The following is a 70,257-nucleotide window of genomic DNA, read 5'->3' on the forward strand; positions in this document are numbered from 1 at the left end:
CCCCCCCCCCCAAAAAAAAACTTAAAAAAAGAAAGAGATAAAGGGAAAAAAAGAATATACAAGTGATAATTCGTTTATTATCATCTTTGAATTGCCCATTACTTGCCAGTCAGTGTTCTTAACACTGGGATGTAGTAGTGAATAAAACAGAGTTGGTCTCCTTCCTCTGAACAGCTGGCTCCAGCTGTTTTTATAAATAGTTTAGTGAAACTCAGCCCCACCCAGCCACTGATACATATTGTCCCGGTTTTTACAGGGTTACAGTGGGAGTAACTGTGGCAGAAATGACACCTAGAATATTTGGTCCTTTTCAGAAAACACATTTGCCAATTTTTGGTCTAGAAGGTTACCTTCTGGGTGAGACACCTAGGTTCAAATTTTGTCCTCTTCTCTCTTTTTCTTGTTGTTGTTCAGTCACTCAGTTGTGTACGACCCTTTGTGACTTCATAGACTGCAGCACACCAGGCTTCCCTGTCCTTCACTATCTACCGGAGTTGACTCAAACTCACGTCCATTGAGTCGGTGATGCCATCCAACCATCTCATCCTCTGTCACCCACTCCTCCTCCTGCTCTCAATCTTCCCCAGTATCAGGGCCTTTTCCAATGAGTCAGCTCTTTGAATCAGGAGGCCAAAATATTGGAGCTTTAACTTCAGCTTCAGTCCTTCCAGTGAATATTCAGGACTGATTTCCTTTAGGATTGACTGGTTTGATCTCCTTGCTGTCCAAGGGACTTTCAAGAGTCTTCTCCAACATCACATTTCAAAAACATCAATTCTTTGGAGCTCTCTTTCTCTTAGACTTCTCAGTTAAGAGACGCAAAGCGATCAATTCTCACTCCGCACTCCAATGGGTATTTTTTGAGCTGGTTTGAATTGAGGGACACAGCGATGAATGAAATGATGTGCTTGGGATTTCACTGGTGATCCAGTGGTTAAGACTCTGTGCTTCCAATGCAGGGGGTGTGAGTTCCATCCCTGCTGGGGGAACTAAGATCCCATATGCAGCAGGGCATGACCAAAAACTAAAAAAATAAAACAAAACAACAACAACAAAACCTACGTAAGAAAAGAAAATGATGTGTTTTCATGGATTAACCCCCAGCATTTATAAGCTGATGGATCATGGACATTTGATGTGACCTTTGAACCTCTGTATGTATGTGTATACCCAGTTGCTCAGTCATGTCCAACTCTTTACAACCCTATGACTGTAGCCTGCCAGGCTCCTCTGTCCATGGGATTCTCAGGCAAGAATACTGGAGTGGGTTATCATTTCCTCCTCCAGGGGATCTTCCCAACCCAGGGATCAAACCCACATCTCTTTCACCTCCTGCATTGACAGGCGGGTTCTTTACCACTGCATCACCCAGGAAGCCCTTGGATCTGTTTGCTCATAGGTAAAACGAGGGCAGTAGTAGCTGTGTTGTGGAGATTTGCTGAGGTCGTGTCTGAAAAGCATTTAGCACAAAGTAAGTGTTGAAAGAGTGATGACAGGATTTCCACTGGTGAAAATGCAGAAATTTCCCAAAGACCCTCCTTTCTACGGTGATAACTAGAAGACCCCACACTTTTCAATAGGACTAGTCAAAGTGGTAAATGCAAGGAAGCCTCGAGGAGCTGGGTTTCAGAAATAAAAATGAGCCCTTCAGGGACTTCCCTGGCAGTCCAGTGGTTAAGACTCTGTGCTTCCACTGCAGGGAGTACAGGTTCAACCCCTGACCAGGGAACTGGGATCCCACATGCCATGTGGTGTGACTTTTTCTTTTTTTAATTAACAACAACAACAAAAACTCCTTGTAGGTGATCCAACAGCAGTTGCAGCTTCTATACGAGAGGACAGGCAGGCACAAGCTCTGGGTATGGACAGGCTTACATGGATGGAGAGGTGTTTTGGGGACAAGGTAAGTCAGCCAGTTCTTAGATGACAGAAGGAAGCATTCAAAATGGCGGCTGATCTGATCTGAGAGTGCTGGAGTCCAGACTTGGGGAGGAGAGCATCCTAGTGGAGAGATGAGTGGTATGTGATGTCAGAGCCCAAGTGAGGTAAGAAGGACAACAACAGGAGGGCCTGTCTACCTGGCCGGAGCGGGTGAGTGCCCAGTGCATCTACATAGTATAAGGGATGGTGATGGGAAAATGAGGTTGGCTATACATATGGTGGGATTGATGAAATGAGTAAATAAATGCACCCAGGATAATGAGAACCAGGTTTCCCACCATCAGAGAAGAGTGTTACAAAGATGAATGGAGTGGGAATTCCCTTGTGGCTTAGTGGTTAGGATTCCAGGCTTTCACTATCATGGCCCCAGTTCAGTCTCTGCTTGGGAAACTGAGATGCTGAAAACTGTGTGACCGAAAAAAAAAAAAAAAAAAGAATGGAGGGCAAATTAGAAATGAACTCTACTGTATTTAGTGTTGGTGTGAACTCATGGTTTTCAACATATGTGTGTGTGTGCTTAGTCGCTCAGTTGTTTCCAACTCTGTGATATATATAGAGAAATATGCCAACAAAGGTCCTTCTAGTCAAGGCTATGGTTTTTCCAGTGGTCATGTATGGATGTGAGAGTTGGACTATAAAGAAAGCTGAGTGCTGAAGAATTGATGCTTTTGAACTGTGGTGTTGGAGAAGACTCTTGAGAGTCCCTTGGACTGCAAGGAGATCCAACCAGTCCATCCTAAAGGAGATCAGTCCTGAGTGTTCATTGAAAGGACTGATGTTGAAGCTGAAACTCCAATACTTTGGTGACCTGATGCAAAGAGCGGATTCATTTGAAAAGACCCTGATGCTGGGAAAGACTGAAGGCAGGGGAAAAAGGGGCCAACAGAGGATGAGATGGCTGGATGGCATCACCGACTCAATGGACATGAGTTTGAGCAGGCTCTGGGACTTGGTGGTGGACAGGGAGGCCTGGCGTGCTGCAGTCCATGGGGTCGAAAAAGAGTTTGACATGACTGAGCGACTGAACTAACTGATAGAGAAATAAATGTGCATGTATCTGTTTTCTTGTCTGTCTACTCAGAGGTCCTGGGATTAATGACACCCTAATAATAACGATGCACTCAACACTCAGGTCTTGGTTCTGAATGTCATTCTCCACTTACAAGCAACCGGGTCTCTTTTGGAAAATGGGTGATTCCAGGGTTTGGGCAAGGAAAGCCTGATCAGCAAAAAACTGATAAGCACATGTTGAATGGACACAGAGCCAGAGTGAAAGGCTCCCACTAGCCAAATCAAAGACACTTTAACCATCAAAAAAACAGAAAGAAAGAAAAAAAAAAAAAGAAATGTCAGCAAAAATGGCAGAGTAAAAATTTTGCCCTTCCATGAAAGCAATGGAAAAACTGAAGAATTTGTCAGAATCAACACTTTTGGAACACTGGCAATCAACCAAAAGCTTACAGTAATTCAGGGAGTATTTAGACAAGAAATACGGCTGAATCTCAATAAAGAACAGTGAGCTTGGTGGAATTTTAACTCACCCTAGTCCCATTCCTCACTCTCCAACACAGAAATAGCTTTACAGACTCACAGACACAGAGAATAGATAGATTTGTGGTTGCCAAGGGGGTGGGGAGGATTGGGAATTTGGGATTAGCAGATGCAAACTATTATATATAGAATGAGTAAATAATAAGTTCCTACTGTAGAGCACAGGGAGCCTTATTCAATATCCTGTGACAAACCATAATGAAAGAGAATATGAAAAAGAATGTATATATGTGAATAACTGAACCACTTCCCTGTACAGCCGAAATTAACACAACATTGTAAATTGACTATACTTCGATAAAATAAAATTTAAAAACAAGATAGCCTTAAAAAATAACAGGTCACATTTCTGGTACAGGAAGAAAAACGGAGTCAGAGCTCTTATAAAGCCCTGTTCCCAAGGAATAGTATTACCTGATCTATCTAGTGGTTCCCTGGAAGACCACCCTTGAAAAGATTATCTTTCATTGACTTCACTCGAAGTTGCCCAATGCTAAAAACCTCTCCCCAGGGGGTGTCTGTCAAATATTTTAACATCACAGCTCCCTGAGGTGGTGGATAACAGCTGGGACAAATAATAACCTAACCAAACAGTCTTAAAAAGAAAAGTTAAGGAATGAGATGTCCCTAGGGACTTTGAAAGGGCTTTCCAGGTGGCTCAGTGGTAAAGAATTCACCTGCTAATGCAGGAGATGCAGAAAATAAGGGTTCCATCCCAGGGTCAGGGCAATCCCCTGGAGGAGGAAAGGCAACTCACTCTAGTATCCTTATTTGGGAAATCCCATGGACAGAGGAGCCTGGTGGGCTATATAGTCCGTGGGATTGCAGAGTTGGACATGACTGAGAGACTGAGCATGAACATAAGAGGCTTTGAAAAGCTCCAACATATTCCTGGGAATCTGGAAGGCTACATGCATGTGGAGGGCTGTGTGCATACTCAGGAAAGATCTGACAAGTTCCTAAGCTCTTAATTCTGGCTGACTTCAAGGCTCCAAGAAAGTGGGAAGTGGCAGATAAGGCTGGGTTGCAAGTTTCCTGACTGAGTGTTGACTGTGTGTCAAAACATACAGAGATCCTGGATGAAGACTGGGAGACTTTTAGTTTCAGATTTTCAAGGAAGTTTGTTCAATCACTTGCTAAACACCAAGCTAAGTAGAGATTTAAGTGATCGTACATGACAGAGAATAGAGACTTTGCAGAATTAATTCAGAAAAATCATTAAATCAACAAGAAACAACTACTATGGAAAATCACAATGGCAACAAACCTTCAGAAGGAGGTAGAATATGATATCCATAGTTGCCATATTATATTACAAGGTATACCTTGGAGGTACTGTGAATTTTGGTTCTAGCACAATAAAGCAAATACTGCAATGAAGCAAACCACATAAATTCTTTGGTTTTCCATTTCACATAAAAGTTAACACTGTAAATCAATTCTTCTTCTTTTTTTTTTTTTAAAAGAAGAAATTACTTAACATGAAAAAGATAGTAACAAAGGAACCGAGGAATAAAAAGGAAATAAGACATATGAAAAACAAATAGCAAAATGGCAGATAAAAAGTCTACCATATCAGTAATTATGTTAAATATAAAAGAGTTAAATTCTCCAACTAAAAGGTAGAGATTGACAGAAAGAATCAAACAGATGATCCCATTATATGCTGTCTACAAAAGACTCACTTTAAGATTAAGGGGAAAAGGATAGTTGTATATACTCAGTTGAATCAGATAGGGTCAGTATAGAAATAAATTGGAAGTTTGATACACAAAGTTTCAAAGTGACTATCTATATTATATTTAGTAGTTACAAAGGGGGAAAAAGTAACTGCCCTGTGTAGTGGTTAAGCAGGGATTCAGGGGTCAACTCCCAGCCCCACTGCTTTTGAGCTGTGTGACCTCAGGCAGTTCCTTGCCCTCTCGGTTTCCTCATCTATAAAGAAGGATAGTAACTACCTTTCTCATAGGGCTATTGTGAGAACTGTTAGACCACTGTGGTTAACGAGTCTGGATTTATTACTGGGGGCAGTGAGGGAGAACACACACCAAGGAGAATGGTTGGCACATGCTCAAGTGCTGTTATTACTGAGTACTTATCATTAGAATAAGCCGTTTATATCCATTACTAGTGCACTGTATTCAACCTCATCATTATAATGTGAAGCAGGATTGCTATCATCCAATCACTAAGTCCTGTCCAACTCTTTGTGACCCCATGAACTGTAGCACGCCAGGCTTCCTTGTCCTTCACTCTCTCCCAGACTTTGCTCAAACTCATGACCACTGAGTCAATGATGCCCTGCAACCATCTCCTCCTCTGTCACCTGCTTTTCCTGCCCTCAGTCTTTCTCAGCATCAGGGTCTTTCCTAGTGAGTCAGTTCTTCGCATCAGGTGTCCAGAGTGTTGGAGCTTCAGCTTCTGCATCAGTCCTTCCAAGGAATATTCAGGGTCAGTTTCCTTTAGGCAGGCTCATTGTCCCATTTCCCAGGTGAAGGAACTGGGGCTCTGGAAACATGAGGCTGAAGGTACCAGGGTTGGACAGGGGTTGGAATAGTGCCTTCTGGCTGCAAACTTGACTGCCCAGCCTCTGCCCCGCCCGAAGTGACCTCTCTTTAGTTGTGTCAGCCGCTTCACGGGTCCCCAGATTTTTCTGAGAGGAAGTGTTATCCCTATCGTGTTCCTCATTCTCTGTGAGTTGAGAAAGAACAGGTCTGAGGAGGGGCTACAGAGGGAAATACATGAGCTTATAAAAACCATAGTCCAGAGAAGTGTTGGGAAGAGGAACAGAAAGGGAAGAAGGATGGCAGAGATGTATGAACACAAGGAGCCAGATGACTCTGGTGAGGCTGGGCCCCCAGTCTGGGGTGATAGTGGGGATGACAGGGTCCCAGGCTCCTGATGGTGCTTGGGGCCTGGCAGCCAGCTTGCAACTCTGAGAGCAGGGCTCAGCCGACTTCCAAGTTCAAGTGCATGTGCTCTGTTCTGTCCAGAGGAGGAGACATTTGGGGGCCAGAGACTGGCTGAGAGACACCCTCGACCACTACACAGTTTGAGGAGCTTGTCAGGTACGGGAGTGCTTGGTTCAGGAGCAGGCAGCTAGGGGAACGGGGGCAGGCAGGGGGTGGAGTGGGGGCAGAGTCTGCCCCCAGCCCCGAGCCCCAGCCATCTGCTGGTCCTGCAGAGTGTCTGACCTGGGGCCCTCTGCTTCTCCTGCTGCTCCTCTTCGTCTCACTGGGCTTCTTCACGCTCCAGCTGACCACTCTGGTTCAAGGTGAGTGAGCATCTAGGGGCTTAGAGTCCTCGGTCCCTTTGGGTTTTCTCTCTGAGATGGTCTTTGCCCTTTTCCACAGTCCCTAGACCTGCTAGGGCTGGGTCGTGCGGGCTCTGTGTCACCTTCTGTGTGACCATGTGCCAGTAACTCTCCCTCTCTAAGTCTGCTTCCTTATTTGAAAGGTGGTTCATCCTCCCGGTGGGGAGACCTTGAAAGCAGATTTGGCTCAGGGTCAGTGCTTAAAGAGGGATTTCTCTGCTCCGTTGTAGTTTCCAGGATCCAGTGTCTGCAGAGAGATTCGGAAGACCGTGAGAACAACAGCCTGGATAAGTGGCTGGACACCAGGTTCCGGAGTCTGAGTAGGGAGGGGCTGTATGGCTGTGGACAAGCCACCACTGCCAGGGGTGGAGGAGAGAGGGCAGGAGTCAGGGAGGGGATCGGACCCCTGCAAGAGGTCCTGGTGAGCTGGCGATGTCGGGCAAGTCACTCTCTAAGCCTCAGTTTTCTCGTCTGTATGATGGGCTCTCTGGGTCACCTGACATCCACACACGATGTTCTCATGGGGCTCTCTGCACCACATACACAGTAGGTGCTTAATAATTGACGTCCTCTCCCTCCAGCTGAAGTTGCAGAGAAGCAGATGCAATCAAACCTGGAGAAGATCCTACAGCGCCTGACCCGGATGAATGCCACCCTGGGTAAGGGAACCACACCAAGGTCAAGAGGAAGTCACAGGATGGTGGGTGGGGGCTGGGCCACACCTGCTGCAGCTGCCAGGCTGAGGAGGGCAGAGCAGAGCTGGAATGTTCCTCATGGGTTTCTTGAGGAACTGACCTGACAGCTGAAGAGAAGGGCCTAGCCCTGGGTTCCGAAGATCTGGAGCCTAGGAGCCAAGCAATGTCTCTGTCCCAACTCCACTCCTCTTCCCCAGCTGGCCTGTGCCATCCTTGTCCTCAGAATTGGGAGTTTTTCGATGGAAGCTGCTACTTCTTCTCCTGGACCCAGAGTGACTGGAGATCTGCCGTCTCTGCCTGTCTGCTTATTGGGGCCCACCTAGTTATCATCGAGAGTACTGAGGAGGAGGTGGGCTGGGCAAGGTCTCCCGAGAGGCTGGGCCATATTGCCAGGTCAAGAAAGAACCTTCTGCTTCCCTCTTCTGCCCTCTGAGAGATGGGCAGCTGGGGGTTTGGCGGGGGGATGAGAGGTGAGATACAATCAAGGAAGGCTTCTGGGAGGAGGAATCATAATGGACTCAGGAAGGTCATGTGAGAGAAGAACATGGATGAGAGGAGCCCATGTATGGACAGGAAGGGAATTCAGAGTGCCCTTGAGGCCATATACAATGCATGTTAACTGAGACACAAGTCATATCCACATGTGTATTACATTAACACACATCCACAGCCTCCATGCACATGTTAACACATACAACTTGAGTAAGGCCTCTAGGCTAGACTGTGAGAAGAACTTCTGTGGGAGGTAGGGGTCCATGGAGATGTGGGCAGACATGGGATGTGTGGCGTCCAGGGATCTTCCTCCTGATACCCCTCTCCCCACCCACCCCCAGAAATTCCTGAACTTTTGGTATCCCAGAAATAATAAACCCACCTGGATCGGCCTCAGTGACCACCACAGTGAGGGTTCCTGGCGGTGGGTGGATGACAGTCCTGTCCAACTCAGGTAACCTCCCAGTGACAATGTCCCAGGAGAGGTGGGCAGGAACTCCAGACCAAGGGTGCTCAGACTCTGGACTGGAAAGCATCACCTGAGAAGCTTGGTGAAGATGCAGAGTGCTGCCTTCATCTGGGGGTAGGGGGTAGGAGTTGGGTGGGAGTCTGATTCTATACGTCTAGGTACAGGCCCAGGAATCTGCATTTAATTTTGTGTTAGTGTCATCACTCAGTTGTGTCAGGCTCTTTGCAACCCCATGGACTGTAGCCCACCAGGCTCCTCTGTTCATGGAATTCTCCAGGCAAGAGTACTGGAATGGGTACCCATTTTCTTCTCCAGGGAATCTTTCCAACCCCAGGGATTAAACCTGGGTCTCCCACATTGCAGGTAGAGTCTTTACCATCTGAGCCACCGGGGAAGCCCACATTTAACTTTCCCAGAACTGATTCTGGTGGATGTGGTGTTTGAACCCACATTTCAAAAACCCTGCCTCCGAATTCCTCACCAACCTCTGGCTGGTACTTGGCAATTTGCTGTCAAAGTCCAGGGACCAGGCCCTCCAAAATTGGGGGTGGGCACTGGGTGGAGTAGGGGTCTCATTGCACTGATGCGGTTCACAGCTTCTGGAAAAAAGGGGAGCCCAACAACCACGGAGATGAGGACTGTGTGGAACTGCACAACGATGGCTGGAATGATGGCAGATGTGTTACAGAAAACCCCTGGATCTGTGAGAAGCCCTCGGTTCCCTGCCCAGTCCTCTGAGGGCTGCTGCCTCCACCATCCCACCTCGCCCCGCCCCGCCCCACCCCCGATCCTGCCCGGTTAGCAGAGATCAGCCAACTGGAACATGCACTCCGAGGTTCCTCTTGGGCCCCACCCCTTTCTGTTTTCCCCTTTGGTGAATGCCCATCCCCTTAGTATTCAGAAGACTTTGAGATTCTCTAAGACCAATCTCTCCACAAGCTATAGACCATTTTTCTACATCTATCGATAGGCTCAGCTCCCCACTCTGTCCCACCATGATATCCCCCTAATAAAGTCATACCTTGCATTATGTGTCCCATTGAACTTATTTTTGTTCCTTTGCCACTGTTTGAGTCACTGTAGTTTGATAATCTGTTTGATGCACTGGAGGACATTGTCTTTTTTCAATACGCTTTTCTTTTTTGTGTAGTTGATACCGTTTTGTTTTGTTTTTTGACTGCACCACGTAGCGTGTGAGATCTTAGTTTCCTGACCAGGGATGGAACCTGTATTTCCCTCCCCCTGCATTGGAAGCATGGAGTCTTAACCACTGGACTGCCAGGGAAGTCCCCCAGATACAGTTTTTATTGAATTTAGTTAAATTATTTATGTTTGGCTGTGCTGGATCTTCGTTGCTGCATGCAGGCTTTCTCTAGCTGTGGTAAGTGGGGAATGGGATGGGGGGGTGCTACTCTTCACTGCAATACGCGGGCTTCTCATTGCAGTGGCTTCTTTTTGCAGAGCTTGGGCTGTAGGGCCCACAGGCTTCAGAAGTTGTGGCACACGGGCTTAGCTGCGCTTCGGCATGTGGATCTTCCCAGAGCAGGAATTGAAGCCCTGTCTCCTGCATTGGCAGGCAGACTCCCAACTACTGGACCACCAGGGAAGTCCCCAGATAGGGTTTTGAATCAGTTTGTAATTTTGGTTGGGAATATGCATATATACAATATGTATATGTTTATATGTGTCTGTCTAGCTATGTGTTCATTTATTCATGAACCAATTATTATTCAGGTACTTTGGTTTAAAAAATTTATTTTATTAATGTATACTTGATTTACAATGTTGTCTTAGTTTCTAGTGTACAGCAAAGTGATTTTATGCATATATATTTTTTTGTATTCTTTTCCATTATGGTTTTATTACAGGATATTGAATATATTACCCTGTGCTATACAGTAGGATCTTGTTGTTTATCTATTCTGTATATAACAGTTTGCATCTGCTAATCCCAAACTCCCAGTCTATCCCTTCCCCACCTACCCTCCCCTATTCAGGTACTTTAAAAATGTCCTTCAGTAAAGTTTTATGATTTTCTTCATATGAATCTGAAAAAACCCACTATTTCTAGGCATGTGTTTTGGCTTCCCCAGCGGCTCAGATGGTAAAGAATTGGCCTGCAATGCGGGAGACCTGGGTTTGATCCTTGGATTGGAAAGATCGCCTGGAGGAGGGCATGGCAACCCACTCCAGTATTCTTGCCTGGAGAATCCCCATGGACAGAGGAGCCTGGCAGGCTACAGTCCATAGAGTCCCAAAGAGTTGGACATGACTGAGTGACTAAGTACACATTGGCTTCCTATTGGTGCTGTAACAAATTATCACAAACTTAGTGGCTTCAGACAACACAAATGTGTTATCTTACGGTTCTGGAAGTCAGAAGTCCAAAATGGGTCTCGCGGGCTTGAAATCAAGTAGGGCTGCCTTCCTTTCTGAATATTCCTGGGGAGAATCTGCTTTCTTGCCTTTTCCAGTTTCTAGAGGCTGCCAGCAATTGTCGGCTGGGGGCTCCTTCCCTCCATCTGCAGAGCCAGCCATGACTCAGTCTTTCTCACCTTGTGTGGCTCAAACACTGCTTCTTCTGTTCCACATTTAAAAGACCCTGTGATTACATTGGTCCCACTGGATAAGCATAGGATTCCCAGGTGACTCAGCAGTAAAGAATCCGCCTGCAATGTAGGAGATGCAGAAGACGTAGTCTCGATCCTTGGGTTGGGAAGATCCCCTGGAGGAGGGCGTCCATTCCAATCCCACGGACAGAGCAGCCTGGCAGGCTATTCCATAAGATTGCAAAGAGTTGAACATGACTGAAGCGACTAAGCACACACACACACTGGATAAGCAGTCTAAACTCACTATTTTCAGATAAGTCAATTAAAGACCTTATTTCTATCTGTTATCTTAATTCCCACTTTTCCATTTCTCACATCCCCACTGCCTTATTCATGCCTCTCAGGTTCATCTCCCAAATAAACCACGCCTGAGTGTGGGGTCAGCTGGTGGGTAACCACTAAAGGCACAAACTCAATAGAAACGTTATGCTAAGATAAAATTTGTGAGTGAAATAAGCACTGGAGTGCAGTTATTTATTTTACTTTGTACTGTGAAATGATTTTAAGACTTAGAAGAAAAGTTGGGGAAATAGACATGAATTCCCAAATACTCTTCATCCACATTCCACCAATGTTAACATCTTACCAACCATAGTATAATGATCAAACCCAGGAAATGTCATGTTGATACACTATTATTAACCAAACTACAGAACTTATTTGGTCCTTTTCCTGGCTCAGGACGTCAAATCACATTTAATTGTCATTTCTTAGTCTCCTCCAATCTGTAATGGTCTAATCTTGTCCTGACCTTCATGCTCTTGTCATTTTTGATGAGTGCTGGTCAATGTTTCTGTACACTGTTCCTCAGATTGAGTTTGCCTGGTGTTTCCCCACCACCCTCCTGTTTGTGCATTTCATGCATGCTCAGGTGTGTCTGGCTCTTTGCAACCCTATGGACTTTGGCCCGCCAGGCTCCTCCATCCATGGGATTTTTCTAGGGAGGAATACTGGAGTGGGTTGCCATTTCCTCCTCCAGGGAATCTTCCTGATACAGGAATTGAAACTGCATTTCCTGCATCTCTTGCATTGACCCGCAGATTCTTTAGCACCTAGCCACCTGGGATTGGGACTTCCCAGGTGGCTCATATGGTAATGAATCCACTTGCAATCAGGAGCTGCAGGAGATAGGGAAGATCCTCTAGAGAAGGGTATGGCTATTCAAGCCACTATTTTTGCCTAGAGAATCACGTGGACAGAGGAGACTGGTGAGCTACAGTCCATGGGGTCCCAAAGAGTTGGACACCACTGAGTGACTAAGCACATGTGTGTGCGTGTGTACACATATATATATATATACACACACACACACATACATAGATTAAATTCCTTAATTTCTTGTACATGTTTGAAAGACAGCTGGGCTGGATATCAAATCCTTGGTTCATACTTTCATTCATTGAGTAATTTTTAATGTTCCTCCATTGTTGTATTGCTTTGAATATTAGCTTTGAAAAGTCTAATACCAGTATAATTCTTATGACTTCATAAATTTCTTGATTTGGAAGACCTTAAGAATTTTATCTTAATCTTCAAAATCAAGTAGCTTTTCCTATGTCAAATAGACATAGGAATATGCCTCAGAGTTGACGTTCTGGGCTACTTTCCCAGGTACCTAGTCAGCCCTCTCAATGTGTAATTTCAGGTGATTTTCTATTTCAGGAAAAAATTTTATTATGATTTTACTTCATTCATCTGGCTGTGTTGGGTCTTTCTTGTATCATGCAGGGTCTTTCATTGCAGCACACGGACTCTCCAACTATGGCTTGTGGGCTCAGTAGTTGTAGTGCCCAGGTAGAGTTGCTCCAAAGCAGTGGAATCTCAATTCCTCGACCAGGGATCAAACCCACATCCCTTGCATCACAAAATGAATTCTTAACCACTGGCATACCAGGGAAGTCCCATATGTTACCTTTTAAAAATTGATTAATTTTTGTTTTTGCCCGTGTGGCATGCACGGTCCTAGATCCCCCACCAGGGATTGAATCTATGGTCCCTCTAGGGGAAGTGTGGAGTCCCAATCACTGGACTGCCAAGGGATTCCCTATGACTTTAAATATTTGCTGTTTTGTTTTGTTTCTTCAAGGATCCCCAAAAGTGTGTATTTCTCCTTCAATGTCCAAAATTCCATTGCCGTTCATTTCTCCCCACCTCCGAAGCTTTTCTATTTCTTCCTCTTTATGTCATTGTCCCTCTCTCTGTTGTTTTTCTGTCTTTTTCCAACGTCTTTTTATTATACTTTCATTTGCGTTTATTCTCTCTTGGGTACCTTATTTAGTCTGCATTTCTGAAATAAGTTTGTCTTTTTCTGCCATATCTTTCCCTAGTTGATTCAAATATCTCTTCATCACATCAGTACTTGACTCTTTAGCTTTTGAATTAAAAAAAAAAATCTGGCTGCATTCTGCAGCCAGATCCCTGTTGGGATCTCAGTTACCCGACAGGGTTTCATCCCTGGTCAGGTGAAGTCTTAAACACTGGACCTGCATCAGAAGGTGAAGTCTTAAACACTGGACCACCAGGGAAATCCCTAGTTTTTAATTTTTGATGTATAGTGATTTTTCATATCTGAAATGTTTGTTGGATTACATTTGATTCTCTTTGGAGTGTTGACTTACGGTTTTCTTCTACTTCCTGATTCCACTTCAGAGGAACTTTTTCCTTTGTTAATTTTGTCTGTATTTTCATTCTGTGCTGTGCTTAGTTGCTCAGTCATGTCTGATTCTCTGTGATGCCATGGACTGTAGCCTGCCAGGCTCCTCTGTCCATGGGGATTCTCCAGGCAAGAATACTGGAGTGGGTAGCCATGCCCTTCTCCAGGGGATCTTCCCAACCCAGGGATCAAACCCATGTCTCCCACATTGCAGGTAGATTCTTTACCATCTGAGTCACCAGGGAAGCCCAATAGACATCATAAAACCAAATTTTAGAAAGTTGAATTAAACACACACACACACTAACACATATATAATGTCTACAAGAACAAATCAGGTTGTTACTCGATCTGATTAGATACTATTTGAGAACTTTCTGGATATCAATAAAAGCCTTAACTCTGTCAGAAATCTTTTTCTTTTCCTTCCTTTTTCTCGAGGTGCTTCCAATTACTCTCTCTGAATTTACTTTTGTCCTTTTGTTCAGATGGGCAGCTCGATGGTCCCCACTTATGCCAATGCAGCAAAATCGACTTAATTTAGTGGATTTTGTTTGTGTTTGTTCTGTTGGTGGCAGAAATAGGAGGGGAGACCTGAATTTTTAAAAAATGCATTGGAATATTATTGATTTACAATGTTGTGTTAGTTTCAGGCGTACAGCAAAGTGAATCAGTTATACATATACATACGTCCACTATTTTTAAGATTCTTTTCCCATATGGGTCATTACATACTACTGAATAGAGTTCCCTGTGCTGCACAGTAGGTCTTTCTTAACTATCATTTTTTTTAATTCAAACTTTTAATGAGTTTGTTTTTATTTAAGTTTTTCATTTTTTGGCCGTGCTGGGTCTTATTTGCTGCACTTGGGCTTTCTCTAGCTGCAGTGAGTAAGGACTACTCTCTAATTGCCGTGCCCAGGCTTCTCATATGTGGTGGCTTCTCTTTGATGTGGAGCATGGGCTCCAGAGTGTGGGCTCAGTAGTAGTGGTGCATGGGCTGAGCTGTCTCAGTAGTAGTGGTGCATGGGCTGAGCTGTCTCAGTAGTAGTGGTGCATGGGCTGAGCTGTCTCAGTAGTAGTGGTGCATGGGCTGAGCTGTCTCAGTAGTAGTGGTGCATGGGCTGAGCTGTCTCAGTAGTAGTGGTGCATGGGCTGAGCTGTCTCAGTAGTAGTGGTGCATGGGCTGAGCTGTCTCAGTAGTAGTGGTGCATGGGCTGAGCTGTCTCAGTAGTAGTGGTGCATGGGCTGAGCTGTCTCAGTAGTAGTGGTGCATGGGCTGAGCTGTCCCATGGCATGTGGGATCTTCCTGGACCAGGGATGGAACTTGTGTTCTCTGTATTGGTAGGTTAACTCTTTACCCACTGTGCCATCAGGGAAGTTCCTTGCTATTTTTTGATTGAGTTTTTTTTTTTTTTTAAATATTGAGCTGCCTGAGCTATTATTATATTTTGGAGATTAATCTCATGTCTGTTGCTTCTTTTGCAAATATTTTTTCCCATTCCCAGGGCTTACTTTTTATTTTGTTTACTGTTTCCTGTGCTGTGCAAAGCTTTTAAGCTTAATTAGGTCTCATTTGTTTATTTTTGCTTTTATTTTCATCACTCCAGAAAGTATATCAATAACACCTTGCTGCAATTTATGTCAGAGTGTTCTGCCTATGTTTTTCTCTAAGAGTTTTATAATGTCCCATCTTGCATTTAGGTCTTCAATTCATTTTGAGTTTACTTTTGCATATGGTGTTAGGGAGTGTTCTAAGTTTCATTTTTTACATGTAGCTGTCCAGTTTTCTCAGCATCATTTATTGAAGAGACTGTCTTTTCTCCATTGTATATTCTTATCTCCTTCGTTATAGATTAGGTGATCATAGGTGCATGGGTTTATCTCTGGACTTTCTATTATGTTCCATTGATCTACATTTCTATTTTTGTGCCAGTACCATACTGTTTTGATTACTGTAGCTTTGTAATATAGCCTGAAGCTCAGGAAGCCTGATTGCCCCATCTCTGTTATTCTTTCTCAAGATAAAGCAGGTATTTTTAAATTATCTCCATGTTCAGGACTGAAACTGAGCAGGACCCTGTGGGGCCCATGGGTGCAGAAGCCTTTTTTTCATTAGAAAAGACCCTGATGCTGGGGAAGATTGAAGACAAGAGGAGAAGGGGGTGACAGAGGACAAGATGGTTGGATGGAATCACTGACTCAATGGACATGAGTTTGAGCAAGCTCTGGGAGATGGTGAAGGACAGGAAGCCTGGTGTGCTGCAGTTCATGGGGTCTCAAGAGTCGGACACAGCTGAGCAACTGAACAGCAGTAACATAATAACAGCAGAAATAGGAGTGAAAGAATGAGTGAGTGATTAATTGGTGTGGCTCACTGTAAGTTCTTTTTTACAGTGGTCCTCGGCAGATCAGAGATGCTGTTTCTGACCCCATTCTCATCCATCTCTACCTTCTGTTGACTTAAAAATTAGTCAAAATCTAAAAGTTAAGAGTTACGTTTTATTCCGTGGGAATTTTTAGGACTTCAAGGCCAGGAGGCAGCATCTCAAGTAGGCTTGAAAGAGCTGCTCCAGGGAGGTGAGGAGAGGAGCCAGATTATATAGAAGTGTTGCAACAAAGGGTCAGTAGTCTAAACATCAGAAGATTATTGTTAATTAAAGAAAACCAGATATCCCAGGTTAAGGAATTTAGTGCTTACCTATGCATGGTAAGATGCAAGAGTCTAGGCTCATTGAAAATCATTCCTTCCATATGCATCTCAGCTGTCTGGAGCCAGTATCCTGTGTTTTCACATCTTGCACTCCCTTGGGGCTCACAATGGAGAGTGGCTGCAGTCTAATGGCTGTCGGATCACAGGTATTGTTCTCTTCCCGGTTGCCCTGGAAGGCTCCAATTGCTGATGACTGTGACACCCTTGTTTATTGATATGGCAAGAAATACTCCATTTCTCACTTCTGTGGTCTCAGCTTCATCCCATGGTATAAGTTGACTATGTAACTCAGCTTGGGACTTAGACCCACAAGGGATTCTCCAGGCAAGAATGCTGTAGTGGGTTGCCATGCCCTCCTGCAGGGGATCTTCCCAACCCAGGGACTGAACCCAAGCCTCTTAAGTCTCCTGCATTGCAGGTGTATTCTTTATCACTGAGCCACTGAGGAAGCCCCATAGCTGCTTTATAATGTTGTGTTAATTCATAAGTAAGACATTTCTGTGGGTTCCCAGAAATTCTCACTTATCAAAAGAAGAAATTTTTATCCCGTTCTTTGTTTATCTCAGCATTTGTTTTGTGTGTGTGGGTGTGTGTGTGTTTTAAGAAGAATGAGCATTGAATAGATATATTTTGTAACTGCAATGTGGAAAGGTCAAAAATAAATTGTGGAAGGATGTATCCCACATGGTACTGTTTAGACAAAGTTTTCAGATGTATGAAACAATCCAATAAATTGTTTAAATGCACACATGATTCAGATATGATTTAATATGAGAAACACAAAGTTTGGGAGGGCATCTTCTTTGGGGAAGGAAGGAGAGAAATAAAACCAGAGTGGTATATGAGACTATCAGCTACAATTTATTTACTTTTAAGAAGATCTCAAAAACACAAAGAAGTCAGTACTTGATAAAGCTGAGTAGAAGGCAAGGGGGTTTTCATATTTAACCTTTGTACATGCTTAGTTTTTTTAATAATAAAAAGGCAAAGCCAAAAGTAACATCAGCGACCAAAGCACAAGATATGCTTTGCACCAAACCAGGTACCCTGGTCAATAGTGAGCTTCTCATCTTTGGCAAGAATGGAAATCAGAGTGGTCTTGGCCTTGGGACTGAACCTTGTGACTTTCACCTTGCGAACTCAGTCACTTTAGACTCTTTGTGACCCTAGGGACCATAGCTCACCAGTCTCTTCTGTCCATGGGCTTTTCCAGGTAATACTGGAGTGGATTGCTGGACCGTCCTCCAGGGGGTCTTCCCAAGCCAGGGATCAAACCAGAGCCTCTTGCGTCTCCTGCATTGTAGGCAGATTCTTTACTGCTGAGCTACCTGGGGAAGTCTGACTTTCACCTTCCTCCCACACTAATCCAAACCCCCTGTCTCCATGATCCAAGTCCCTTTACAATCTGGCCCCAGCTGGCACCCCAGCCTCAGATTACCACTCTGACTTAGTCTCAGCTTCTCTGAAGAGTCCTGTGGCCTCTCTCCTCCCAATCTTAGCAAATATTAATATCATGCTCTCTCATCCTCTGGAATAATTCTGGTTTTTTCTTCAGGCAACACCTCCTCCTGGAAGCCCCACCAGATCCTCTAGGCTGAGTCAGATGCTTCTAGGGGTTCTCCTAGTCTCCTGTGCTTCCTAGACTCATCACATTGTTTTCAAGGCCCTGGTCACATGTTTCCCATCTCCTTGCTCTCTCTCTCCCACTCCAAGGATGAGTCTCCATTCCCTTCCCTGGGTGGGGGACAGGGCTAGAAGTTAGAGGGCTGTGGCTGATCTTGTGCCTGGGACCTCCCTTCCCTTTGAACTTTCCCTGTGGGAAAATTCTGAGTACAGGACAGGGAGTGGGCAGCCTCTGGTTGCCTGGTAGTGGTGCACATCTCCCCTCTTCTGCTGCCACTCCCCAAAAGTAGCCTCAGCTACAGGTGTGTACAACAGAGATCCACTTTCCTGTCTCCTTGCCTTAGCCTTGGCTGTGCCCTCTGACTGTTCCTTTCTCTGTCAGCAGTGCACAAGTTCTTGGTGGCCCTGTTGCAATGCTACTTCTTTCAGAAAACTTCCTCTAATGCCCCCCATATGTGTGTGTCAGTCGCTCAGTCGTGTCGACTCTTTGCAACCCCATGGACTGTAGCCCGCCAAGCTCCTCTGTCCATGGGATTTTCCAGGCCAAGAATACTGGAGTGTGTCGGCATTCCCTTCTCCAGGGGATCTTCCCAGCCCAGGGATTGAACCTATGTCTCCTGCTTTGCATGCAGATTCTTTACAAAGATCCAAGACAGCCAAAAGTAAATAGCAATGCCCTCCATAATGGCTGACAAATCCGTTCCTACTAGATCCTTTCCCAAGAACATAGTCTAATGAGATTGTGCAACGCTTGTGGGTTTTTTCCTTCCGTTTCCTCCTACTGAGCCCTCAACCCTCCTGCATTCTGCTGTCCTTGAGAGCCCTAGAAGGAGGGTGCACCCTCCCAGAATGTCCTGCCCCTCTGTAACCTCCTGCTGGTAAGGCAGCTGTCAGCCCCTGTTGATTCAGGTTCCATTTCTGATGACAAAGGCAAGATCATCCTTGTGCATCTCAGAACCAGGGGACTTCTAGAAAGAGGAGCGGGAACCTCCCATCCTGTGGACAGGAATCTTCGTCAGCCCTGCATGGCCTCTGAGCCCTGCTGACTTTTGCTGTTGTAATTATCTGTTTTTTGGCCACTCAGTGCAGCTCGTGGGATCTTAGTTCCTGAACCTGTGCTCACTGCAGTGGAAGTGCAGAGTCCTAACCCCTGGACCACCAGCGAATTCCCCAGGCCTGTTGACTTTAAAAATTTTTATTTTATTAATTTTTGGCTGCATTGGGTCTTCATTGCTTTGCATGGGCTTTCTTTTTCTCTTTGCATGGGGCTTCTGCGGTGAGCAGGAGCTACTCTTGTGGTTCAAGAGCTTCTCATTGCTTTGGCTTCTCCTCTCATGGAGCACAGGCTCCAGGCGCGCAGGCTCTGTAGTTTTGACACACGAGCTTTGTTGCTCTTTGGCATGTGGAAATCTTCCTGCACCAGGGATCAAACCCATGTCCCTTTCATTGGCAGGCAGATTCTTATCCACAGAGCCACCAGGGAAGTCTGACTGTTGACTTTTAATGTCTAACCATCTTCCCCAACTCAGCACCATGGCCAGCCTCTCTCTGAATGGGTGATGCACACCCTTGCATATGCCTTGCATACTTGGCGTGGTTGTGTGTGTGTAAGTTACAGAAATGTCCCAGAGCTATATATCTCAAGTGGTTTCTGCTTCTTGTCAATCTAGGTCACTGCGATCTAGACCATGGCCGCCTATGCAACTAGTTTATTACGCGTTTGTTTCAGAGTGAGTGCCCATCAAGTTCTTCTTATTCATTAATGAGCAATCAAAAGCATCACAAGAAAAATGGAAAGAACCCTCCATTACTTGGGAGATACTATTTGCCTTTGCATCTCTACCTACAGATCTTCTCTAAGTTAATAAAGAAAGAAAGAAAAAAAAAAACCTAAACCATCTCATAGAAAAAGATGGAAAAAGGATACAATGTATAGAAAAGCAAACCAGAAGAGTCAATACATACTGATACTCAAAATCTGCAGGATTCAGGAAACAGGATCAAAAGCCACAATGAGGGGGGGAAAAGCCACAATGAGATTCAGTGAGAAGCAAAAGAAGTTCTCTGGTAAAAATGTGAAATCTTTTTGTTTTTTAAACTAAGGCGAGGGGGATGTGTGGAAAGTAAGAGAGAGGAGTTGGGGGGAAGGGTGGATTGAAAGGATGGTTCATTCCATTAACAAAGGACTGAAAATGAAGGAATTAAGAATCTCACTTGACAAGTTAGATTTTTTTTAATGGGTTGTTTCCACTTAATGGCTATTATAAACAATGCTGCTATAAACATTTGTACACAAATTTTGGGTGAACATACTTTTTCTTTTTTCTAGGATAAACATCCAGGACATTAGTTGCTGGGTCATAGATAGACAAATTAGTTTATAAAAAGCCAAAATAAACTAAAAGAAAGTAAGAATAGGGAATGTTTTTTAAATTAAAGTTGAAATGATTGAATAAAAATAAGAATAGCCATGAGTTTTAAAGAACTTTTATACATGTTAACTGATAAGCTCATAATAGTCTGAAGAAGTAGAAACTATTAATTTTACTCTCCCATTTTTTAGATGGGGAACTGAGTCATAAGAAGAGTCATTGATTGTTCTAAGATTGTATTGGTTTGGCCAAAAGATTCATTCATTTTCTTCCAAAAGATGGCTCTAGTGGTTCTTAGTTGTCTTTAACTTCATTTGAAACAATTTTGTTAGAATGTATTGTGACAGCTATCATATCAGCATGCATTTAAAAAAACATCAAAATTGGTGAATTTTGGGGTGGCCATTTTATATTGAAGGTGGAAGGAAAGAAAGGAACATTTTTAGCATACAATGCTTTATTATTTCAAGAAAGGTAAAAAGGCAACTCTTCTAGCCAACTCATTGGAAAAGACCTTGATGCTGGGAAAGATTAAGGGCAGGAGGAGAAGCGGGCAACAGAGGATTAGATAGTTGGATAACATCACTGACTTAAGGACATGAGTTTGAGCAAACTGCGGGAGACAGTGAAGGACAGGGAAGCCTGGTGTGCTTCAGTCCATGGAATTGCAAAGAGTTGGACAGAACTTAGTGATTGAATAACAACAAAAAACATAACTGAAATGCAAAGAGATTTGTGCAGTGTATGAGAAGGTGCTGTGAACATGTCAATAGTGGTCTGCAAAGTTTTGTGCTGGAGATTTCTTGCTGAATGTTGTTCCATAGTCAGGTAGATCAGTTGAAATTGATATCAATCAAATCAATACATTCATTGAGAATAATCAATGTTATACCACATGAGAGATAGCCAATACACTCAAAGTATTCAGGTCAAGTGTTGAAAATAATTTGCACCAGCTTGATTATGTTAATCACTTTGATGTTTGGGTTCCACATAAGTTAACGGGGGAAAAACTTTCTTCACTGTATTTCCATATGCAATTCTCTACTGAAACATAACAAAAATGTTTCATTGTTTTAAATGACAGTAGAATTTTAAAAAGTATATATATTTATTTTTGACTATGCTGAGTCTTCATTGTGGGACACAGGCTTCTTACTGCCATGGCTTCTCTTGTGGCAGATCATGGGCTCTAGGGCTTCAGTACTTGCAGCACGAGGGCTCAGTAGTTGTGGTACATGGGTTTAGTTGCTCCATGGCATGTGAGATCTTCCCAGACCAGGGATCGAGCCCATTTCCCCTGCATGGGCAAGTGGATTCTTAACCACCGGATGACCAGGGAAGTCTGAAACCACTCCATTTTTCAAACAAATTGTGATAGGCGATGAAAAGTGGATACTGTGTGATAATCAATAATGTGGAATGGAATAGATTTGGGGGCAAGTGAAATGAACTACTATCAATTACAGCAAAGGCCAGTCTTCATCCAAAGAAGGTGAGGACGTGTATATGGTGGGATTGGAAGGGAGTCCTTTATATGAGCTCCTTTTGGAAAACCAAACGATGAATTCCAACAACTACTTCTCCCAACTAGACCAACTGAAAGCAGCATTCCATGAAAAGCATCAGGAATTAGTCAACAGAAAACCCATAATCTTCCATCAGGATAACACAAGACCACATGTTTCTTTGATGACCAGGCAAAAACTATAAGCGCTTGACCAGGAATTTCTGATTCATCTGCCGTATTTGCCAGACATTGAACCTTCAGATGTCCATTTAGTTCAATCTTTACAAAACTTTCTTAATGGAAAATTTTCAATTCCCTGGAAGACTGTAAAAGGCACCTGGAACAGTTCTTTGCCAAAAAAGATAAGTTTTGGGAAGATGGAATTATGAAGTTGCCTGAAAATGGCCGAAGGTAGTGAAACAAACTGTGATTATGATGTTCAATAAAGTTCTTGGTAAAAATATAAAACTGTGTCTTTTAGCTTTACTTTTTAAACTGAATGAACTTTTTGGCCAACCCAATACATCTTGTAAAGGGTATATTTGGGATTTAAACCCAGGAAGTTTGACTCAACTAGTAAATAACACCATGTCTTTAAACCAAAAATAGTAGAAAGAACAAAACAGAACCTATTTTTTAGAATCAGACTAGCTAAGGTAAGCCTGGAATGTAGAATCAGACTAGCCCATGGGGTATATCTAAGGTAAGCCTGGAATGGACCAGAAATGGATATAAAAGTACAACAAAAATAGAACAGCAATTAAAATAATTTTTTAAAACCCCACTGTGTGTGCTTATATGGTAATATACTGAGAGATCTGGGGAAAACAGCCTCTTAAGGAAACATGACCCAAATAAAAGTTGAATTTCTGAAAATGTAGTTTGGGGACTTCCCTGGTGGTCTGGTGGTTAAGAATCCACCTCCCAAGGCAGGGGACTTCTGTTTGATTTTTGGTCCGGGAAGTAAGGTCCCACATGCCCAGGAGCAACTGCTGAGCCCTCACTCCACAACTAGAGAGTCTGTGTGCTGCAATAAGAGATCCCACATGACACGATGAAGACCCCTGTGCCACAACTAAGAACAGACACAGGCAAATAAATAATAAATAGATAAAAAATGGACAATAGATTAAAATAGTTTATTAATCATTCTTTTGTCTTCTCGATATTTTGACTAAGAAATCCTTTCTACCTGGATATTTCCCCCAACATTTTGCTTTTCAAATATTTAGATTTAGATCCAGCTGAGCTGGGGTTTGCTGTCTTATTTGCCATGACTTGGCCTTCCACAGGGCATGGTACACGGTAGGCACTCAAATACTTGTTAAAGGAATTCACGAGAGGCCAGAGAAGGCAGTCATTAAATACCTATTCAAAGAGTTTGGGTGAAGCTTAAGATAATGAGTTCCTGGGATGGTGGATATGGGTCTGTATCTCAGCCCACACGTCCCTTGGTGAGAGTGAGTGCAAAGAGACAGCTTTGGCTTCTGGGTACCTGGATCCAGAAGGCTGCCCATCTCATTGGTCAACCCATAGAGACTGGTCTTCAATAGCGCCACCGCGTGGTTTGGAAAGGAACTGCAAAAGTGAGCTGAAAAAGTCCCAGTCTCCATTGGGGGTGGAAGCCTTTCTGCTCAGTCTCCTCCCCTTTGGTTTTTAGGGTCACTAAACAAATCTGGAGAAGGCAATGGCACCCCACTCCAGTACTCTTGCCTGGAAAATCCCATGGATGGAGGAGCCTGGTAGGCTGCAGTCCATGGGGTCACTAAGAGTCGGGCACGACTGAGCGACTTCACTTTCACTTTTCACTTTCATGCTTTGGAGAAGGAAATGGCAACCCACTCCAGTGTTCTTGTCTGGAGAATCCCAGGGCCGGGGAGCCTGGTGGGCTGCTGTCTATGGGGTCGCACAGAGTCGGACACGACTGAAGTGACTTAGCAGCAGGAGCAAACAAATCTAGTGGAGGTGATGGAATTCCAGTTGAGCTATTTCAAATCCTGAAAGATGATGCTGTGAAAGTACTGCACTCAATATGCCAGCATATTTGGAAAACTCAGCAGTGGCCACAGGACTGGAAAAGGTCAGTTTTCATTCCAATCCCAAAGAAAGGCAATGCCAAAGAATGCTCAAACTACCACACAATTGCACTCATTTCTCACGTTAGTAATGCTCAAAATTCTCCAAGCCAGGCTTCAGAAATACATGAACCGGTCCCGCCCCGCCCCCGCCGGCCTGGGTGCTCTAGGTGCCGCGCGGAGACCCTCTGCACCCCTGCGAACATGGCGCTGCGCGCGGTGCGGAGCGGGCGGGCTGCGGTCGGCAGCCTGCGCGCCATCTCGGCACCCAGCGCGCCCTGCTCGCCGCGGCCCTGGGGACTGCGAGCCGGTGCCGTCCGGGAGCTGCGCACCGGCCCTGCTCTGCGGTCGGTGCGGAAATTCACAGAAAAACACGAATGGGTAACAACACAGAAAATGGTGTCGGAACAGTGGGAATCAGCAATTTTGCACAGGCAGCTTTGGGAGATGTTGTTTACTGTAGTCTGCCTGAAGTTGGGACAAAGTTGAACAAACAAGAGGAGTTTGGTGCTTTGGAAAGTGTGAAAGCTGCTAGTGAACTCTATTCTCCTCTATCAGGAGAAGTAACTGAAATTAATAAAGCTCTAGCAGAAAATCCAGGACTTGTCAACAAGTCTTGTTACGAAGATGGTTGGCTGATCAAGATGACATTTCAGAACTAGATGAACTAATGAGTGAAGAAGCATATGAGAAATACATAAAATCTATTGAGGAGTGAAACTGGAACCCCTAAATAAACTACTTTGAAACAACAACAACGACAAAAAAAAAAAAAGAAATACATGAACCATGAACTTCCAGATGTTCAAACTGGTTTTGGAAAAGGCAGAGCAACCAGAGATCAAATTGCCAACATCTGCTAGATCATCGAAAAAGCAACAGAGTTCCAGAAAAACATCTATTTCTGCTTTATTGACTATGCCAAAGACTTTGACTATGTGGATCACAATAAACTGTGGGAAATTCTGAAAGAGATGGGAATACCAGACCACCTGACCTGCCTATTGAGAAACCTATATGCAGATCAGGAAGCAACAGTTAGGACTAGACATGGAACAACAGACTGGTTCCAAATAGGAAAAGGAGTACATCAAGGCTGTATATTCTCACCCTGCTTATTTAACTTATATGCAGAGTACATCATGAGAAACGCTGGACTGGAAGAAGCACAAACTGGAATCAAGATTGCCCGGAGAATATCAATAACCTCAGATATGCAGATGACAGCACCCTTATGGCAGAAAGTGAAGAGGAACTAAAAAGCCTCTTGATGAAAGTGAAAGAGGAGAGTGAAAAAGTTGGTTTAAAGCTCAACATTCAGAAAACTGAGATCATGGCATCTGGTCCCATCACTTCATGGGAAATAAATGGGGAAACTGTCAGACCTTATTTTTGGGGGCTCCAAAATCACTGCAGATGGTGACTGCAGCCATGAAATTAAAAGATGCTTACTCCTTGGAAGGAAAGTTATGACCAACCTAGATAGCATATTAAAAAGCAGAGACATTAATTTGTCAACAAAAGTCCGTCTAGTCAAGGCTATGGTTTTTCCAGTGGTCATGTATGGATGTGAGAGTTGGACTGTAAAGAAAGCTGAGCACCGAAGAATTGATGCTTTTGAACTGTGGCGTTGGAGAAGACTCTTGAGAGTTCCTTGGACTGCAAGGAGATCCAACCAGTCCATTCTAAAGGAGATCAGCCCTGGATGTTCATTGGAAGGACTGATGCTAAAGCTGAAACTCCAAATGTCTGGCCACTGCATGCGAAGAGTTGACTCATTGGAAAAGACCCTGATGCTGGGAGGGATTGGGGGCAGGAGGAGAAGAGGATGACAGAGGATGAGATGGCTGGATGGCATCACTGACTCGATGGACATGAGTTTGAGTAAACTCCAGGAGCTGGTGATGAACAGGGAGGCCTGGCGTGCTGCAATTCATGGGGTTGTAAAGAGTTGGATACGACTGAGCGACTGAACTGAACTGAACTGAACTGAAAGATTCTTGGACAATTCAAGAGAAAGGAGGGGAAAATCTGAGCTTGAGAATTAGGAAAGTAGGAAAGTCATTGATTAGAAAATGAAATTAATTTATGGAACATTTTTTCTAGTAATGTAGTAATTGGAATTCTTAGTTTCATGTGTGACTTCTATGAGGGCAGAAATTGCAGCTGCTTCTTTTTGACATCTACAGCTCCTTGGTCTGGCACTTAGGAGGTGTTAAATGAATGTTTGTTAAATAAATGAGAGTAAATAGCGAAGATTTTGCACCTGCTATTCCCTTGGGTTGCAATGTGCTTCCTCTAATATGTTGAGGCTATTCTCTTGTTTCTTTTGGATCTGTGCTTAAATGTTTCCCCTGCCTTCCTTCCTTCTTGCCTTGCATCTTTCCTCCCTTCCTAACTCTTTCCTCTCTCTCTCTTTCTGGCTTAATTGAAATACTGTTCACATACCATACAATTCACTCTTGCGATGCAATGGCTTTTATTATATTCACACCATCATGCATCCATCGCCATAACCAACGTAAGAACTTTTCATAATCCCTAAAAATAAGACCCACACTCTATAACCATCACCCTCCACTTTGCCCCCAATCACTCCTAGCCTCTGTTATTGTTTAGTTGCTAAGTCATGTCCGACTCTTTCTGACCCCATGGACTGTAGCCCACCCGGCTCCTCTGTCCATGGGATTTCCCAGGCAAGAATACTGGAATGGGTTGCCATTTCATTTGTCAGGAGATCTTCCCAACCCAGGGATCGAACCTGAGTCTCCTGCATTGACAGGTGCATTCATTACCACTGAACGACCTGGGAAGCCCCACTCCTAGCCTTAGGCAACTGCCAATCTATTTTTGCCTCTATTTTTTCTGGATATTTCTTACATGTGGAGTCATATAATATATGGTCTTTTATATCTGGCTTCTTTCCTTTAGCATAATGTTTTTGAAGTTCACCCATATCATAGCATGTATTAAGATTTCATTCTTTTTATGGCTGTGGCATTTCATTGTTTAAATGTACCCCAGGACAGTTGGCTTAGTTCCACTTTTTGGTTACTATGAATCATGCAGCTATGATCATTCAGTGTGACAGTTTTTATGTGGATGTATCTTTTCATATTTCTTGGAAACTGCTGGGTCACATGGTAATACTATGTTTCACTGACGTAAGAACTGTCAAACCACTTTCCAAAGAAATGTTGCATTTTCAGAAGACCCTTTCCTGACTGTCTTAAAACAGCTGCCCCAAATCATGCACTATCTGCTTACCCTACTTCATTTTCCCTTCATTCCTTGGTGGAATAGTATAGAATAGTGTATATGCTTACTGCTCTGCAACACTACAATATATGGCACATATTCATTTGCTGTCTATGCAAGATAAATCACCCTACTTCTTGGGGCTTAAAACTGACTTGTTACTTTTCACAATTCCACGGGTTTAGGGGGTGACTCCTTTGCTGGTCTTGCCTAGAATCAGTTGGGTTGTTGCCCTGGGGTGACAGTTGAACTGGCCGGACAAGCCAAGAGGATTTTTCTCGCTGGAGGCCATGGGGACTGCCTTCCCCTCCACGCGGCCTCTCATTCTCACCCAGTAAAGTCAGAATCTCTAACCAGGAGACCCGCAGCACGCCAGGAGCACGCGGGTGGAAGCCGCAAAACGCACGGGCGCCCCCGGACTCACGTGGTGGCGCTTCTGCACACCCATTGGTCAAAGCACGTCGCGGGCGTTCTAGATTCTGACTGAGGAAATCGATTCCACTGGAGGGGAGGAGTAACGAAGTCAATGCAGGGTTTTGTGTAGGAAAGCTGTGAGATTTGGTCCGGATGTTTCAGTCTTGCACAGTAACTAAGAGAATTGGCTGTGTTGCAGGAGGAACATGGCTTTGGATTAGGGCACAGACGCGTTTTGGCTAAATCCTGGGTGAACTACCTTTCCTGTCTGAACTTGTGATTCCTTCCTGTGAAGTAGAAGCAATCCAGTTTTTTTTTTTTTTTTTTTTTAATTCACTTATTTTGGCCGTGCTGGGTCTTCTTTGCTGTGTGTACTTTCTCTAGCTGTGACAAGTGGGGGTTACTCTCTCCTTGTGGAGCAGGGACTCAATAGTTGTGGTCCACCGGCCTAGTAGTTGCCCAGCACGTGGGATCTTCCCAGACCAGGACTTGAACTCGTGTCTCCTGGGTTGGCAGGTGGATTCCTTACCACTTGAGCCATCACAGAAGACCCAGCAATCCAGTTTTATAATCACTCTGATAATCCTCCTTTTAGTTATCACCAAGAATGCTTTCAAATTGTGGTGCTGGAGAAGACTCTTGCAGGGTGCCTTGGGCTGCAAGAAGATCAAACCAGTCAGTGCTAAAGGAAATCAACCCTGAATATTTATTGAAAGGACTGATGCTGAAGCTGAAACTCTGATACTTTGGCCACCTGATACAAAGAGCTGACTCCTTGGAAAAGACTTTGATGCTGAGAAAGATTGAAGGCAAAAGGAGAAGGGCGCAGCAGTCGCTAAGATGGTTAGGTAGTATCACAGACTCAATGGACATGAATTTGAGCAAACTCTGGGGCATAATGGGGAACAGAGAAGCCTGGTGTGCTGCAATCCATGGGGGTCTCAAAGAGTCGGATACGACTTTGCCACTACACAACAAAAACAAGAAAACAGGTTAAAATCAACATTTCTAAGACTCTTTCTCTCCCTGAATATGGGTAACCCATTTAACTAGAGTTTTCAGTTGATCTTGGATGGCCAGTTATAGAAAGATTATAATAACAGTATCAACAGCAAAAATAAAAGCAGCTGCCTCTTATGGAACCCTGCCAGGCTGAACGTGTTACTCTGCAGGTCTCTTGAAACAGCCAGGGAGTCTTTGGGTCACCCCAGAAGCAGAGCCTAAGGATTAGAGGACTTGTAGTTTACCTGGGAGGTGGTTCTAGAAGCCCCTGGAGGAATGTGAGGATAGGAGAGGGAAGGGAAAATGCTTGTATAGGATGTGCTCAGGTGAAGGTACTGCTGTGGGCACCTGGGGCTGAATCTCACTGGGGACCTTTGGGAGTTGGTGCAGAACACACGACTCCAAGTTACACTAACGAGTGTCTTCCTTTAAAAAAAAATCTTGTCTTTCCATTTTATTTGATCGTGTAATTCTCTCTCATTCCTGCCTGAGACAAGGTGAGAGAATAGGAATCAGATAACAATTTTAAACAGAAAGTGGATAAGGTTTGTTATTTCTGAGGGTTGTTGAGAGGTTGTGAGAAGGTGGAGTGTGTAAACGCATCTATGCTGCTGCTGCTGCTGCTAAGTGGCTTCAGTCGTGTCCGACTCTGTGACCCCATAGACGGCAGCCCACCAGGCTCCCCGGTCCCTGGAATTCTCCAGGCAAGAACACTGGAGTGGGTTGCCATTTCCTTTTCCAATGCATGAAAGTGAAAAGTGAAAGTGAAATCGCTCAGTCGTGCCCGACTCTTAGTGACCCCATGGACTGCAGCCTACGGGGCTCCTCCGTCCATGGGATTTTCCAGGCAAGAGTACTGAAGTGGGGTGCCATTGCCTTCTCCGAAATGCATCTATAAGGGGGGCTAAAATGCAGGAAGTGCTCCTTACCAAAAAAAAAATTTTTTTTCCTTTTCAGCGAAGCCCACCCAGGCCACATTACTTGCTGGTCACTGCTCCAGACTGGCACTCCAGGGCTCCTTGTCCAACTTGATTGTTCTTCCTTTTCTTTTGTAATACTTGTGATTTTTTGTTTATTTCATATTTTATTTTTAAATACTTTTAAAATTTTATAGTGGAGTACAGTTGATTCACAATGTTGTGTTAGTTTCAGTCTTACAGAAAAGTGATTCAGTTATACATGTACATAAATCTATTCTTTCACAAATTCTTTCCCCAGTTAGGTTGTTACAGAGTTCCCTGTGGTGCACAGTAGGTCTTGTTGGTTCACCATGTTAAATATAGCAGTGTGTAAATAATCACAAATTCCCTAACTATCCCTTCCCCCACCCTTCCATTCTGGTAACCATAAGCTTGCTCTTTAAGACTATGAAGCCTGTTCCTGTCTTTGCTGTGGGGGGCTGTCCTGTGCATCGTAGGATGTTGAGCCCCATCTTTGGCCTCCATTCACTAGATGCCAGGAGCACCCCCACCAATTGTGACAACCACAAATGTCTCCTGACTTTGGTCCATATCAGTGGGGGAGATGAATCGCTTGGAGTTTAGAGCCACTATACTATTCAGCTTATCTTTTGATTATGTTCATTGTTGGCTGTTCCCACATCCTGAAAGTGAAAAGCGAAAGTCGCTCAGTTGTGTCCAACTCTTTGAGACCCCATGGACTGTCCATGGAATTCTCCAGGCCAGAATACTGGAGTGGGTAGCCTTTTCCCTTCTCAAGGGGATCTTCCCCACCCAGGAATTGAACCCAGGTCTCCCGAATTGCAGGTGGATTCTTTACCAACTGAGCTATCAGGGAAGCTCCTACTGGAATGCTAACTCCAAGGGAAAAGGAATTTGCTTCTTCGGGGCACTGACGTAGCTTCAGCTCCTTGGCACGTGGTAGGCATCCAATATTAGTTGAAAGAATGAGTGACATTTGGAGGGTTTTGTGCCTGGGGATGGTGTCAAGGCTTGCCACATATTACTTCATTTCTTTATCACAGCATTCCTTGGAGGGAGGCCTTGTCATTGTCCCCCTTTACACAGAGGAGAAAAACAGGCTTCTAGAAGTTGCATATGGATACCCTATACATACACACCCAATCGTAGAGTCCAGAAGCTTAGCTGACTGCCCCTCAACAATCAGCAATGTTCTCCCTTCTGGCCAAAGAGGACTGAATGAAGCTCAGGTCAGATGCAACTTCTAGCTGGCACATGCAGCGGAGCTGAAAAGGGATGAGCAGCTGGCACAGGGTGGGGTAGAGTGGGGGGCACACCTGAAGGGGCTTTCTCAGGGACCAGAAGGGAGTGGCCTTGAACTTGACTGGGTTCAACCTGTCTCTCTCTGAAGGAAGATTGGTGCCAGACCTATAAGAGATGTAGAATGGGCTGGAAAGCAAAGCCCCAGCAGACTCTGGGGAGTGTCGCTGGAGTGTGTACTTGGTGATGGTCCAGCCGGGATGAGCAGCCTGGAGATGCTGCTGCTGCAACCAGGCCCACACGCACGCACGCACACACTTCACTCTCCAGCCCTCCCTCCCCACTTCTACCCCTCCACCCCCTCCAACTCCCCACTTCCCCTCCCCACCCCTCCCTTACTCCAGCCTAGCCCAGCCCAGCCCAGAAAGGGTCCATCTCTATGATTGGTCAGTGGTTCTCGGTACCAGGAATTGAGACCAGGAAGATGGGAAGGAAGGAAGAGGGTGGGTAGGGTGGGGGGAGGGATGGGACTACTTTTGTATCTACTCCCAGAGCTAGGCGCCTGCTCACCATGGACACTGCTGGGTACAGCAAGTGGGACGGCAGGCTGGAAGAGGTCCCCGGAGGTATGAGCAACGGGGCTGCCTCAGAGGTCCCCTTGGGTCCCTCTCTGGCCAGTGGTTTGGGGTTTGATGGGGAAGGGAGGGGCTTCCCATGTGGCAGTAGTGGTAAAGAACCCCCCTGCCAATGCAGGAGACATAAGAGACGTGGGTTCATTCCATCCCTAGGGTGGGAAGATCCCCCAGACGAGGGCATGGCAACCCACTCCAGTATTCTTGTCTGGAGAATCCTGTGGACAGAGGAGCCTGACGAGCTACCATCCATAGGGTTGCAAAGAGTCAGACAAGAGTGAAGCGATTTGGCACACACGTATGCACACGTGGGGGAAGGGAGACGCTCAGCCACGAGAGAGCTTTTGTAGTGGGTGCAGGAAAGACACCACCCATCCTAGAGTCAGCTGGACCTGGTTTCAAATTCCAACTCTGCCGCTTAGGGGCTGTGTGACCACAGGCAACTTATTGCACCTCTCTGAATCTCAGTTACCTGGGAGAAACCCAAGTGACTGGGGCTCAGTCCTGGGAGCCCAAGGGTCCAGAGAAGAGCTCAGGAGTCCGTCTGTGTTATCCCAGGGCACTTGGGACGCTGGGGACGGAGACCCCTTTTCCTGCTCTTCGCTCTCGTGGTCATCACAGTCCTGTGGGCCCTCATTCTCAGCGTCCTGTTTTCCAAGGGTGAGTGACTGGACGATGGGAGATGGCGTGTGCACCGCCCCCCTCACCCCCACCCCCACCCTCACCCCGCAGAGAACATAGACGTTTTCTGCGCCCCAGGGCTCACCAGCCAGATCCGAAGCCTCTGCCTGGTCTGAGTGCGAGCACCCACATGTGCGAGTCTGTGCCCCGTGCATGTGCCTGTCCGCCCATGCTACACGTCCGTCCGCCCCCTGCTGTGCACCCCATGACCCGGGTCCCCGCACTCCCAGGGGCCGAGGGGAGAGTTTTCGAGTCCTCCTCTCTCCGCAGCGTCCACCGAGCGCGGGGCGCTGCTTGACCTCCAAGACGGGCTGAGCGCAAACGGTACGGAGAGAACAGAGGCTCTTGCCAAAGTTCGGGGGCAGAAGGGTCTTGGACCCGGGTGTCGGAGTAGTGGGCGGGAGCGCGGGGATCCCACGGTCCGCGGGGCTGGCCCTGGAGTTGGGTGGGGTCCTGGGAGTCCCCGAGGATGACCTGGCGTGCGTGCGTGCGGGCGTGGAATCGTTCCAGCCTCCAAACAGACGGCGGTGCTGGGTATCTTGGAGGAGGAGGTCCGAGCGTGCAATAGCTGCTGTGAGTGAGATGGTGGTGGTGGGCGGGGGGCGAGGGGGCGGGACTTGTGGCCGGGATTGGAGGAGGCGAGTGGGAGCGGGGGCTCGCGGCGCGTAGGGGCTGGGCGGGCTGACCTCAGGTGTCCAGCTCCCATCACCTCACCCCCTCCCCAGGCCTGAGGACGCAGGCACAGCTGCAGACAGTCAGCAAGGAGCTTACAGAGGCAAGGTCGAAGTTGTTGCAGCAGGAGAGTGCCCTGAAAGAACTGAGCGAGCGCGGTGAGGGCGGGACCATCCCTAACCCCTCACCCCTGCTGTTACCCGAAACTCGATTCACTCTGGACCCTTCTGTGCACCACCCCCCTACACACCTAACCTGTGATCTTGACCATTGACCCAAATAGTGTCCCCCATCCTGACCCTGACCTGTGGACTCTAACCTTAACTGCAAGTCCTAACCCTAAGCATAACGGGCACCCTACCCAGCTCTAACAGTCCTTGACAGTAATGTCATTCGTCACCTTGGCACTGACCACGGACGTGGATGCTGACCTTAACTAATCATGATCTTACCCTTGATCCTGACCCTAGCTATAATCTTCTCCCTCTCAGTGACCCAGAACCTGGCTGAAGCGGGGAGGGACCGTGAGAACATTCGCACTGAGCTCTTCCGGGCACTGGAGCAAGCCCGGCTTGGGAACAGTGAGCAAGCAGGGAGGGCGGCAAGGGGAGAGGATCAGTGGACTCTGCCCGGGGTTCCCTGATCCGCCTGGCCCCGCCCTTTGACCTCGGCCTGGTCTCGGAGGTTCCAATCCTGGGCCCGGGATAGGGGGGTTGTCCAACATCCCCCTCTCCAATCCACTTCGTCTGCTCCACTTGGGAGCAAATCACCTCTTTGACCCTCGCCACCCTGCAGGCTCCTGCAAGGAGTGCCCCGAGTCGTGGCTGCCGTTCCAGGGTTCCTGTTACTTCTTCTCCACGCTGCGGGCCACGTGGGTGGAGGCACAGCAGCACTGCGAGCGCTCCGGCGCGCACCTGGTGATAGTCGGAGGCCTGGAAGAGCAGGTGCGAAGCCCCGGCTGCCTGGGAGCAGGGAGAGCGCTGAGTTTACCCGAGGGGGCGTGGCCCGGGGTCGTAGGGGGCGGGGCGGGACGGATGCCGCCGGCTCAGTTTTCCCCACTGCCTAGGGTTTCCTGAGTCGGAATACGCGTGGCCGCGGTTATTGGCTGGGCCTCAGGGCCGTGCGCAAGGTGCGCAGGATCCAGGGCTACCAGTGGGTGGACGGAGTCGCGCTCAGTTTCAGGTGAGAGAAGGGACCTGGGGAGGCAGACCGTTCGGATCCTAGGGGAAATGCTTCGGCCAGGTCATAGGGTCTCCTTAGGGCTGGGCGGGCCAGACCCCAGGAACTGACTAGGGTTAAATTCTGGGCTGAGAAAGTTATACACCAAGGTGCATACTCAGGTTAATTCTCAGGATGTGAGATCCAAGTACTAAACAGGCTAGAACTCGGAAAGTCCTAGCTTTTCAGCAACACCCCCTCTCCCCTGCCAAACCACTGCAGCCACTGGAATCGGGGGGAGCCCAACGACTCTATGGGGCGCGAGGATTGTATCATGATGCTCCGCACGGGGATGTGGAACGACGCGCCATGTGACAACGAGAACGACAACTGGATCTGTGAGAAGAGGCTCAGCTGCTGACCTTGTCCCTGGCCCAGAGCCGCGCCCACTGGCACTTGTCCCATCGCCTGAGCCGCTCACCTTCCTGGCTCCGCCCACCACCGTAAATCCCTTCCCCACCCAACTCTAGCAAGAACCATGGTGCCACCCACAGTCCAAGCCAGTAACTGCACGGGGAGACTTTCGCTCCAACCTCGCTGCAACCCCTCGCCCATGGACCTCACCAAGTCTGCTCCCGCTCCAAAATCTGAGTTCCTTGGACCCGTGATCTGACCCCCATCTCCCTCCCTAACCAAGGCCCCGCGACTCAGGGATGGAGCTGTTTGATTTACTTGCTTTTTTACCCCAGGTGAGCTGCCTCAAAGATAGGGGATTTTGTGAACCTTCTTGGCAGCCCCAGGGAGCATCAATAAATGAGAAAATGAATCTTGGCTCCTGCCTCTGATCTAAGCTTTATCTCAGAGACTCTGATGTAATTCATGTGAGTGACCCTGACCTCAGGGGCCCGTGTGCATGCATGTGTCTGACTCCCACTTCATGAACTGTGGCCTGCCAGGTTCCTGTCATGGGATTTCCCAGGCAATATACTGGAATGGGTTGCCATCTCCTTCTTCAGGAAATCTTCCCGACCCAGGGATTGAACCCACATCTCCTGTGTCTCCTGTATTGGCAGGCGGATTCTTTACCACTAGAGCCACCTGGGAAGCCTCCAGGGCCTGATGATTCCCCTCCCCCCACACCCGAAACCCAGTGTGTAAGCTGCATTGGGCCAGGGGGGTTGTAGAGCCCTGGGGACACAGGAATGAGCCAGACCCTGTCCCTACGCTCTGGGACAATGTGACCAGTGACTAGATTGAGGAATACATGGAGGAGTCTCCTGTGTCCCCAGAAGAGGGACTCTGCTGAGATGCTGCCGTGCTGGCCCAGTTCCCTGAGGACACTGTCACCCTGTTGAGATTATAGGTAGCCTGACACAGGCCCTGACACAGAGATGGGAGAGGGGCAGCTCGGATCTGATGAGCAGACTCCTTCTGTCTCGGGCACCCCAGGTCCTGTGGGGAGTTCAGGAAATATATCCAGAAAAGATGGACTTTGGAAGAACAATGGGATTTCAACTCTGGCAATGGAGCTGGGAAGGGAGGGCTTTGCAGATAGAGGGTGTTGCTGAGCCCATTTCGAGGTTGGGGGAATGTGAGGAGCACACAGCCTGAATTTATCAACTGGGGACTTTTTATCTGAACTTACCCAGCATTCCTGTCCCGGGGACCTGGAGGCTCTCCCAGGTTTTCCAGTGGAGACAAGTCCAACTGTGCAACTGAGGGGAGTGACAGGCTAGCAGCATTTAGTTCAGTGCAAAGCTGAGTCCAGAACTAAGCTGCCCAGCCCTGAGAGCATCCACAGAACAGGAAGAGGAGGGATCAGCACCGAAACTCCCTGACCAGGGGGAATCTTTCATTGTTGTAACCAGGAACCCCCTCAATCTGTCTCTGAATCCTCTAAACTGCAGCCCAGAGCAAGGCACTGACCTTGCCCAGGAGCTGTCTGAACTTCTGGACAGATATCGTACCTAGTGGACTGTTGGTCAGACTGATGGATTTCCGGATAGTCAACTAGGGAAAGTGTATGAGCGTCCTACTGCTGCTGTAACAAATGTCCACCAGCTTGGTGGCTTGAAACAATATACAGCTATTTTACACTTGTGGAGGTCAAAATTAGTTTCACTGGGATGAAATCAAGGTCACCAGGATCAGGGTCCCTCCAGAAACTCCATATGACCCAGCAATTTCACTTCTGGGTAGATATTCAAAGGAATTGAAAGTGGGTTCTTTAAAAAAATTTTGGCTGGACTAGGTCTTCGTTGCTGCACACAGGCTTTCTCTAGTTACAGTGCATAGGCTTCTTATTGGGGTGGCTTCTCTTGTTGCAGAGAACAGGCTCTAGGGCTCACAGGCTTCAGTAGTCATGGTGCAAGGGCTCAATTGCTCCACAGCCTGTAGAATCTTCCCAGACCAGGGATTGAACCCATGTCTCCTGTATTGGCAGGCAGATTCTTAAGCACTGAACCACCGGCAAAGTCCTGAAAGCAGGCTCTTGAAAAGATATTTGCATACCCATGTTTATAGCAGCATTATTCACAATAGCCAACCGGTAGAAGCAACCCAAGTGTGCACCAATGGATGAATGGATAAACCAAACAAGCTCATCCATACAATGGAATATTATTCAGCATTGAAAAGGGAAGGAAATTCTGACACATACTATAACAGTATGCTGTGTGAAATAAACCACTCACAAAGGACAAATACTGCTGCTTAATGGATACAGAGTTTCAGTTTTGCAGGAGAAACAATTCTGAAGATCTGTTACAGAACAATGTGAATATACTTTTTTTGGCAGCACTGGGGATCTTAGGTCCTCTAACCACAGAGGCCTAACCACCAGCCCGCCAGGGAAGTCCCCAGTGTGAATATACTTAACACTCCTGAAGTGTCCACTTAAAAATGGTTAATGTGGTATGATTACAAGGAAAGAAGAAATGTTTGGATGGAGGTAGCTCTTTTTCATCACAAAATATATTCATCCTACATATAATACATTTCATAAAATTTTATGAAACATTTCATAATGTTTTTAATAAAACGCTGAAAAATGTAAAAAATAGTGGTTAACATGGTGAATTTCATCTTATGTGTATTTCTCCACTATTTCAAAATTTTTATTTTCACTTTATTTATTTATTTTTTCCACCAAGCTGCCCACCTTGTAGGATCCTAGTTCCCCAATCAGGGATTGAACTCATGCTCCCTGCAATGGAAATGAGAAATCCCAACCACTGGACCACCAGGGAATTACCCCCAATTTTTATTTTAAATGCACTTATTCGCAAGTTAACAAGTTTTGAGGACTGTATACAACTGTGTAGCCACCACTGTATTGCAGATATAGAACATCTCTGTCAGCCCCTAAAATTCCTTCTTGTCGCTTCCCTGTCAGTCCTCATCCTCTTCCTTCCCCCAGGCCACCAGGACCTGCTTTCCATCAGTATTGACTAGATTTGTCTTTCCTCAAATGCCATATAAACTGAGTCATACAGTGTAGAGTGCTGTAATTTGTTTCTTTTTTTTTTTAAATATTTATTTATTTTTGGCTTCAACGGGTCTTAGTTGGGCTTGGTGTTGGGACTCGAGTTGCAGCTCATAGGCTCAGATGCCCTGAAGCATGTGGGGTCTTAGTTCCCTGACCAGGGATTGAACCCACATCCCCTGCATTGCATGCTAGATTCTTAGCCACTGGACCACCAGGGAAATCCCTGAAGTTTGTTTCTTTTCATTGCAGATCATTTAACTATTGGTTGGCTGGACTGCCTTCTGTGTATCCAGTCACCTGTTGACAGATGTTTGGCTTGTTTCCAATATGAGACTATGAATGAAGCTGCTATGAACAATGTTTTTATGGATTTAAGTTTTCACTTCTCCTGGGCAAATACCTGGGAGTAGGTCAGATAGGTGAGGATTAACTTTATAAGAAATTGCCAAACAGTTTTCCAAAGTGGTTGCACCATTTCTGCACCCCCAATGCTCAGCAATGTCTCAAGCCTGCGGTAGCTGGAAGAGGGGTATTTTTTTAAAGATATATTTATTTGATTTTTGGTTGTGCTGGGTCTTCATTGCTGCACACAGGCTTCTCTAGTTGCGGCAAGCAGGGGCTACTCTTCATTGAGGTGCTTGGACTTCTCATTGCAGAGCACAGGGTCTAGGGTGTGCGGGCTTCAGTACTTGTGGTTCCCAGGCTCTAGAGCACAGGCTCAGTAGTTGTGGCGCACAGGGGCTTAGTTGCCTCGAAGCATGTGGAGGATCTTCTTGAACCAGACATCAAACCCGTGTCCCCTGCACTTTGCAGGTGATTTCTTAACCATTGGACCACCAGGGAAGCCTGAGGGTACTTTTGACCCAACAGAGTCTTCAGCAGTTCTAGAATCAGGTGGAGGGGCTTATCTAGAGAAAAGCAGGAGGGCCGGAAGTGAGGGTGGAAACTGAAGCTGATATTGTGGGAAGGCAGGAAGCACGGGTTGACACGTGCCTGATAACACATGTTTTCACAGGAAGATGAGACTGGGGGGCTGGGAAGCAGGCAGTGGGGGAGGGGGTCTCTGCTATTTGGAATGGCACTCACCCACTCACCCAGAGACAGATAGAAGGGTGGTTACTGCACCACAAAGGGAGGTCTTCTGGGGATGACAATAGATGGTGCTTCAGCAGACCAAGGAGGAGGTTGGCCCCAGAGAGAAGCTGGAGAGAGGAGAGATGATGGAAGAGCAAGTCTCCGTGAACAAGGAGCAATTTCATTCATTAATTTAATGCAATCATTTTCTCACCCAGAAACATTTCTTGTGCACTTATAATACATCAGGCACTGGAGTTACAGTGGAAAACAAGAGGTCAGCAGCAAGGGACATGAAGGAATCTAAAAAATCTTAGGCTGAGCAGAAGCAGCCACCCACAAAATATCAATAGTATAGACTCTATGAATCCATTTATATGAAGCTCTAGAAGAGGCAGATAATCAAGCAAATCGAGACAATGTTGATTGTAGAATCTAAGGATGGGTTTTCATTCTAAAACTCAAGCTTTCTGTATGCTTAGAAATGGTCATAATGAAATGTTGGGGTTCAGGCTGTGGCTGCTGCCTTCCTGGGGCTCACAGTCTGGCCAGGAGAGGAGGAGATGGTGAGGCAAGATAGAAGGTGGTGAGTCCACATGGGGAGATTGGAGGTGGAACATTCTGGAAACACAGTCCCCTGCTCCTTGCCCTTCTAGCCTAAGGATGCGTTAGGGCTTGTGCTGGGAAGCAGGGGGTTCAGGGCAGAAGAGAACCCTTGTGGCCACCTTCTTATCCTTTCCCAGTAGGTGTCCCTACCAACGACCCCTGTGCAACCACATGACTCACTGTCCAGGGCTGAGTCAGCAAGTCAGAGGTGACCTTGCAGCCCAGCCAGAGCTTCCTGCATGGAACAGCCCTATCCATCACCCCCCTTTCCAAGGAAGTGACCTTGGGACAGAATAGCCTGTCCTTTCCAATCTCACTCCCTGAAATTCCAGGAAACCCCCAGGAATCCCTGGGGCATCTTACCAGATTGGCTGGGGTGTCCGGGGAAGCCCCCAGGCTAGGACAGAACACACACTCCTCTGGCCCCCTTGGCAGCCCCTTGCCCATCCACCTCACCTTGCCCCATGCCCAACTCTTGCCTCTCCTATGTCCCCACACCCACTCACAGATGGCTCAAATGGATGGATTTCCCAGACACAGGCAGAAAGGCCACACTGCTTGCCTCTCAGTCGCAGGGTGAGCCTACGCACGTGACACTGCCTCCCCGAGCCTCAGTTTTTGCATCTGTCAAGTGGGAACAATAATAAAAACCCTCATCTCCTTGGGTACTGTGGTCGGTACATTCCCAAAGATGTCCCCATTCTAGTCTCTGAAACTTCTGAATAAGGAACCTTACAGAGTGAAGGGGACTTTGAGGTGAGATTAAGATCTGAAGTTGGGGAGATGATTGTGGATGACCCAGATGGGCCCAGTGTCATCACAAGAGCCTTTATAAGAGGAAAGCAGGAGCATCAGTGGGGCTTCTCAGGTGGCTCAGTAGGTAAGGAATCTGCCTGCCAATGCAGGAGTCCCAGGAGACGCAGGTTTGATGCCTGGGTCAGGAAGATCTCCTGGAGGAGGAAATGGAAACCCTCTCCAGTATTCTTGTCTGGAGAATCCCATGCACAGAGGAGTCTGTTGAGCTACAGTCCACGGGGTCGAAAGAGTCGGACATGACTGAGAACAGCAGGAGGATCAGAGTTAGAGAAGGAGATGTGACCACCAAGGTGGAGTCAGAGAATGTGGAAAGCTGCTGCACTGTTTGGTTCACAGATGGAGGGATGGACCACAAGCCGAGGAATGTGGTGGGTGGGTGGGGCGCTCTAGAGGCTGGAAAAGGTTAAGAGGATGGATTCTTTCTAGAACCTCAAAAAGGCAGGACTTCCCTAGTGGTTCAGTGTTTAGGACTCTGTGCTTCCACTGCAGAGGGGCCACGGGTTCCATCCTTGGCAGGGGGCGGTGGAGGGGGGGAGTGTGGGGGTGGGTGCTATGGGGACTAAGATCCCACAGGCCCCACCACGTGGCCAAAAGAAGGAGGGCCTTTCTGTGAGTGCCTTGATTTTAGCCAGTGAGACCAGTGTTAGGCTCTGACCTCCAGAACTGCACAATAATACATGTTGTTTAAAACCAAGTGGTTTACAGTAATTCTTCACAGTAGTTATAAGAAACTCGTGCAGAGGCAATGCCTGTAAAGCACCCACTGTGTGCCTAGCCTTGAGCCACAGGCTGGGGACACTGTGGTGACAACAGGCAGAGCACCTCTCCTCCTGGAACTCCTGTTCCAACAGGGCACCATGCAAGGAACAAGCAAAGGAACAAGCAAACCAGACTCATTCACATGTTTCGGGGCAGGGGTGTTGTTCACTCACTGAGTCATATCCAAATCTTCGAAATCCCATGGACTGTAGCCCACCAGTCTCCCCTGTCCTTCACTATCTCTTGGAGTTTGCTCAAACTCATGTTCATTGAATCAGTGATGCCATCCAACCAGCTCATCCTCTGTTGTCTCCTTTTCCTCTTGCATGAAATCTTTCTATCAGGGTCTTTTCCAATGAGTCGGCTCTTCGCATCAGGTGGGCAAAGTATTGGAGCTTCAGCTTCAGGATCAGTGTTCCAGTGAATATCCAGGGTTGATTTCCTTTAGGATTGACTGGTTTGATCTCCCTGCAGTCCAAGGGACTCTCAAGAGTCTTCTCCAGTACCAGAGTTCGAAAGCATCAATTCTGCAGCGCTCCGTCTTTTTTATGGTTCAACTCTCACGTCTCTACAAGACTAAAAGACCATTCAAGGGCTGAGAGGCTAGGGACCGGTGTAGCCGGGACCACTTCCCTCGGAGAGCAGAGACCTGAAGGATGAGGAACGACCAGCCCAAAGGGCTCAAAAACCAGAAAAGCGTGCTGGTGTGGCTGGAGCTGAATACAGTGGGAGCGGTGCAATGGGGAAGGTGCCAGCCGCACAGGGTCCTGCTGGCTGTGGGGAGTTTGCTCTAAGAGCCTTTGCGCTTTGAGTGTGCGTGTTGGGGAGGGGAGCTATTAATAATGGGAGATACGCAACAGCAACATGTTTCAGGAAATAACGCCAACAGGGCTCCCATTTATGGCGGACTTCTCTCTATGCGGTGGAAGACACCTTTTTTTTTTTACTGCGCAGGACTTAGGCACACGAAAACCTACGTGGGGGCATTGTCCGTATTCCCACTTTACAGATGAAGAAACTCAGGTCCGCAGGGATGGGTGTGGAGCTAGGACTCCAAGGCCTTCTCTCAGCAGCTGTGGGTTGTGGGGAGGCATCTAGGGGGAGGGCGCAGTGACCAGATGTATCCAGCAGAGGGCAACACTCCTACAGACAGATCTAGGGAACCAGCCTGCCGAGCCTCCAGATGGAGTGGAAAGAACTCACCATGCTAGACAAGGTTCCTAAGGGCCTGGGGGCCTGGGGACCTAGATTTCTGGGTTCCTGAAAGTCAGGATGAGGGTTGTGGAATCCTGGATCTCCTAAAGGCAAGGGGCCTGGGTCCCTGATGATAGAGCCTGGGGTTTTCTGTTTTCTCAGCTGCCTAGAGATTTCTGTATCTCTAGGCAGCTGGGCTACTTCACTTTCACGCATTGGAGAAGAAAATGGCAGCCCACTCCAGTATTCTTGCCTGAAGAATCCCAGGGGAGCCTGGTGGGCTGCTGTCTATGGGGTCGCACAGAGTCGGACACGATTGAAGTGACTTAGCAGCAGCAGCAGCAGCAGCAGGCAGCTGGGAACTATCTGTTGTCTGGTCTGGTCCCCACACAATTCCCATCCTCTCTGAGAACCATGGGCAATGTCCCAGAGCAATCCCTGAATCTCCCAGTACAAGCCCTGGAATGCTCTCAGGATTCCCAGGATGGGCTGACTCAGCCCCCTGGTCCCAGGGAGTGTGCTGGGGCCTGGAGGGGCTGAAGGGAGTGGGCCTGGGGCCTGGGAGTCTCTCCAGAAGGAAGAATGTGGACAAATCAAGCTCTGTGTCCCCCTCACCCTGAGCTCCTCTCCAACCCTTCCCTACCCTCCCAACAACATAAAAAAACAAACCCAGCTCCAGACTCCGAGGCTCCAGGAGATAAAAATGCAGAGCCAGCCCCTCCCCATGCCACTCAGGCCTGCCCTCTTCCTGCTGACCTGTTTCCCACCCCCCACCTCGGGATAAGGAGGAGCTACATGGCTGTGAGCTCAGGGCCCCTCCAGGAAGGGTGCCTAGGTTTCATCCTCAAAAAGCTCTGGATCCCAGGAGAGCTCATGTATTGCAGATGGACTGGTGTAAGAGGGATACAGGGGCCTCAGAGGAGGCCCCCTACCTGACCTCTGCAGGCAGGGAGGCTCCTTGCAAACAGTCACTGCAGGCCAGCTTGACGCCCTAGGAGTAGGAGCTGCCAGTGCAAAGGCCCTGAAGTGTAAGTGTGTGTCTAGGGAGTAGGGGTGGGGAGAGATGGGGCTAGAGCAGGTTAAAGCCCTTGAACTCCAGGCAGGGGAGCATGGGGAGAGGTGGCTGGAAGCAGGGGGAAGATATGGTCATGTGGCTGCCAGAAGGGGGGCTGCTGCCATTTTCTAGGGGGTAGGATGGTGATCAGAGTTGAGGTCATGGAAGAGGAGAGACCCTGAAGGGGAAAATGGCAACCCACTCCAGTATTCTTGCTGGGATAATCCCATGGACAGAGGAGCCTGGTGGGCTGCAGTCCATGGGGTCACAAAGAGTTGGACACAACTGAAGCGACCAAGCACACATGCACGCCCACAAGAGGAGAGACAGATGATGAAAAGATAAGGAATGTGGATGATGGGGGTGGGGAGGAGCAGGTGATGGTGGGCAATGTTGTGCTCAGCCCAGGGCAGGGGCGGCATCTGGGCTCACTCTGCTCATCACACCAGCTGACTTGATTTGCTCCAAAACACCCTACACCATCCAGCCCAGGGGATCCCCAGGCGTGGGCAGAAGGGGAAGATGGCAGTTTCACAGGGCTGTGTGGGCTCTTCTTTGGCCTTTTCACATGCTGTTCCCTCTACTGGGAACCCCTCCCCCATCCATGAAGCTGGGGATTCTTATTTCCCTCAGGGGTCCCAGCCCAACCATTACCCACTCTGAGAGCCTTCCTGGATCACTATTTAAACAGCTCCGGGGTTTCCCTGGTGGTTCAGTGGTAGAGAATCCACCTGACAACGGAGGAGACATGGGTTTGATCCCTGGTCCAGGAAGATCTCACACGCCATGGAGCAAATAAGCCACAACTATTGAGTCTGTGCTCTAGAGCCTGGGAGCGGAAAGTACTGAGCCCACATGCTGCAGCTCTGAAGCCCTTGCGCTCTGAAGCCCCTGCTCTTCAACTAGAGAAGCCACCGCAATGAGAAGCATGCCCCACAGCTACAGAGTAGCTTCCATTTGCCGCAACTGGAGAAAAGCCTGCACAGCAATGAAGACCCAGTACTGTCAAAAATAAGTACATAAATAAATAAATAAACAGCTCCTCTGACACCCCTCCTCCTGTCTCCTTTATGACTCTTCCTGGCCTTCATCACCCTCTGACATTTGTCTGTCTCCCCTGCTAGAATGTCAGCTTCAAGGGCATAGACATTTGTCCAGTTTGTTCATGACATCAGTCCTAAGGGCCCCATTATGGTGTCCAGCATCTCACTGAGTGAATAAATGAGTGTATGAATGAATGAATGAATGAGTGCATGACAGCAATGAAATAAAAATTCACATTTTAGGGCAAAACAAGACAAATTTAAACATAAAACTTTTCCTCTGCTCTTTGGCCTCCTCCCTCATTCTCTTGTGTGCATCAGGCACCTGCATTATGTGTGAACCAGACCCCCGCAAAGGTAGAAATAACCTGCTTCACCATAAAGATCAATTTTCTCCTCCTGCACCAGTCCCCGTAAATCCTTAGACGGCGACATCCCTTCCGCAGTCTGAAAGGGGTCATGATGACCACTCGCCCTGTAGGCACAGACACCTCCAGGGAACTTTATGTACGATGCCAATAAATCATTTTGCTTCAAGGTAGAGATGGATGCAGAACAGACTGGTCAGATGACCTGGGGTGAACCTGGGCTGTACCTAATGGATAATACTTTATCCATTACATGGATGATGTATCCATTACATGGTTAATGTACCTAATGGATAAATACTTAAATACCTAAGTATTTAGCTTAAATACTTACTTATGGGAGATCCAACCAGTCCATCCTAAAGGAGATCAGTCCTGGGTGTTCATTGGAAGGACTGATGTTGAAGCTGAAACTCCAATACTTTGGCCACCTGATGTGAAGAGCTGACTTATTTGAAAAGACCCTGATGCTGGAAAAGATTGAGGGGAGGAGGAGAAGGGGATGACAGAGGATGAGATGGCTGGATGGCATCACCGACTCAACGGACATGGGTTTGGGTGGACTCCGGGAGTTGGTGATGGGCAGGGAGGCCTGGCGTGTTGCGGTTCATGGGGTCGCAAAGAGTTGGACACGACTGAGTGGCTGAACTGGACTGAACTGACTTACTTATGACCGTATTAATGCCACTAGCTACACGACTTGTAGTCTCCCTATTTTACCAGGTTGTTTCTTGCATTACCAAATGTGTAATCAAGCCTCAGGTAAATTTAAACATGATTAGATGACTTGAAAGACTTGATTAAATGTACAGTCCTATAAGATCAATGACTGTAACAGTGTAACTCTAGCTAGGGGAAGAAGCAACAAGAGGGAACAATTTCCTGGACCATAACAGGCTCGTAGGACAGGTGGTGCAGGGGCTTTTGGCTGCTGTTTGTCTGGTCTTTTTAAAAATATTTTTAAGGAGTTTCCTTGGTGGTTCAGTGGTAAATAATCCATCTGCCAATGCAGGAGACACAGGTTCGATCCCTGATCTGGGACGATCCCACATGCCGCAGAGCAGCTAAGCCTGTGCACCACAACTATTGAACCTGTGCTCTAGGGCCCAGGAGCCACAACTGCTGAGTCTTTGAGTCACAACCATTGAAACCTACACAGCCACACTCCACAAGAGAAGCCACCGCATTGAGAGGCTTGTGCGCCGCAATGACAGAGTAGCCCCCAATCTCTGCAACTAGAGGGAAGTCCATGCAGCAACAAAGACCCAACACAGCCAAAAGTAAAGAAAATTATTTTTAACTCTTTTTAAAATTTATTGTTGTGTCATGTGGGCTCAGTAGTTGCGGTGAGCAGGGTTAGTTGCCCCATGGCATGCGAAATCTTAGTTCCCAGACCAGGGATTGAACCCGTGTCCCCTGTATTGCCAAGTGGAGTCTTAACCACTGGACCACGAGGGAAGTCCCTTTTGGCCACTGTTAACAGTCCACTAATAGCACATGGAGTGGCTCTATCATGAAATCCTTGCCTGACCTGTGTGTGTGTGCTTAGTTACTTCAGTTGTATCTGACTCTTTGCAACCCCATGGACTGTAGGCCACCAGGCTCCTCTGTCGGTGGGGATTATCCAGGCAAGAATACTGGAGTGGGTTGCCACGCCCTCCTCCAGGGGATCTTCCTGCAGATCCCGGGATGAACATTTCTAGCGCCATGGGACAAACTGGTCACAAAATACCTCCCGAACTCGGTCAAAATTGAGACCAAAAGGGAGGGGATTGTAAAACAAAGAATGTTGCACATTCTTGATTCTACAAGAAGCAAGTCATTAGCCACTGCAATCGCTGACCTATGGCAAGAAACCCAGAGTGAAAATCAGAACGAGGCACTTTGTGCTCTGGGAAAATTGACAGAACTGGCCTTCAGATAGTTAGACAGTTCAGGAGACAATGTTATGAACTCAGTTCCTTGTATTTGCCCATCCTCAGGGAAGCACTAAAACCATTAAGGAAGATACCTGTTTCTTGTGAATAGCAGCAACCTTCTATCAAGATGAGTGCTCAAATATGAAATGGGGGAAAAATATGTATAACCGAGTCATTGTGCTGTACAGCAGAATCAACACAACCTTGTAAATCAACTACACTTCAATGAAAGTTTTTTTTAAAAGGTGAGGGACTTCCCTGGTGGTCCAGTAGTTAAGATTCCAGGCTTCTAATGCAGGGGTTGGAGAAGGCAGTGGCACCCCACTCCAGTACTCTTGCCTGGAAAATCCCATGGATGGAGGAGCCTGGTAGGCTGCAGTCCATGGGGTCGCTAAGAGTCAGATATGACTGAGCGACTTCACTTTCACTTTTCACTTTCATGCATTGGAGAAGGAAATGGCAACCCACTCCAGTGTTCTTGCCTGGAGAATCCCAGGGACGGGGGAGCTGGTGGGCTGCCGTCCATGGGGTCGCACAGAGTTGGACACGACTGAAGTGACTTAGCAGTAGCAGCAATGCAGGGTTGCAAGTTTGATCCCTGGTCGGGGAACTAAGATGCCACACACCACATGGCATGACCAAAAGTAAAAATTAAAAAAAAATTTTTAAAGATGAATGCTCAATTGTATGAACCCCTCTTCTCCCAAATCACATCTATACCAGCGTCCCCCTTTATTTCTTTCGAACAGCCCTCAGAGATGAGAGACTGTCTCCTGGGTTATCATCCTCAGGTTGGCTCTAATCAAATTTTCCATTTCTTTCTTAGATTGATTGTTCATGAGTGTTTTCATCGCATGAACAAATGATTCACAAGGGATGCACAGGGCTGAACAGAGAGATGGTGGAAGTAGAAAGGATGGGGAGTGATTTAAGCCAGATGTTGGTACAGAGGTGGAGGGAGAGGCCTGAGGGTAAACTGAGCCCTGCAGCGGGGAGGAGGGCTGAGACTCGCAGAAGGGCTGCTGCTGAAAGGGCCTGCTTCTGTCCATCAAACCCTCTATTGAAACAGTTCTGCAGAAGCCCAGCAGAGGGCGCGTGCGCATGTGTATGTGGTGTGTGTGTGTGGTTTGGTGGTGTCCTGTGGTCTGTATCTTTGTGTGTGAGTTGTATAGGTGCCTCTAGGCTGTGTCTGTGTGTCTGTGGTACATGTGTGGTTTTGTGTTGTGTAGGTATCTGTGGTTGGATTGTGTTGTTTGTCACTGTGTGTGAGTCTTTGTGTTTTGTTTTCGTGTTGTGTCTTATGTGTGTGTGTAGTGACTGTCTGTTTTGTTTTTGTGCTGTGTCTGTGTGTGTGTTGTGTGGGTGTTTGTGGTTCATTTGCGTAGTGGCTGTCGGTCTGTGGTGTGCCTGTGTGACTCTGCAAGTGATGTTGCAACACTTCATGCCTCTATGTGTCTCCATTGTTGGGGGCCCCTACACCCCACATCCCTCACCCCAGTGAGTCACTCAGGATCAACCCCAGTTCTTCAGAATTCCTACTTCCCCACAGCGCTGGGAGCCTGCCTGCAAGAGGCTATGACGAGACCTGTGGTCCTGCCAGGGAGGGGCTGATTGGTGCCCCTGGGCTTCCAGGAGTCCAGTGCCCTCCTCCGTAGGGAAAACTGAGACCTATGGGGTCTGTGTGTAAGTCACACAGCCAAGGTCAGGCGAGGCTGCAGGGCCCCTGGCCCCTCTCTGGGACCTGGGGCCTCTGGGAAAGGATGGTGTGGGTTTCCCCTGACTGCGAGAGCATCCACTCATGACTTTGAGGCGGCAAAGCCCTGGGGAGCAACTGGCAGCATGAAACATTTAGACAAAAGTCCAGCAGCAGGGTCTGCTTCTCCAGGGGTGGTCTCCTCCAATGCCCCCTCCCTTCCCCCCAGGTTTCTGAGTCCTCCGGTCTAAACCAGCTCTTCCTCCGCCTAGCCCGCACCCTGCTCTCCACCACCTGAAATTGTCCTGTGGATTGATGAATTTTAAACTTTGTTTTTGTGCTGCAGCAGGGATGAACCTTGGGGACCTTCCACTCAGTGAAGTGAGCCAGAGGCTAAAAGAAAAATACTGATTGATTCCACTTCTAGGAGGTCCCTAGAGTAGTCAGATCCATAGAGACACGAAGTGGAGTGGTGGGGCCAGGGGCTGGGGGAGGGGAGTTCGTGTGTAAGCGGGACAGAGTTTCAGTTTGGGAAGGTGAAAACATTCTGGGATGGATGGTGAAGATAGTTGCACCCCAGCAATGGACTTAATGCCACTGAAAATGATTAAATGGTACAATTTGTGTCAAATATATTTGTATGTGTAATATAAGCAATATAACATTTGTGTATATTGTATATACAGAATTAAAACTGAAAATCTTTGTTTTCCTCTCTCAAGAGAGCTGGGACTTAATCTTGTCTGCACTGTCGCACACAGTAGGTGCTCAGTGATTGTTGAATCAATGATTGTTGAATGAATGAAAGAGGTCAGAGTTTATCTGTCCACAGTGGATGGAGAGAGAGAGAGATGGGAGACAGGGAAATACGGAAAAGCCTGAAATCAGTACTTCTCCACCGGAAATCTGCTACGAAGCAGTAGTCCTCAACTGTGGGTGATTCTGTGCCCCTCAGGGGTCATCTGGAGAAGCCTGGACATTTTTGGAAAGGAGAGGGGAGGTGCTAAGCAAGTGGCGAGTGGAGGCCAGTGCGCATGCTCAGTCGCTAAGTCGTATCCGACTCTTTGCGACCCCATGGACTGTAGCCCAGCACGCTCCTCTGTCCATGGGATTTCCCAGGCAAGCATACTTGGAGTGGGTTGCCATTTCCTCCTCCAGCGGATCTTCCCAACCCAGGGATCGAACCCGTGTCTCCTGCATTAGTAGGCAGATTCTTTAACACCGAGCCACCTGGGAAGGCCAGAGCAAAGACCAGGGACGTTGCTAAATACCGGATAATGCAGAAGACCGCTCCCCCACGACGAGGAATCATCTGGGTCCAACGTCAACCAGTGCAGAGAATGAGAAACCCAGCTTTAAAGACACCTCGCCTGGAAGTCCTCCTGAAGTTGGCACGCCTACTTGCCTCCCCCCCCCCACACTCACACACCCTTTGCTTGCCCCTCCTCACAACATCAGAAAAAAATGGACAGGTGGGGTGAGCCCTGAGCAGTTCCAGGACGGGGTCCGGATCAAGGCCGCGAGGTTCCTGCTTTCATCACAGCTGCTTTGAGTGTCGTGCCCTGTCCCTGGTGCTGAGAGTCCTAGTGGGCGCCGCACCCAGGACCGGTTAGTGTTGGGGATGGGAGCCTCGTGGGGGACAAATCGGGGTCCAGGGGGTCCCTGTTGCGGCTGGGATCCCGCCTGAGAATTGTTTACAGTCATTGCCTAATCTCTGACCAGTTCCTACGGGAGTCCAGATTCAGGAGTGACTGGCAGCAGTGTAGAGATGCTGACCCTGAAAGAAGAACCGACACCGTCGGGTCACAGCCCACATCCGTGTGGTTTCCTGTTTATCCTCTAACGTCAGTGAGAGACGTGGGTTGTCACTGCCGAAGGGAAGAGGGAGCAGGGTCTGTGATACGGTCCCCCGCCCCCAGAGTCGGGGGCGGGGGGGGGTGCGTGCCCTTCAAACATCCTCTTGTCTAAATTGAGTCTTGGTGGGGACCCAGGACCGCAGTGAGCCCTCGAGCCCCAGTTAGAACACGGAGGACCAGTGGGCACCAGTAGAGATTGGGGCAAGGTGCATCCACCTGCAGAGCTGTCAGAAGCTGGGAAACTCCAGACTCCATCACTAGCCTCTACTCCAGCTGCAGCCTGTATCCAGGACTCCATCCTGAGGCCTAGCTACAGCCCAGCAGGACTTGTTCCCAAACTTTCTCCTCCTCTTCCGGTGTCCTCACTGCCCGCCTGTCCACCCAGACACTCTTGCCGAGACTGGTCATTTTCCATAGCATCTTCTGAGCACCCGTCCCCATCTTTTTCCTATCACCAAGACCATCTCATCTCAAACCTACCTGCTTCTCTCCATCTACATAACCACTGCCCCTGGCCACTTCCTCTGGTTCCTGGACCAGGTGACAGCCCCTACCATTGTCCCCATTGCCACCTGGCCCCCATGGACGTTCCCCAGGGTCCCCACTCCCCAGGCTTCCTGCCATCTCTGGCCACCCAGTGGCTCCCTGTGACCTCTCTCTGATGCCCAGCTGATAACTCTCTCCCCAACTTAAAGTGTTTCTCCTCTGTCACTTGGCAAACCATGCCAAGGGTTCAGGCCCCCACAGGTAGCCCGGATCAAGGTTGCAAGGGACACTTGGGGGCCCAGTATGAGCAGCCTCAGGCCACCAGGGTCATTCATTCAGTAGACAAGTGCTGAAGGCTACCCATCCCCAAGCCGGGGATACAATGACAGATGAGCGAACACAGTGCTTGCTATCTTGCAGTCCGCCTTCCAGGGACATTCCAGCCAGCCCCTTCCTGCTTGGTGGACAGCCTGGCCTAGTCGTGGTTGGGAAGTGGAACACGGTGGGCACAGGTGGACATCTTTCTGAGAGGCAGAGTGCCGGGGACCAGCCCCGGCTGATCCAGGGTATTCGAAGGAGAGACGGCGTAGGCGAGGATCAGGATATAATAGCTTCAATTAGATATTAATTAAAGATATAAAGAGTAATAGAATAAGGATAGCTCAGTAGGAAAATTCAGTGGAGAAAAGAGGCTGAGTAGCTTGGTTTACGCGGGGGACCAATAAAACTTCAAGACAAGAAGCTTGCACCACTTACGTAGGCCGCAGGCGTCCTTCCGTTCTCCCGAAGGAGAGGAGACACTGAGGCCTCCCCGGTCGGATCTTAGAAGCCCAGGCATAATTAGTAAGCATGGTGGGTTCCGCGCTCCAGATGGAGACTCAACCAGAGTGAGAGAGAGAGCGACATGGGGAGACCAGTATTTCGAGAAACTGATCCCAATTCTTTATTTTCCATGGTCTACTTTTATACACTGAGATGTTATGCAAAAGTCACGCGGGGTCAGCAGTCCTGACTTTTATCAAAGTCAGGTGCTTCATACAAATGTATACAGAGGTCTTAGGGGTGTTACATCATCTTCTGGCCAGGGGGGCCTGCTGACAATTTACGACCCTCTCCTTGTGACAGCGGTCAGTCAATCAGGACACTTATTTCTCCAGGGCTGATTATTCTCAAAACAGACGCCACCCAAATAAAGTTACATTCCTACAGGGTGAGGGTGTAGTGGGTTTTAGTTAAGGAAAGAATTTACTTAGCCTAAGGTCTAACGTGATTAATATCAAAGGTTAATTCTATATATTCATTAATGTGTGTAAGGGCAGGGGATATGGAGACTTAGCAACAAACATTGGCTCAACAAATGAAAAACCCTTCACCAACACAATTTCTAATTAGCCCATTATACTTATACTAATAGTTTTCTAACTTTTCTAAGGAACCTGTTTTTAGAAGGTTTAAAGCATCTTGTGCCTCTCACGGTTGGGAGGCTGTGAGCGATCACATGTGGCCGGACAAGCCTGTCAGGCAGGCCAGAGAACCTTCAGAGGAGTTTGTAGGTTAAAACACTCTTGTCACACCCAAGAGTTTTTATTGACTGGAGCTCTAGGTTAACTCCTTCTCCGAAAGAGGTGGTGGGGGACAGCCCCCCGTAAAGTCAGAGGTGTAGGTAAGAGCACAAAGTAGTAAAGTAGGCAGGCTCTGGTTATGGGGGTAGATGCTCGAGGAGTTCCAGGGGGACTCCTGAGGCTCGATCCCGCCTTTGCATATGTCGAGCCTCCTTCCTCATGACCTTTGTCACGGGCGGAGTACCTCACTCTGGCCCCCAACATCTCCCCCTTTTTTATTTCTTAAAACAACCAGATGCAGCTCAGTCGCGAGCTTCCGAATGCTCTGCCGAAGAATCCTGACAATACAAGGAAGAGTGATTATGAGAAGTAGAATTAGAGACTAGGGATATTAGACAGAATATTTTTTCCAGAAATAAAGTTAGAGAAGGTGTGAAAAAAGTCATTAGCTGCTCCAGTGGCGGTAAAATCCAGTCGAGAGTGTTCCAAGGTCTGTATTTGATTATGAAGTTTCCCTAAGTCCAGGCCAATATCAGAACTGTTCCAAACACCTGAGATATGATTTTTAATCTTTTCCCAATTCATAATCTGTCTCGTTTACCTTCAAAGATGTCACGCATATCCACCTGTAATCAGCGTGGCACGTCAAAACCATCTTCACCTTTAAAGCCTGTAACTCAATCCCAATATGCATAATTGCTTCTTCTAAGGTGTCTACTCTCATCTCTAATTTCCTATCTATAGCTTCCTGTGTTGCTAGAGTTAAAGAAACAATTTTAGACATGGTATCAACATATTGGGCAGTATGCACTTGTTGAGTCAATGATATTGCTGCCGCAGTAACAGAAGTAATTGTTGCTATCAAAGCTGATATTCCTAGGATAAGCAAGACCACAAACCGTCGCGATCGCATTAAATCCTGCAGTTGTTGTAACACAGTAAGACCATAGCTATCATATAGGCACCATAAGATAGGATGGGCATTGTAACACCACAAAGGAGCAAACATTACATTGAGGGTTTAAACAAGATGAAAGCATACATTGTTCACAAGTCATTCATGCCTACATTAAGTTTGTTGGAGTCATTAGTAAAAAGGAAAACATAAGGCAAGGGTGGATAAGCTAAAACAGAATAAGTAGAATTATTTTCTGGTTGGAGTTCACGCTGCAGCAGCCCTGTCAGTCTCGCCGGGATCTCGATGTTTATCTTGTCTCCCCTGCCGGCGGGCTCCTCTTTTGTGAGCGAAGCAATGGGGGAACTGGATGTCTGGGGGTCTGCAACATGGAGAATCAACCTGTCCCGGATCTAAATTGGAGAATTTGCATCCTGTGGAAAAATACAAGCACATCCTCGACCGCTAGTTAATAATGGGTCAGGACCCTTTCATTGTCCTGAGAGGAGGTCCTTCCATTTAACTAATGGTTTTACATTTAATTGCTCCAGGCATCAATGACGAAGCATTGCAGTAGTTCCAGCCAGATCAGCATTTAGAATATTTATTACGAAAAGAGCATGTTGCAAGATTTGATGGGGAGAACTATACTTAAACTCCCCTTCTTTTAATTTTTGAATTTGAAGCTTAATGTTTGATGTGCTCTTTCCACAATGGCTTGTCCCCGGGGATTATAAGGGATGCCTGTATTGTGTTTAATTTGAAACTGTAAACAAAATTCCTGAAAAGACTTAGAAGTGTAAGCAGGAGCGTTGTCAGTTTTCAGAGCTTTTGGTAGGCCCAAATATGAAAAACAAGTAAAGAGATGTTGTATAACACCTTTAACTGCCTCTCCGGTACGAGAAGTTGCAATAATAACATGAGAAAAGGTATCTACAGTTACATGAACAAAGGAAAGTTTTCCAAATGAAGAGACATGAGTTACATCCATTTGCCAGAGCACGTTAGGTTTGAGACCGCGAGGGTTAACTCCCGTAGGTAGACTATATTATAAACAGTGGGGCAATATAAGCAAGAACGCACAATCTCCCTAGCAGTTTCTCTGGGAATTTGGAATTGATATCTTAAGGCAGTAGCATATTGATGATGAAGTGAGTGAGAGGCTCTGGCCTCCTCAATCACAGTAGCCACTGTATTTCTGGTTAAGTCAGCCAAATCATTAAAGGCATTTAAAGCGCCAGGCAATCCGGAATGAGCCCGAATGTGTCCAATGAAAAATATTTTATTTCTTTTCCAAATTTGTTGCTGTAATTTAGTTAACAAATGAAATATGGTAGTTTTATTTTCAGACAAAAACCGCAGTTTCAATGTGTGGAAACAACCTGACAATGTACTGAGAATCAGAATAAAGGTTAAATTCTTCATCTGCAAAAATAGCAAAAGCCTCTATGACTGCTGTTATTTCAGCTCTTTGAGCTGAAGTTTCCCGTGTTTCTAAAACCTTTTGGTGATTTTTAGTGACTACGGAGGCTTTACCGTTTGCTGACCCATCAGTAAAAACTATCTGAGCATTTGGAATAGGAGATTGTCAAACATTAGAAGAGCACCAAGTTGTTCTTTATTATATGGAATTACAATTTCTGATGGCTCTTTAACCAAATAATTCAATGCTCCACTTTTTTCCTTTTAATATCAACGTAGCTATCAATCCTGGATAAGAAGCCGCTACCTTTTTAGCTTGGGCGGGGAGATGGACCCATTCTAGGGGGCCGTTTTGCCATAAAACCAATTTTTTGTCTGGCTACCCCAATTACACCTATGGGGGTTTTATGGTAAAAGAATTGTCAAGCAGTTGTCAATTTAATTTTTTAAATTTTTAAAATTTACAATTTAACAACATAAATTTAGGGATATGTTAATTTAGGTCTAATGTTTAGTTTGGGTCTCTGTATAAATTTAAACAATAAATGTATAACCTCCTTATCTCATTTTGGTAAACAAATATATCTAAATGCAAAATGTATTTATATATGTATTTATACATTTCAACAAGTATAAACTTATTGACATAATATACTTGAATTAATCTTTATAATTAATGTTAATTAATATATATTACAGCAATACAACACGTACACAGCTAATACCAGCCAACACAAACCAATGTACTGCAATAATACATGTCACACACATATAATTATACAGTATATAGAACATATATCATCACAGCACATCAATCCATACCAATTAATATCAGCCACACACATTATATTACTGCAATATATATTTGATTATACAGTATATATATAATATGCATATATACTATACATATTAATTATATACAAATTAATTAAGTATAGATCTATAAATAGAATTAGGTATACCTCTATTATATTTTATTTATACCCATACCTAATTAGGCGAACTGCAATTAGGCAAATATATTTATATTATGTATTTATAATAATATATATAGTATTATTAATTGTACTGCCTGTTGATAACTAAGAAATTGAGAAAATCCTTCTCTGAGTATCTCCTATTTGAGACAGCATGTCCCTCCCCCATAGGGTAAAGGGGAGCGTAGGAACTACATAGGGTTGGAAAGTTCCACAGGTATCTTCAAACTGCCAATCTAACATTTTTGAACTTTTAACTACTGTGGGGGCTTGAGGGCAAATGAAACAAAATTTGACCCCTGAAATCTATCAGGGCAACTTGCCAGTCATCACTACTTTGTAAAAGACTTGCAGTTGATCCTTATTGAATGGAATTACTATATTTGCTACTTCTTTTCTAAAAAGTTCCACGCTTCTTTTTTCCTCCTTTTATAATTAATTGTGCCACCAAACTGGGATAAGATAAAACTATTTTTCTTGGGGTCACTGGTAGATGGAACCAATAGGCCTTTTTGTCACAAGCACCCTGTAGGTGTATGTTTCGTGGCAAAAATAATTTAATCTCATCTTTTGGTAATATTAATCCTAATTAACTGATCATTTAAAGTCTCATACACTTCAACAAGAGCTAACTCTGTCTCATTAGTCAACTTTCTCTTAGAACTGGAATTAGGATCAATTTTTAAGCAATCAAACAAAGGCTTTAAATCTGTAGTAGTCAGTTTTAAATGTAGGCATATCCAATTAATGTCCCCTAATACTTTTTGGAAATCATTTAAAGTTAGTAAACAATCTCTCCGCAGCTTCAAAGGGGCATTATCAGTTTTTAAAACTTTTGGCACACCTAAATATGAGAAGCAAGTAAAGAGGTGTTGCACAACATCTTTATAAGCTTCTCCAGTTTTTGTTTTGTAACCTAAATCTGGTCTATAGCTTTTTAGATGACAAGTAACCATCTAATCTTTGCTTGAATACTTCCAGCAACAGGGAACTCACTACTCTTCAAGGTTTTAAACTCTCCCTCACCTTTTTTTTTTCTACAGCATTCTCACCCCGCATATCACTTTCTCTAATCTCACCAACTCATTTTTAGTATTATATGTGGGCCAGGAACTAGGCCAGTCTTTCCCAGCAATGTTAAGAGACATCTGTTCCTGTGTCTAATAGCCCTGACATTTTATTTTCTTGAATTAAAAGATCTTTTAAAGGCCTTGGAGCTGTAATTTTCTGCACCCGAAAGGCTAGATCACTAAATCCAAATGTTCTGTGGCTCCTAGCCTGAGAAGTCAAGGTTTTTTCTTGTCTGATAATAAGGTAAAAAGCAAAAGCTGTGTTACTCTTTGACCTTTATTAATTTGCACAGTTTTAGTAGGCGGTGAGAACAAAACTTTAATTTCTCAATATAATCAGAATCTACTACACCATGCACCACCGAAATTTTCTTTTTCTTTTTATTTATTTATTTACTCTTTTTCTTTCTTTCTTTTTTTTTTTTTTTTTTTAAGAAAGCGAGCTACGCCCTAGCACAAGTCCTACAATGCCCTCAGGTAGGGGGCCAGCCACTCCCGTTGGAATTGGAGTAACCTTGTCAAGGGTTAATATTGTTGCTAAATCCCCTTACCATTCGGCTTTTCTCTTAGCCTGGGTGAGACCCCCCTGAGGGGGTTTTCTCCAAGGAGCAGGCTCTGCATATTGTGCATGCAGTCTGTTTTAAAAGCTCCACTGTTTAAAAAACTTTTTATCTTTTTCAGGCTTAGGCAACACTTTGAGAGGCTTTGGGGGCAAAGTGGGGAACTCTTGGGCCCTGGAAGGCGCAAACGGAGGCGGCGGCTATCGCCCCAAATCAGAAAGTGGTGGATAAGTTTTTTTAAAAGTTTGCGCAGAGGGGGAGGTAGCTCGCCAGGGCGTCTGGCCACAGTGTCCTGTAAGTCCTCTCCTCTCTGCTGATTTTTTCTTCCTTCTTCTCTTTAAATCTTTCTCAAGTTTTCTTTCCCTCACTCTATCTTTTTTCCTTCCTCTTCTCTTCTCTTTTACTTTCTATCATTTCCTTCTTGTTTCCCTCTTTCATTCTCCCTTCTTCCTTCTTACTGTCTTCTCTTTCTTTCGTTTCTTTTCCTTTATCCTCTTTCTCTCTAACTTTTTCTTTCCTCCTCCCTCTCTTTCTCTCTGTATCTCTTTTTCTAACTTCCTTTTTTCCTTTTTCTATCTTGCTGCATTCCCTGATTCCTTCCTCCTCCATTCCTCTCTCCTTTTCACTCTTTAGTTCTTTTTCTATCTTTAGATCTTTCTCTATTTTCTTTCCTTTTTTCTTTTTCACTTTTTTTCTTTTTTCTTTTTCTCTCTTTTTTTGCTTTTTTTTGCTTGGGTGAAGCCCCCCTGAGGGGGTTTTTCTGCAAGGAGTAGGCTCTGTATATTGTGTATTTTTTAAAAGCTCCTTTCTTTAAAAATAAAACTTTTTAATCTTTTTCAACCTTAGGCAATGCTCTGGGAGGCTTTGGATGTAAACTGGGGAATTTTTAGGCCCTGGGAGGTGCAAGCGGAGGTGGAGTAGTCGCCTTAAATCAGAAATTGTTGGATAAATTTTTAAAGGTTTGTGTAGAGGGAGAGGGGGCTCGCCAGGGCGCCCGGCCGCAGCGTCCTGTAAGCCCTCTCACTCCTCGGGAGGTAGAGCACAGTGTCCCTCCTCTTCCTTGTCAATGGCAGAAAATATGATCTGTGCAGAAGGTGGAGACCCACTACCATCCACCGCTATAGCCTCTCCCATAGGTCATCCCACAGCCTCATGATGAGGATCCAGAACATTTTTAATCATATTTATAGGATAAGTGTTTAGTTGTTTTTTCACCTTCACCCAAGTATCTAAATTAACAGTAGCCTCTTTAACAGTTTCAAGATTACTTGTATAAAGAGTTGCCATTCTTAGTTTCAGTGTTACCCATGTCAGAAAATTAAGTATAGTAAAAGATTTTGCTTTAAGCTATCAAAAGATCAGGCTTTTCTTTGGCCTTTTAACTTCAGAAACTGTTTTTTCTAACTCTAACTCTTTAACACTTTCAACACTTCCCACTCCTCTCACCCTGTCTATCCTACAGGGGGGTCCGCGGCACCCTCGAGTGGGGTCCTAGCCGTCCCGAACATTGGAAGAACAATAGGGCTGATGGCCCAGATTGTTCCGGGGGGAGGAACAGTAGGCTGATGGCTCAAACTGTTCCGAGGGAGGAGCAGTAGGGCTGGTGACCCAAACTGCTCCGTGGGGGAACAAGAGGGCTGCTGACCCAGTTGTTCCGAGAACGGGGAGCAATAGGGCTGATGGCTCTGATTGCTTTGGGGAGCTTACCTTCGAAAGTCCCTGTCTCGGGCGCCACCTGCCGGGGACCAGCCCCGGCTGATCCAGGGTATTCGAAGGAGAGACGGCGTAGGCGAGGATCAGGATATAATAGCTTCAATTAGATATTAATTAAAGATATAAAGAGTAATAGAATAAGGATAGCTCAGTAGGAAAATTCAGTGGAGAAAAGAGGCTGAGTAGCTTGGTTTACGCGGGGGACCAATAAAACTTCAAGACAAGAAGCTTGCACCACTTACGTAGGCCGCAGGCGTCCTTCCGTTCTCCCGAAGGAGAGGAGACACTGAGGCCTCCCCGGTCGGATCTTAGAAGCCCAGGCATAATTAGTAAGCATGGTGGGTTCCGCGCTCCAGATGGAGACTCAACCAGAGTGAGAGAGAGAGCGACATGGGGAGACCAGTATTTCGAGAAACTGATCCCAATTCTTTATTTTCCATGGTCTACTTTTATACACTGAGATGTTATGCAAAAGTCACGCGGGGTCAGCAGTCCTGACTTTTATCAAAGTCAGGTGCTTCATACAAATGTATACAGAGGTCTTAGGGGTGTTACATCATCTTCTGGCCAGGGGGGCCTGCTGACAATTTACGACCCTCTCCTTGTGACAGCGGTCAGTCAATCAGGACACTTATTTCTCCAGGGCTGATTATTCTCAAAACAGACGCCACCCAAATAAAGTTACATTCCTACAGGGTGAGGGTGTAGTGGGTTTTAGTTAAGGAAAGAATTTACTTAGCCTAAGGTCTAACGTGATTAATATCAAAGGTTAATTCTATATATTCATTAATGTGTGTAAGGGCAGGGGATATGGAGACTTAGCAACAAACATTGGCTCAACAAATGAAAAACCCTTCACCAACACAATTTCTAATTAGCCCATTATACTTATACTAATAGTTTTCTAACTTTTCTAAGGAACCTGTTTTTAGAAGGTTTAAAGCATCTTGTGCCTCTCACGGTTGGGAGGCTGTGAGCGATCACATGTGGCCGGACAAGCCTGTCAGGCAGGCCAGAGAACCTTCAGAGGAGTTTGTAGGTTAAAACACTCTTGTCACACCCAAGAGTTTTTATTGACTGGAGCTCTAGGTTAACTCCTTCTCCGAAAGAGGTGGTGGGGGACAGCCCCCCGTAAAGTCAGAGGTGTAGGTAAGAGCACAAAGTAGTAAAGTAGGCAGGCTCTGGTTATGGGGGTAGATGCTCGAGGAGTTCCAGGGGGACTCCTGAGGCTCGATCCCGCCTTTGCATATGTCGAGCCTCCTTCCTCATGACCTTTGTCACGGGCGGAGTACCTCACTCTGGCCCCCAACAGCAGAGCATCAGGCCTGGGGCGGGGAGACAGCCCAACCAGGAGTTCAGCACAAGACGTTTCCCCACTGAGAAGCCCTGGGTTAAGGATCAGGAGATACATTTCAGGGAGGAAGAGCAGGATGCATGCGGTGTCAGGAAGTTCCCTGTCAGTACAAAGCTAGGTGCATGATGGGGAAGGCTGCAGACTCAGGACCCACACCACCTGGGTTCAAATCCTGGCTCTGCCATTTGTGAGCTGTGTGACCTTGGAAAGTTACTTACCCTCTCTGTGCTTCCCATCTTTCATCCGTAAGACAGCATTGGTAACAAAACGGTCTGCCTCATAAGGTTGTTGGTCAGGAATGTTACATTTGTTAATGCATAAGACACAGAGGACTGTGCCCAACATGGGTTGCTACTAAAATAAACCATATAACAAAACTCTCAGTATTTGACCGGAAGGTTATCACATTATCTCATGTATGTTTCTTTTTCATCCTTCCCTCCCTCCCTCCTTCCTTATTTTCCTCTCTCCTCCCTCCCTCTCTCTCCTTCTCTCCATCTCCTTGTCTCTCTTTCTCTCTCCATCCCTCTCTCTCTCCACCCCTCTCTCTCTCCATCCCCCTCTCTCTCCATTCCTCTCTCCATCTCTCTCTCTCTGTCTCTCTCCCTCTTCCCAGCGTCATGAGTTAGTCATTTTGGGGTTCAAATCCTGACTCTATCACTTAGCTCCTTTGGCACTCTGGGAAGGTGACTTAGTGCCTCAGAACTCAGTTTGTTCACCTGAGAGATGGAGCTCAACATAGCAGAGACCTGGCCAGGTGGTAGGGAGCTTCAGAGGAGGCCATGCGTGGACTGGGGTTATCCGGGTGGCAAGCCCATAATTAGGTCTGTGAAAATACAAGCAGTGGGTGAATCTAGTTTCAGGAGAAAGTACCTCTCTGGGTTTAAACTCCTCACCAAGCCCGTGGCTCCTGCCTCCATTGGCCCCAGCTGACCAAGAGGACAGCAACACATTCAAAACTCATGTGAGTGCACAACACATGTGATTGTGTGTCCGTGCCTCTGAGTCTGTGACTGTGTGTGTGTGTGTGTGTGTGTGATGGTTGTGGAAAGTGTAAAGGCTTCCTGGAAGAAACGACCTCTGGACTGAGTCTCAGGGAATGACCAGGAGGAGGACTGACTATGGAACGGATGGTGGGCAGGGGGGCAGGTGGGGATGGAATTGCCAGGTGTGTGCAGGGGCCAGGTTCAGGGAAGTGAAACCCAGTTGATTGGCATGACTGAGCAAGAAAGATGGGCTTGGCGCGTGCATGAGGGTCTGATCGTGCCGGACCCTGGGGAGATATGAAGGCTGTAAGCAGGGGAAGGAGTCTTGTGTTAGAAAGGTGGGCTGGCATAGGACCCTGTCACCCCAGCCCTCGGCAGCACACACACACCAGGAGGTCATGTCTCCCTGGGGTGGAGCCAATAGGCTCTGAGGTCACTCACCTGGGTCACTCACCTGGGTTCACCAGTCCCGCCGCGGTGTGAGGCGGGCAGATTCCTTCCCCTCTGGGTCCCTCAGTTCACCTACTGTGCACCAGCACCTCCAATGTGCCTCCAGGAAAGCCAGTGCTGTCGCTCGCCCCCAGCTTACAGATGGGCAAACTGAGCCGTTTGTCTAGGGAGAAGCCAGGACTCAGCCTCAGGTCTGGTCAGCACGGGCTCAGGCATGTCTGGCCACAGGATGGTGACCCCTTTGGCTTCCTCCAGGATGGCAAAAGACCCAGTTTGAGCGACAGCCTGGCTGACCCCTTCTCCGTTTCTCTGAGACTCAGAGAGGGGAAGCGACTTGCCCATCGTCACCCAGCAAGGCAGGGCAGCTGGTGGACCCCAGGCTTCTCTGATGGCAAAGCCCATGCTCTTCAGCACCTAGTAGGTACTTTAGAGTCAAGAGACTTTTAAAAATGCCTTGGGCATGTTGGAAGAGAAGGAAGCTGAGGCCTGAGTGACACAGTCTGCATTTCCCAGCAGGAATTGGCACAGAATGGATGCTTGATATAGATATTTAAGACCTGAAGACCCACTGTGTGCAGCTGTGCCACAAGCCTTAAGTCCACTGTTATCTCATTTGGTCCTACCCTGGCTCATGGGTTGCCCCATTTTACAGAGGGGAAAACTGAGGCTCAGAAAGATTGAGTCTTGGGCTGAGGTTGCACTGGCAGCAACAGTAACAATAGCTGATGGTATTTTCAGTGCTTGCTATGTCCCAAAGCACTTTACACATTCACCTAGAGCACCCTGTGGAGTAGAATACCTTAATTTTGTCATGTGGTGGATGAGGAGATTGGTTTTGAGGTTAAGCCACTTGCCAAGATGACTCAGGTGCACACTGATGGAACACCTGCTCTGCGCCTTATGTGTGATGGACCCCTGGGTGCCCACCTCTGGCTTCAGGCTGCTCACCCTCCACTTCAGTTGCATCCCCCACTTAACTGCAGCATTGATTTCCAGTCATCGACTAAACAAAACCAGCCAATGGTCACTGCACTCAAGTCCCAGGTGCTGGCCTGTGTGAGTGACTAGAACCTGACATCTAACCCTCACCCCCTGTTAAAACCCAGATCCCAGCCAGAACGGCCGCCACTGTGCCCGTCAAGTGGGCTGCCTTGACAGGTAGTGAGCACCCCGTCACTGGGAGAATCCAAGCAGTGCTGCCATGGAGGAAAGTTCCTACTCAGGTGAGAGAACTCTCTGAAGCTGACCCTGGCCAAATCAAGAACTCTGACCTCCTATTTTCCACCCAGGAGAGGAGCGGGGCTCCAAGGTCCCTATTTGGAATGAAGAGTGATTTTTTAGCAAAAGCCCAGCAAGGGAAGGGAGGTGAGCCCTGACTGGGGTTCGTGGCACAGAGCCAGGCAGACAAAGGAAGCTTCAGGCCACTCCCTTCCCTGACTCAACACCCTCAAGACCGAAAAAAAAAAAAAAAAAAAACCCCAGCTCCAGCTGGGGCACGGGGGAGCCCGATAGACCGACAACCATATGAAGGGGACTCAGAACGAGTGGAATCCAACACAATGACTCCTCACAGCCGGGCTGAGGGGAGGGGACCCGGGCCTGCAATGGGGCAGCAAGGTAGAGTTCTGGGGGAGCCCTGAGGGGGTGAGGGAAGAGTTTGGATTTGGGGAAGAACTGAGACCCAGTGTCTGGTGTTTAGGGAATAGGTCTCAGGGTGAGGGCTGGGGGCGGGGGGCCGGGGGGCCCGGGAAGGAGGACCCAGTCTTCCTGAGCTGGTGTGGGGAACCAGCATTGGGGGCAGACGGGTAGCTGAACCCATACAAGGGAGAAGGGGCATAGGTCGGCCAACTGAGGAGGGGGGTCTGTGGAGGACAGGGGATCTCAGCTCCTGGCCCCCAGACCCATCTCTCTGGATAGTGACATGGCGCCACGTCAGGCTTGCTGGCTGCTGGAGTGTGGGCAGAAGGAGCAGCCGTCTTTGGGCTGGACTGGCAGAGGAAGAGACTCAGAGATGCAGAGACGGACAAAGATGGGGGGTGGTGGCGATCGCTGACGGACATGAAAGCAGCATGTGGGTAAAATGTCCGGAGGAGGCTCGGGGTCCACTGAGGCCCTCTGCTCCACTGTGGGCTCTGGACGAGCTCCTAGGACTCTGGGTGATGGGACGTCCGGCCGAGCCGGAGCCTAGCCTCACCCTTCACCCCCTGTTGCTCCCCGTGTTCCTGGCAGAATTCACGAAATTTTCCAGAAGGCGGAGGCCGTGCTGCTCTAGGGGAACGCAGCTGGCCCTGCTGGCACTGGTGACGACGGCGCTATGGGCTGGGCTGCTGACTCTGCTTCTCTTGTGGCGTGAGGACACCCCTAACCCCCGAGACCCCCATCTCATGTTCCCTCCCTGACCCCCACTCTCTGATCCTGGGGAGCCCAATTTCCCTGATCTCCCACCTTGGGACACTTCCCACCCCAAACCTCCATCTCCAGCTGGCAGGTGGGGTGTGGATGGATGGGAACACCCGAAATATATCCTTTCTCTCCTCTCCTCTCCCTCATCCACCCCCTCTCCCATGCTCCAGACTGGGAAAATGCACGAAATCTAAAACAGCTGGAGGAGACCGCTGCCCTGAATGGTATGGAGGGGCTGAGTGGGGAGGCGCAGGGGAGCAGGGGGGCAGAAACCAGGCTCTTGTCTTGCTTCTGCCACTGACTAGTGTGGGATGACAGACAAAGTCTGGGCTCCAGGGTCTCTCCCAGGATCTAAGGGTCAGTCTATGCTCGCCTGAGGAGGTGGGGTGGGGGATGAAAACCCAGAGACTCTTGGAGGGGAGGGTCTGAGCTGTGCCTAATGGAACTGATACCTACCTGCTCTGTACCTCAGCTTCCACACCTGTAAAACAGGCATCGTGTTAGTGCTAAGAGGCAGGAAAAAAAAAAAAAAAAAAAGACTTTTGAAGAGCTCAGAACTGAGTCCAGTGAGCTTTTGAGAAATGCCTGCTGCTTTTGCATCTCATTCTGGGTGGCGGAAGGGTACACAGGTTCACTGGACTCTTGCCTGCACTTTCCTGAGTACAGGCAGACCTCAGACACATCAAGGGCTTGGTTCCAGAATAAAGCCAATGTCACAATAAAGGAAGTCACAGGAATATTTTGGTTTCTCAGTATATATAGAAGTTATGATTACATGATACTGTGGTCTGTTAAATGTGTAATAACATTAGGTCTAAAAAAAAGTGTACATACCTTAATGTAAAAATACCTTCTTGCTAAAAAAATTGCTGATCATCATCTGAGCCTTCAACGAGTTGTAATCTTTTTTGCTGGTGGAGGGTTTTATTCTGAGATGGCAGCAATTTAGTCCTATCTTCAGTGAAAGTGTTAGTCACTCAGTCATGTCCAACTCTTTGCAACCCCATGGACTGTAGCCGGCCAAGCTCCTCTGTCTATGGAATTCTCCAGGTAAGAATACTGGAATGGGTTGCCATTCCCTTCTCCAGGGGATCTTCCCAACCCAGGGATTGAACCTGGGTCTCCTGCTTCTTCTGCATTGCAGACAGACTCTTTACCGTCTCTACTCTTTCCACCAGGGAAGCCCATCTTCAGGTTCCCCTTCTAATTCGAGTTCTCTCGCTGTTTCCATCGCATCTGTAGTGACTTCTTCCATTGAAGTCTTGAACCCTCTTTAGGGCTGGAATCAACTCCTCCCAAATTCCCACTAACGTTGATAGCTTGACTCTTCCTATGAATCACACTTGTTCTTCATGTCGTTTGGAGTGGCGAATCCTTTCCAGGAGGTTTTCAGCGGACTTTGCCCAGATCCATCAGTGGAATCACTATCTGTGGCCGCTCGGTGTGCTTAGTCGCTCATTCATGTCTGACTCTTTGTGATCCCTTGGCCTGTAGCCCGCCAGGCTCCTCTGTCCATGGGGATGACCAGGCAAGAATACTGGAGTGGGTTACCATGCCCTCCTCCAGGGGATATTCCCAACCCTCAGGGATCGAACCTAGGTCTCCTGCAAGCGGAGGATTCTTAACCATCTGGGCCACCTAGTCTTACGAAATGGCAGCTCTAGTCTTAAGAAATGTATTTCTTAAAGAATAAGACTTGAAAGTCAAGATGCCTCCTTGATCTATGGGTCATGGCGTGGATGCTGGTTAGCAGGCATGAAAGCAACATGAATCTCCTTGTCTGTCTCCATCAGATTTCTTGCGTGGCCGGATACATTGCCAATGAGCAGTCATATTTTGAAAGGATCTTTCTTCTCTAAGCAGTAGGTCTCAACAGTGGGCTTAAAATACCCAGTAAGCGTGTTGTAAACAGGTGTGCTGTCATCCAGGCTTTGCTGTTCCATTTATAGGCCATGAGCTGAGTAGATTTAGCATAGTTCTTAACGGCCCCAGGATTTTCAGAATGTTAAATGAGTACTGGCTTCAACTGAAAGTCACCAGCTGCATTAGCCCCTAACAAGAGAGTCAACCTATCCTTGGATGCTTTTAAAAAAATTATTTATTTATTGGCTGCTCTGGGTCTTCATTGCTGCACGCAGGCTTTCTCTACTTGTGGAGAGTGGGGGCTTCTCTTGTCGTGGGGCTCAGGCTCTAAGGCGTGCAAGCTCAGTGGCTGCAGTAGCTCTGTTGCTCTGAGGCATGTGGGATCTCCCTGGACCAGGGATTGGACTCATGTCCCCTGCGTTGGTAGGCTGATTATTAACCACTGGACCACAGGGAAGTTCCATCCTCTGAAGCTTTGATGCCAGGCATTGACTTTTCCTTTCTAGCTATGAAAGATGGCATGTTCTTCCAATACAAGGCTATTTCATCTACAACAAAAATCTCTTGTATAGTGTAGCCACCTTCATGAATTAGCTAGATCTTCTGGAGAACCAGCTGAAGCTTCTACACCAGCACTGGTTACTTTCTCCTTGCTCTTTCATGTTATGGGGGCGGCCTCTTTCCTTCAACCTCATGAACCAACTTCTGCAGGCTGAACACTTTTCTTCTGCAACTTCCTCACCTCTCTCAGCTGAGAGTTAGGGCCTTGCTCTAGAGAAGGCTTTGTTGTTGTTCAGTCACTAAGTCATGTCCAACTCTTTGCAACCTCATGGACTGCAGCACACCAGACTTCCCTGTTCTTCACTATTTCCCAGACTTTGTTCAAATTCAAGTCCATTGAGTTGGTGATGCCATCTCAACCATCTCATCCTCTGCCACCCCCTTCTCCTCTTGCCCTCAATCTTTTCCAGCATCAGGGTCTTTTACAATGAGTCGGCTGTTTGCATCAGGTGGCCAAAGTATTGGAGCTTCAGCTTCAGCATCGGTCCTTCCAATGAATATTTAGGGTTGATTTACTTTAGTAAATCAACTGGTTTGACCTCCTTGCAGTCCAAGGAACTCTCAAGTCTTTTCCAGCACCACAATTCAAAAGCATCAATTCTATGGCGCTCAGGCTTCTTTGGCTTTGACTTCATCAAATGTTGTGGATGATTTGATCTTCTCTCCAGATCACGAAAACTTTCTCAGTATTAGCTATGAGGCTGTTTCACTTCCACATCATTTGTGTCTTTATTGGAGTAGCATTCTTAATTTCCTCCGAGAACATTTCCTTTGCATTCACCGCTCAGCTAACTGTTCAGCACAAAAGGCTTAGCTTTTGGTCTACTTCAGCCTGCCAGGTGCCTTCCTCACTAAACTTCATCATTCCTAGCTTTTAATTTAAAGTGAGTCACATGTGACTCTTCCTTTCACTTGAACACTTGGAGGCTGCTGTAGGGATATTCATTGACTTCATTTCAGTATTGTTGTGTCTCAGGGGATAGGGAGGCCCCAAAAGAGGGACAGAGATGGGGGAACCGCTGGTCAGTGAAGCAGTCAGAACACACAGAACACTCATCAATTAAGTTCACCATAATGGGTGTGGTTCCTGGTACCCTAAAACCATTATCAGAGTGACACCAAAGATCACTGACCACAGACCATCCTAACAGAGACAGCCAGAATGAAGAAGTTTGAAAAATTGCGAGAGTCACCAAAATGTGACACTGAAACAGGAAGGGAGCAAAAGAAGCTGGGAAAATGGCATTCACAGACTTTTTCTGTGATCGCCACAGACCTTTGTCTTGTAAAACATGCGTTAGCTGCCAAGAGAAATAAAAGCAGATCTGCTTGTCCTCGTGTCCTTGGAATTAAGAACAATTTTTAATTGCTTTTAAATTAAGCAACAGCTGCGGTCATCCAGATGATGTGTTGGGGGTCTGTGCACTTGGGATGGGGTGGGGGGTGATTCGCCAGCCTGCGCTCTTAGCTCAACAGGTCTTCTCTTCCCCTGCTCCAGTCTCTCAGGTGTCCAAAGACTTGGAAAGACAAAAGGGTGACCAGATGGCCCAGAAATCCCAGGGTGAGTGAGCTGAGCTTGGGGTCTAAGGAGGATGGATGAACATGTGGACACAGGGCTCCAGCCCTCCATGAGTTGCAAAATGGGCAGGTGACTCTAAAGACTCAGGCGAAGAGACCACGCTGGTGGCGGGGTTGGGGGGTGGAGAGTGGGAGAGGAGGTGTCAGGAAGGGACTACTGAGGGGTGAGTCTGAGAATTTGCTTACCACTGCCACCTCATGCGAAGAGTTGACTCATTGGAAAAGACTCTGATGCTGGGAGGGATTGGGGGCAGGAGGAGAAAGGGATGACAGGATGAGATGGCTGGATGGCATCACTGACTCGATGGACGTGAGTCTGAGTGAACTCCGGGAGTTGGTGATGGACAGGGAGGCCTGGCATGCTGCAATTCATGGGGTCACAAAGAGTCGGACACGACTGAGCAACTGATCTGATCTGATCTGAGCCCCCTCCCTGCAACCAGCTGCCCAGATGATGCAGGACATGGAACGAATCCAAACTGAACAGAAGAGAATGGAATCTCAGGGTGAGAGCTGGGGGCAGGGTAGGGTGCGGCCTTGGGTTCTAGAGCTAAGGCGGGGCTGTGCAGCTCGGGGGGCATCATCCCTGACACCAGCCCTGCCCCCGCCACCACCCCCATCAGAGTCTGAGCTCTCCTGGAACCTGGATGGTCTTCGAGCTGACCTGAGTGACCTGAAGTCCCGCGGTGAGCAGCTGGGGAGGAACAGGGGGTAGGGGGCAGGGAGGTATGCCTGGATCTGTGCCCGGCCCCTCCGCAAATTAAAAACAAACACCTTGATTCCTACCCCCCTACCCCTGACCCAACCACTCAAGGCTTGAATGAGATGCGTCAGGCCTTGGATTCACTGGGAAGACTCCAAGAGGAGGTGGGAAAGTTGTGGATCGAGCTACGCGCTGCCAACGGTGAGCATGCGCCTCTGTTGGGGGGTGGGGGTGGGGTGGGGGAGGGGGCTTGTTGGCTCATGCAAGAGACCTTGGGTGCAACCTGTTCCAGCCTGCAGTAGAGGTGTGAGCATGACAGTGTGGATGGGTGTGTGCTCGTGTGTGTGGCTGGACCCACATGGGGACACCAGAGAAAACCCTTTCTGATTCCAGAAGCTCCCCTCCACTGACCTGGGTGGGGGGCTTCCAAGGTTTTTCCTCCTCCAGGTAAAGACATTGAGCATTCACCAAAAATGGGTTCTCTTTACTGATCTCACCTCTGCCCATCTCCACTCAGGAGAGGGTCGTGGGTAGGAGGCCCTCAGCCACAGCCCTCATGGAGGACTGTCTGACCCAGCCAGGGGGCAAAAGGGGGAGTAACCTCGCAGCAGTGCAGACCAGGGGAACCGTGGGGTCTTCCCAGGGGTGACAATGAGAGAGATGATGTTGGCAGTCCCGAGGGTCATAGGGGTGGTCCCAGCAAAGTGCAGAAAGTGTTCAATCACTGTGCCTGGAACCTGGGGTGGAAGCTGGGGGTTCCTGCCTGAAGACCCACCCCCTCGCCCTTCTGGGAAGCCCCTGCTGGGTCAGAGAAGAGGAAGGATCTCTGCTCTGTGTGGAGTCCTGTCCCCTGGGACCTGGGGTGGCTGTGGGAATCCCAGCAAGAAACCCCACCGTGCCCTTCCCCTACACCGGAACCTGGATCTCATTCGTTTTGACCCGACTCCCTCCCCCAAAATCTGGCCCCATGGTCTGGGTTCTGAGCCCAGCTCGGTGGCTGTCTCTCCATGATCATGTGACCCAGAGCCAGGGCATCATCCCCCAAAGTTATCTTGAAGGTCCAGAGATGCCCTCGTCTGTTTTAATGCTGTCCCCTCTCCCCACCCCCCGCCAGAGGGCTGACTTCTGGTTACAGTCCGATGTGTGGGAAGTCTCCCCAGGGCTCTTCAGAGTTTGGTGGACCCACGGCTCCTTAGAAAAATTCCACCCAAGCTATGGAGCCCTCCACAACTTCACTCTAAGAAAATCTCATTTAAATAAGCAGAGAGTCAGTCCAGTAAGAGTGGTTTTAACCTCCCAGCTGGCAGGGCTGGTGGTGATGACTGGCTGAGAGTTTCCCTGGGGTTGGGGCAAGGAAAGAAAGACCACGGTGGTCCCTGATGGAGATCGTCAGGACCCAGCCCTCCAGTCTTTTCCTACCCCACCCCCACCACAGACTCCCCTGACCAACTAGAAGAAAATCATCTCAGTTTCCCAGAAAGTCACCAAGAGTGCTGGTTGGGGGGTGATGGCCATGATGGTGGCGAGGGCTACTGTGGGGGGCAGCTGTTGGTGGGGATGGTAGTGGGGAAAGTGATGCTGGCAGTCTTGGCCTCCTCGTGCCGTTGGCACTGGAGACTAAGATATGGCTGGCTTGGCACTGGCTGTGGAGTTGGTGGTGGAGAAATGCTGCTGGCCATTGTGGGTACCTGTGGTGGGGGTGCTGGTGATCACGATGTTCCTGACAGTTGGTGGGGGGGTGTGTGCTGATGGTGGTGGTGGCTGAGGTGCCCCTGCCGTGGAGATGGTC

General features: G+C 47.3%; 3 protein-coding genes and 1 pseudogene across 4 annotated transcripts in view; all 4 read left to right on the top strand.

Annotated features, from left to right (window-relative positions):
• The first annotated feature begins 6,217 nt into the window (after positions 1–6,217).
• Positions 6,218–9,491, top strand: CD209 (CD209 molecule). The gene is made up of 8 exons (XM_027547567.1): positions 6,218–6,335; positions 6,486–6,560; positions 6,677–6,766; positions 7,036–7,125; positions 7,387–7,464; positions 7,698–7,849; positions 8,334–8,446; positions 9,058–9,491. The coding sequence occupies exons 1-8, from the start codon at positions 6,296–6,298 to the stop codon at positions 9,197–9,199; spliced, it is 780 nt and encodes a 259-aa protein (XP_027403368.1). The 5' UTR covers positions 6,218–6,295; the 3' UTR covers positions 9,200–9,491.
• Positions 9,492–24,223: 14,732 nt separating this feature from the next.
• Positions 24,224–24,772, top strand: LOC113896635 (annotated as a pseudogene).
• A 6,621-nt stretch (positions 24,773–31,393) lies between these two features.
• CLEC4G (C-type lectin domain family 4 member G) lies at positions 31,394–34,847 on the top strand. Its single transcript, XM_027547568.1, has 9 exons — positions 31,394–31,499; positions 32,064–32,165; positions 32,457–32,510; positions 32,697–32,759; positions 32,912–33,016; positions 33,350–33,439; positions 33,654–33,802; positions 33,925–34,040; positions 34,299–34,847. Exons 1-9 carry the CDS (start codon positions 31,445–31,447, stop codon positions 34,435–34,437), a joined length of 873 nt encoding a protein of 290 aa, XP_027403369.1. The 5' UTR covers positions 31,394–31,444; the 3' UTR covers positions 34,438–34,847.
• Positions 34,848–62,848: 28,001 nt separating this feature from the next.
• Positions 62,849–70,257, top strand: part of FCER2 (Fc fragment of IgE receptor II) — a 10,428-nt gene continuing 3,019 nt past the window's right edge. For both annotated transcript variants that reach the window (XM_027547569.1, XM_027547570.1), the window contains exons 1-7: positions 62,849–62,977; positions 63,590–63,709; positions 63,934–63,987; positions 67,686–67,748; positions 68,209–68,271; positions 68,389–68,451; positions 68,580–68,669. In XM_027547569.1, coding sequence (XP_027403370.1) covers positions 62,920–62,977; positions 63,590–63,709; positions 63,934–63,987; positions 67,686–67,748; positions 68,209–68,271; positions 68,389–68,451; positions 68,580–68,669 — 511 coding nt within the window. In that variant the 5' untranslated portion in view covers positions 62,849–62,919. The remainder of the gene's footprint in view (positions 62,978–63,589; positions 63,710–63,933; positions 63,988–67,685; positions 67,749–68,208; positions 68,272–68,388; positions 68,452–68,579; positions 68,670–70,257) is intronic.

Source organism: Bos indicus x Bos taurus, chromosome 7 (assembly GCF_003369695.1).
Source record: "Bos indicus x Bos taurus breed Angus x Brahman F1 hybrid chromosome 7, Bos_hybrid_MaternalHap_v2.0, whole genome shotgun sequence".
Taxonomy (NCBI): domain Eukaryota; kingdom Metazoa; phylum Chordata; class Mammalia; order Artiodactyla; family Bovidae; genus Bos; species Bos indicus x Bos taurus.

Excerpts from the sequence above, each read along its gene's own strand:
- CLEC4G (XM_027547568.1), top strand. The coding sequence starts at position 31,445 with ATGGACACTGCTGGGTACAGCAAGTGGGACGGCAGGCTGGAAGAGGTC. Across the intron at positions 31,500-32,063 it reads GCTGGAAGAGGTCCCCGGAG|GGCACTTGGGACGCTGGGGA; the intron begins GTATGAGCAACG and ends GTGTTATCCCAG. Across the intron at positions 33,803-33,924 it reads TCGGAGGCCTGGAAGAGCAG|GGTTTCCTGAGTCGGAATAC; the intron begins GTGCGAAGCCCC and ends CCCACTGCCTAG.
- CD209 (XM_027547567.1), top strand. The coding sequence starts at position 6,296 with ATGGCAGAGATGTATGAACACAAGGAGCCAGATGACTCTG. Across the intron at positions 7,465-7,697 it reads CCGGATGAATGCCACCCTGG|CTGGCCTGTGCCATCCTTGT; the intron begins GTAAGGGAACCA and ends CCTCTTCCCCAG. Across the intron at positions 7,850-8,333 it reads TCGAGAGTACTGAGGAGGAG|AAATTCCTGAACTTTTGGTA; the intron begins GTGGGCTGGGCA and ends ACCCACCCCCAG.